The 72,089-nt window shown below is 43.1% G+C and overlaps 1 protein-coding gene across 1 annotated transcript; it reads left to right on the top strand.

The window, feature by feature from the left end:
- Positions 1-34,567: 34,567 nt before the first annotated feature.
- Positions 34,568-63,249, top strand: LOC112253487 (dnaJ homolog subfamily C member 24-like). The gene is made up of 7 exons (XM_024425447.1): positions 34,568-34,600; positions 39,213-39,327; positions 39,555-39,584; positions 57,910-57,978; positions 58,152-58,265; positions 59,576-59,662; positions 63,104-63,249. The coding sequence occupies exons 1-7, from the start codon at positions 34,568-34,570 to the stop codon at positions 63,247-63,249; spliced, it is 594 nt and encodes a 197-aa protein (XP_024281215.1).
- The last annotated feature ends 8,840 nt before the right edge of the window (positions 63,250-72,089 follow it).

Genomic DNA, 72,089 nt, shown 5'->3' with positions numbered 1-72,089 from the left:
TTCTTTCTTTCTGTCTTTCTGTCTTTCTGTCTTTCTTTCCAATCCTCCCAGTGTCTGTAGAGGCCCTCCACACAGCCTGAGTTAGGGGGCACGTATGTTGGTGAGAAACAATGGGAAAACTGTGGTACAAAGGTGCCCACTCTACTTGAATTACAAGTGGTTGGTACTCATCGTGAATAATAGGTGCTTCAATGGCCTATTCAAGAGGCACCATCAATCCTCACCTTAGGTACAGGCTCTGCTGTGCTGGGCAGAGACACACAGGCTGATAAACGTTCACAAACAACCCGGAGTGGCAATCTCATCGTAATTACTGTACAAACAGCCTGGGTCTCTCTGGACATGTTGACCTGGTTATGTTGTGCTTACACACAAAAAGCCTGGGCATTATAATGCATTTGGAGAGATTTGCCAACTTTGCTGATTAAAGGCTAGCAAACATCATAGGACTGCTCTTGGTCAACCCAGTTCAGAGTACCAAAAAGTATATTAAAACTACAGCATTAGGACAAACTCTATAATTTGAGATGCAGCGCACAGGGCTCTTAGGTCATTCTCAGGGGAATTGGGAGAGATTCCTCTATTCGAAATGGAGTTACCATGTAACAACAGCACCCATGTAACAGCACATCTATTGAATTCAATTTACATTACAAAAGACTGCACTCGCAACTCATCTTCTATGTGAGGGTGTGAAGACGCTCCTTTGTAGGAATGACATCAGAGCAGGTGACCCGGGGCAGATTGAAGGGAGAGGAGGATGTCAGAGGGCTGGTAGTTGTGCTGAAGCGCTGGCTGTACTCCTTCACCAGCTCTTCCTCTAATGTGTGCCCAGGAGAGGAGCATAACATGCTGTTTCTTCTACTCCAACCTGAGTCTTACCAATGGCTGCCAAGGGTGCTACCGCTACCACTGGCTGCCCTTCTCACCTCAGCCATCACTGGAAGGGAGATCATCATACCGTCATCATTATTGTCAAAGACATTCACAACATATTCTGTTAACAGATGTGTTTTGACTGAGACAGGTTTAGGCAGGCAACCTATAGGCCTACCTTCTGCAAAAGAGTAAGTAATTATACCACAATCAATGTTATACAAATGTAGCAGCATTTCTACAGTATAGGCCTTGGCTATATCAACCATACTGTAGATCATGTTTGTGTAACAGTGAACCATAATTCCACAAACTATGGAAACCCTTCCCAGAAGAGTGGAGGCTGTTATAGCAGCAAAGAGTGGACCAACTCCATATTTTTTTTATTTTACCTTTATTTTACTAGGCAAGTCAGTTAAGAACAAATTCTTATTTTCAATGACGGCCTAGGAACAGTGGGTTAACTGCCTGTTCAGGGGCAGAACGACAGATTAGTACTTTGTCAGCTCAGGGATTTGAACTTGGGATATTGTGTGTAATCCATGTATTTACTACATTTTAGAATAAGGCTGTAACATAACAAAATGTGGAAGAAGTCAAGGGTTCTGAATACTTTCCGAATGCACTGTATGTGTTTCTAATCATAAGGAACAGATTTGCCTCAAGGAAACATGAGGTCCGCGATATTGGAATTTCCAACATATTGCATTTTTTTAAATAAAATCTTCACAAATCTTTTTTTCCTTGAACCGTACACCCAATGATTTTTTTAAATCAAGTCAATTATAACTAAGTTTGAAAAAAAAAACGAAGTGATACACAAAGACAGCACAGTATGAAGGTAGGCAGAAACTGCTTCTCCAATAGAAATCCCAACAACGCTTATTGGCGATGCCATGGCGACATTGGCTAGCTGAGGTCATGTGCAGAAACACGTCTTCGGGTCTAATGCTGGCCTCTTCTTCTCATAAACCATAGACACATCTCAATGACTCCAACCTCAGCAGGTGTGTTAATCATGTCTGTCTTCGGTCAGATTGAGGAAAAACCAAGCAACACATCAAAAGTTTAGAGAGAAAATAAACCCCTCAAATAAATCCTAATAACTCCACTTCTCTTCAATCTATCAACGTAACATTTGCACATAGTGTTTTGAATTGCTACATGTATATGAGGAATGATGTATAAAACTTCCATTACTTACTTTCAGCCTGCTCATAATTCAACACGCCTTTTATTGCTGCTCCTCATTTTCCGAAGCCTTACCGTTAATTCTACACCACCATTTTTTTTGTTATCTAGCTAGCTGTGTTGTCGAGTTAGCGTGTTGGGCCAAATTGAGGGCCACATTTGGTATGCTCCAATTAGAGGTGAGTCCGTGGGGGAGGTCCTATATATACAGTACCTTTGTGGAATTACCGCCAAGCATTTGCCAGTGTTGGATTTGTGATAGGAAGGCTGGTTAGAGCAGGGTAGACTCTTTTGGCAGGAATACCTGCTTAGGCCTCTTCTTTTACTTTATGTTCAGTCTTTCGTTTGTTTTTGCCAGTCTTTTCTAAATATTTTGCTGACATTAATTGTGTCAACTTATTATTTAATAAACCTATTTTTCAAATCTTTTACTTTGTCTCCTGCTGTGTCATGCCCTTAAGAAACAACGACTACCCTTTTCACTACGCCTATTCCAGCATGTGATGCGATGGCCATGGCACACGCACATCAGTGTCAAAATCACACAGCTATTTCTAATTTGATCAGTAGCCTGCATTCAAATGATTTCACACGATTGAAGGGAAACTCCACTCATGGTACTTTTCCAGACAAAGACTGGCTTGCTCCTTATTTAATTAGTGTCTTGGCATTCACAGGATCCATCAACCTACGCATCTGCTCCTGAAAATGAATATGTTTGTAGGGAGCGGCTTTGCCTCCCTCACTCTGGGAAGAGGGTCAAATTGAGCACCACCTGACAGTTCTCTGGTTCGCCCTGCACACCTTTTACAGACACCTAGCCCACGGCTGTGCCACGCTCACAGCTTCAACAATTTCTGCAAATTGAGACGGGTAAGATGTGTGATGTACTGTAAAACTGACACCTTTCTACACTACTTCAATTTTCAGAGACAAAAACATCTGCAAGCTAAATCTTTCAGGTCTCACTGTATTTGGTTTTTAATAGCTCATTAAGCCATCAACAGTAATGCTAGTTAAACTAATGCAAACTTTAATGCTATAAAACTAAGTTTGTGTTTTGGAGATTCTCATAAATCTATGCTAGATTTATATTATCATACGTCTGAAATGTTTCCTTGAAAGAAACAAATACATTCCTGTAAGGACCTTATGAAAAGGTTAAACTGAAGGGGATTTCAGACACGAACCAAACTACAGGTGGGAGAGAAATCCAGTCCAAGTCCAACAGCATTAAAAATGGATGCATTCTTGAGTCATGGACACCACGGGTGATGGATATCATCCAATTTCCAGAGGCCAACTTTCAGAGAGATTTGTCAGTGTGCTAATATGTTTTATGATTCAGACATCTATTCACTCACCTGTGATTTTAATTTCAAATGTTAGTTAAAAGTTAACTTGATCTTATCAAATGACAAAGAAAACAATGAAAGGTATTTTGATGCACAGTACTTTATAAGTACTTTGTTTGTTTCAGATGCAAGTAAATATCCTGCCAGCAGCATAATCAACATATGACCAATTCAGTACAGTAACTAATACAGGCACGGAAAGTGAAACATCCTTTCAATTAAAACAGAAGAAATATATGTATATATATATATATATATATGTATTTATTTATTTTCATTGCCAACTGAATGACTCAATGACTCATGGGTCAGTAATTCCATAAGTGAATAGATGTCTGAATCATAAAACATATTTGCACACTAATAAATCTCTCTGAAAATTGGCCTCTGGAAATTGGATGATATCCATCACCCGTGGTGTCCATGACTCAAGAATGCATCCATTTTTAATGCTGTTGGACTTGGACTGGATTTCTCTCCCACCTGTAGTTTGGTTCATGTCTGAAATCCCCTTCAGTTTAACCTTTTCATAAGGTCCTTACAGGAATGTATTTGTTTCTTTCAAGGAAACATTTCAGACGTATGATAATATCAATCTAGCATAGATTTCTAAGAATCTCCAAAACACAAACTTAGTTTTATTGCATTAAGTTTGCATTAGTTTAACTAGCATTACTGTTGATGGCTTAAAAAACGAATACAGTGAGACCTGAAAGATTTAGCTTGCAGATGTTTTCTCTCTGAAAATTGACAAGAACACAAAGGACAGTAATGAGGTTTATTAGTTTACCTTTACGCTTCCCTATTAGCATGCACAATTCCTGATCAGAATCACTTCGATCATTAGTCAGATGTAAACATGTCACAAATGAACGGTGTGTGTAACATTTATTGACAATTTCGATACCTTCGGGAAACAAAGCTTGTTTTAAAAGGAGGATGGGATCCACCCAAATCATTTGGGTTCCTGGATCCTTTCACAGCATTATAAGGCTGCGTTGAGACAATGACTCATCAATGACCCAAGCCCAGCTCAATTAATCCCTACTGTTGTGTCGCTGAGTTGTCATAATGCTTCAGCAAATATACATCATCCCAGGGGCGTTGGAAGACACAATGTAAATAACCTAGATAATGTCCATCTAACTGCCCTGAAGGCCTCTGCTGATCCTACAGCTATTGTATGCAGTAATCATGTGCATATGAACCAGAGTTATACTGTTAGCACTGAGGTGGTGCGCCCTAGTAGGAAGTCCACTGTGTGCAGCTCACCCTGCACTAACATAAATAACATGAGCATGTCTACTTCTGCTAAGCTTCCCAGTAAAGCAATGAAAATAATCAAGCATCCTAGAAAAGTGCTAAAAATAGCCCACGTTAACATATGTAGCTTAAGAAACAAGGTTCATGAAATCAATAATTTGCTAGTAACAGATGACATTCATATTCTTTGTGTGCTATTGGAGAGATTGGAAACCCAAATTGGTCTACACGGACAAGTTCTGGCCTGGTTTAGATCTTATCTGTCGGAAAAATATCAGTTTGTCTCTGTGAATGGTTTGTCCTCTGACAAATCAACTGTAAATTTCGGTGCTCCTCAAGGTTCTGTTTTAGGACCACTATTGTTTTCACTATATATTTTACCTCTTGGGGATGTTATTCGAAAACATAATGTTAACTTTCACTGCTATGCGGATGACACACAGCTGTACATTTCAATGAAACATGGTGAAGCCCCAAAATTGCCCTTGCTAGAAGCATGTGTTTCAGACATAAGGAAGTGGATGGCTGCAAACTTTCTACTTTTAAACTCAGACAAAACAGAGATGCTTGTTCTAGGTCCCAAGAAACAAAGAGATCTTCTGTTGAATCTGACAATTAATCTTAATGGTTGTACAGTCGTCTCAAATAAAACTGTAAAGGACCTCGGCGTTACTCTGGACCCTGATCTCTCTTTTGAAGAACATATCAAGACCATTTCATAGACATCTTTTTTCCATCTACGTAACATTGCAAAAATCAGAAACTTTCTGTCCAAAAATGATGCAGAAAAATGAATCCATGCTTTTGTCACTTCTAGGTTAGACTACTGCAATGCTCTACTTTCCGGCTACCCGGATAAAGCACTAAATAAACTTCAGTTGGTGCTAAATACGGCTGCTAGAATCCTGACTAGAACCCAAAAATTTGATCATATTACTCCAGTGCAAGCCTCTCTACACTGGCTTCCTGTCAAAGCAAGGGCTGATTTCAAGGTTTTACTGCTAACCTACAAAGCATTACATGGGCTTGCTCCTACCTATCTCTCTGATTTGGTCCTGCCGTACATCCCTACACGTACGCTACGGTCACAAGACGCAGGCCTCCTAATTGTTCCTAGAATTTCTAAGCAAACAGCTGAGGCAGGGCTTTTTCCTATAGAGCTCCATTTTTATGGAACGGTCTGCCTACCCATGTCAGAGACGCAAACTCGGTCTCAACCTTTAAGTCTTTACTGAAGACTCATCTCTTCAGTGGGTCATATGATTGAGTGTAGTCTGTCCCAGGAGTGGGAAGGTGAACGGAAAGGCTCTGGAGCAACGAACCGCCCTTGCTGTCTCTGCCTGGCCGGTCCCCCTCTTTCCACTGGGATTCTCTGCCTCTAACCCTATTACAGGGGCTGAGTCACTGGCTTATATCTGGTTATATCCTTCCTGTTTGGCCCTGTCCGGGGGTGTCCTAGGATGGGGCCACAGTGTCTCCTGACCCCTCCTGTCTCAGCCTCCAGTATTTATGCTGCAGTAGTTTATGTGTCGGGGGGCTAGGGCCAGTTTGTTATATCTGTAGTACCTCTCCTGTCCTATTCGGTGTCCTGTGTGAATCTAAGTGTGCATTCTCCAATTCTCTCCTTCTCTCTTTCTTTCTCTCTCTCGGAGGACCTGAGCCCTAGGACCATGCCCCAGGACTACCTGACATGATGACTCCTTGCTGTCCCCAGTCCACCTGGCCGTGCTGCTGCTCCAGTTTCAACTGTTCTGCCTTATTATTATTCGACCATGCTGGTCATTTATGAACATTTGAACATCGTCAGCGTCAGATAACAATATTGACGAATACGCTGATTCGGTGTGCGAGTTCATTAGAACGTGCGTTGAAGATGTCGTTCCCATAGCAACGATTAAAACATTCCCTAACCAGAAACCGTGGATTGATGGCAGCATTCACGTGAAACTGAAAGCGCGAACCACTGCTTTTAATCAGGGCAAGGTGTCTGGTAACATGACCGAATACAAACAGTGCAGCTATTCCCTCCGCAAGGCTATCAAACAAGCTAAGCGTCAGTACAGAGACAAAGTAGAATCTCAATTCAACGGCTCAGACACAAGAGGCATGTGGCAGGGTCTACAGTCAATCACGGACTACAGGAAGAAATCCAGCCCAGTCACGGACCAGGATGTCTTGCTCCCAGGCAGACTAAATAACTTTTTTGCCCGCTTTGAGGACAATACAGTGCCACTGACACGGCCTGCAACGAAAACATGCGGTCTCTCCTTCACTGCAGCCGAGGTGAGTAAGACATTTAAACGTGTTAACCCTCGCAAGGCTGCAGGCCCAGACGGCATCCCCAGCCGCGCCCTCAGAGCATGCGCAGACCAGCTGGCCGGTGTGTTTTTATGGACATATTCAATCAATCCCTATACCAGTCTGCTGTTCCCACATGCTTCAAGAGGGCCACCATTGTTCCTGTTCCCAAGAAAGCTAAGGTAACTGAGCTAAATGACTACCGCCCCGTAGCACTCACTTCCGTCATCTTGAAGTGCTTTGAGAGACTAGTCAAGGACCATATCACCTCCACCCTACCTGACACCCTAGACCCACTCCAATTTGCTTACCGCCCAAATAGGTCCACAGACGATGCAATCTCAACCACACTGCACACTGCCCTAACCCACCTGGACAAGAGGAATACCTATGTGAGAATGCTGTTCATTGACTACAGCTCGGCATTCAACACCATAGTACCCTCCAAGCTCGTCATCAAGCTCGAGACCCTGGGTCTCGACCACGCCCTGTGCAACTGGGTACTGGACTTCCTGACGGGCCGCCCCCAGGTGGTGAGGGTAGGCAACAACATCTCCTCCCCGCTGATCCTCAACACTGGGGCCCCACAAGGGTGCGTTCTGAGCCCTCTCCTCTACTCCCTGTTCACCCACGACTGCGTGGCCACGCACGTCTCCAACTCAATCATCAAGTTTGCGGACGACACAACAGTGGTAGGCTTGATTACCAACAACGACGAGACGGCCTACAGGGAGGAGGTGAGGGCCCTCGGAGTGTGGTGTCAGGAAAATAACCTCACACTCAACGTCAACAAAACTAAGGAGATGATTGTGGACTTCAGGAAACAGCAGAGGGAACACCCCCTATCCACATCGATGGAACAGTAGTGGAGAGGGTAGCAAGTTTTAAGTTCCTCGGCATACCCATCACAGACAAACTGAATTGGTCCACTCACACAGACAGCATCGTGAAGAAGGCGCAGCAGCGCCTCTTCAACCTCAGGAGGCTGAAGAAATTCGGCTTGTCACCAAAAGCACTCACAAACGTCTACAGATGCACAATCGAGAGCATCCTGGCGGGCTGTATCACCGCCTGGTACGGCAACTGCTCCGCCCTCAACCGTAAGGCTCTCCAGAGGGTAGGAAGGTCTGCACAACGCATCACCGGGGCAAACTACCTGCCCTCCAGGACACCTACACCACCCGATGTTACAGGAAGGCCATAAAGATCATCAAGGACATCAACCACCCGAGCCACTGTCTGTTCACTCCGCTATCATCCAGAAGGCGAGGTCAGTACAGGTGCATCAAAGCTGGGACCGAGAGACTGAAAAACAGCTTCTATCTCAAGGCCATCAGACTGTTAAACAGCCACCACTAACATTGAGTGGCTGCTGCCAACACACTGACACTGACTCAACTCCAGCCACTTTAATAATGGGAATTGATGGGAAATGATGTAAATATATCACTAGCCACTTTAAACAATGCTACCTTATATGTTACTTACCCTACATTATTCATCTCATATGCATACGTGTATACTGTACTCTATATCATCGACTGTATCCTTATGTAATACATGTATCACTAGCCACTTTAACTATGCCACTTTGTTTACATACTCATCTCATATGTATATACTGTAGTCGATACCATCTACTGTATCTTGCCTATGCTGCTCTGTACCATCACTCATTCATATATCCTTATGTACATATTCTTTATCCCCTTACACTGTGTATAAGACAGTAGTTTTGGAATTGTTAGTTTGATTACTTGTTGGTTATTACTGCATTGTCGGAACTAGAAGCACAAGCATTTCGCTACACTCGCATTAACATCTGCTAACCATGTGTATGTGACAAATCAAATTTGATTTGATTTGACATCTTGGCCATGTTCTGTTAAAATCTCCACCCGGCACAGCCAGAAGAGGACTGGCCACCCCACATATGCTCTCTCTCTAATTCTCTCTTTCTTTCTCTCCCTCGGAGGACCTGAGCCCTAGGACCATGCCCCAGGACTACCTGACATGATGACTCCTTGCTGTCCCCAGTCCATCTGACCGTGCTTCTGCTCCAGTTTCAACTGTTCTGCCTTAGTATTATACGACCATGCTGGTCATTTATGAACATTTGAACATCTTGGCCATGTTCTGTTATAATCTCCACCCGGCACAGCCAGAAGAGGACTGGCCACCCCACATAGCCTGGTTCCTCTCTAGGTTTCTTCCTAGGTTTTGGCCTTTCTAGGGAGTTCTTCACTGCAGATCCTCTCAAGCTCTGTCAGGTTGGATGGGAGCGCCGCTGCACCGCTATTTTCAGGTCTCTCCAGAGATATTCAATCGGGTTCAAGTCCGGGTTCTGGCTGGGCCACTCAAGGACATTCAGAGACTTGTCCCGAAGCAACTCCTGCATTGTCTTGGCTGTGTGCTTAGGGTCGTTGTTCTGATGGAAGGTGAACCTTGGCCCCAGTCTGAGCTCTCTGGAGCAGGTTTTCATCAAGGATCTCTCTGTACTTTGCTCCGTTCATCTTTCCCTCGGTCCTGACTAGTCTCCCAGTCCCTGCCGCTAAAGAACATCCCCACAACACGATGCTGACACCACCATGCTTCACGATAGGGATGCCAGATTTCCTCCAGACGTGACACTTGGCATTCAGGCCAAAGAGTTCAATCTTGGTTTCATCAGACCATAGAAACTTGTTTCTCATGGTCTGAGAGTTCTTTAGGTGCCTTTTGGAAAACTCCAAGCGGGCTGTCATGTGCCTTTAACAGAGGAGTGGCTTCCATCTGGCCACTCTAACATAGAGGCCTGATAAGAGGAGTGCTGCAGAAATTGTTGTCCTTCTGCAAAGTTTTCTCCACAGAGGCATTCTGGAGCTCTGTCAGAGTGACCATCGGGTTCTTGGTCACCTCCCTGACCAAGGCCCTTCTCCCCCAATTGCTCAGTGTGGCCGGGCATCCAGCTCTAGGAAGAGTTTTGGTGGCTCCAAACCTCTTCCATTTAAGAATGATGGAGGCCACTGTGTTCTTGGGAACCTCCGATGCTTCAGAATTGTTTTGGTACCCTTCCCAAGATCTGTGCCTCGACACAATCCTGTCTCTGAGCGCTACAGAGAATTCCTTCGACCACATGGCTTGGTTTTTGCTCTTACATGCACTGTCAACTGTGTGACCTTATATAGACAGGTGTGAGTCTTTCCAAATCATGTCCAACCAATTGAATTTACCACATGTGGACCCCAATCAAGTTCTAGAAAGCTGTTTTTATGAATTTTAGAATAAGGCTGTAGCGTAACAAAATGTGGAAAAAGGTAAGAGGTCTAAATAGTAAAATAGCTGCCTGGGCAGCAGTTAATCTGGATAACTAAATACAAATACAAAAGTACAAAAAAGGTTATGCCATTGAAAGGTTATGCCATATTTGAGTTTCTCTACATTTTGAAACGTAGGCTACTCCAACTCTAATCATTTCAGTTTACATTTGGACGTGCCAGGTTTCTTCAATAGTCAGGGGCAAGTAGTATGCAATCATACATGTGATGTGTCTGTTTGCATGCTATCATGACAACTCTCTCTGTGCTATTAAAACAAACAGATCTTGAGAGTTCGGCCTAGTAGCTTCACCACTAAAAAAAAAGTATTTATAAAGATGGATGAATAGTCCAATACATTGTGATTCTAAACTAGCAATAATACAAGTGTTACAGTGTCTCAAATGTCTATGCTAAAAACACATAGAAAATAGCTATAGAAAGGTGCCTACAATGCTTATATGGAGGATGTTAACAGTGCCCATTCTCAGGATGACCCATTTTTGCCCCACATCCCTATGGATGGCATGCAATGTGAGGAGAATATTTCTTCACATTTCTAATTGCTCTGTAATTCACCCAAAATGAGGAAATAATTAAAGGCAAACAATATGCCACTTGTCTGCTACATGAGTTATCTATCTATGACAGTGCTAATTAAAGCATTTTGTTAATGAGCTACAAGAGATGAGCTGAAGGTGTGTGTAGAATTTTTTTGCCCTCTATATCACCTTAAAATATTTCCTGTTACTGTATTCCCAACTCAATTAACAAATTACAGCTTTTCTGTAAAATGCAATAGGATTGTCATGGTTTGCATTAGCCTACATTTCAGAATCAGTGATTGGTGTCTTATAACAAATAATTGATATTTAATCAAATATACAGTACAATGTGTATTTTCTTCATCTGATATAGAAAATACATCTGGGCTGAGATGATGCAGGCCAACCCTCTTGCATGTCAAGTCTTATTTGATAAAACCTAGTTGGTTATTTAGATTAAATAAATGTACATTCCAGTCAATTCAGCTATTGTCTATTACATTTTGTATTAGCTGTAAAGGCTCAATTCAACCCTTGATTTGAGGATTTACACACTCCATATTTGTGTTGACAAAAACAGCTCATGCACATTTTGAGAGCTTGAAGGGGGTGGGCAGGAAGGAATTTCCTATTCTATTGAAAGCCTGGAAATCAAAAAAATATGTGGCCTAAAAAAAAAGGTAATTCCTACAATGTGATACCAGTTGGACCTCAAAACTTTTCTGGTGGAAAAAATAGATTTTTATTTGAAAAGGGACATGAAAAGGGACATGAAAAGGGACATGTTTGACTTTCAGAAAAACCTATTGATCAAGCTTAAACATTTTTTGGGTGAATTTTCCAGTTCATTAGGAGCATAATCCTAACATGGTGGAACCTAACAGGGTGGACATTTTGAGTCTAAATTAGCCATAGCGCTATGAGTGAGCAAGATTGAGCTAGCATAATGGTGAACATTTGAACATGATTTTAACTTCTCCATTAAAAATATTATATATTAAATGCAAAAAAATGTATCTATAATTTAGACGAACAAGGTGGACATTTATGAGTGGGACTAACAACATGAAACATGGACAAACAGATAAAACTGAGTGTTGATATTTATTTCGCCATAGTTTTCCCACCAAATAAATGATTACACTTCCTGAATGTGGGGTTGTTTTCTTAAATGGAGAATTACAACAAACTAGCAGGGTGGAAAGAAAATCTTAAATAAAATAATAAATAAATACAATAATCGTGAAAAAAAAACGTTATTGATGAAAAAGACTTTAACTAGGCCTATAAAATAATGAAGAAACATTTTATGGCTTATGTTTCTTGTGGAAGTTGATAAATAACACCTGGGGCCATGGCAAAACGCCTAAACCCACTGATAAAATTCCAGTTCAGGATCCACATTGTGGTGTTTTTAAGGTAAAGGCTAATATTTAAAACCTTTTGGAATCCACATGTTACAATAAATTAGAACTGATATTTCCTTGGGACAGAAAAGGCACCGCATACTAGGAAAGATATTTTGAAAAGGAGTGAGAGAGAGAGAGAGCGAGAGACAAGGGAATATTTCCCTGTTGAATGAAACATGAGCATGCACACTTCTTTGCATATGCCTCGTACTCAAAACAAATGCCATTTGCAGAGACATGCACTTAAATTGCATGCAAAGTAATTCCTGATTTTCGAAACGTTTACAACACAATGGAAAGATGATAACCCGAAGATGGAAGTTGTTGTTTTTTATCCCAGATTTGCTTGGCTTGTGCCCTGCTTTGTTACTAGTTTCCATGGAGATCCTCTCATTCACGTTCTTACGTCTGTGTTACAGTATTTACTATTTGGGTAGAAAAAGGAAATATCCCGTTCTCTTACAGTGAATGGCTAAAACGGATGATAAATTAGTAGTTGTACAAATATTATATTCCGTTTCTATATTTATAATATATCATATTTTACGCCTAAAAAGCTATAAGACATGTTTCCGCGGTGCTGTGAAAACGGATGCACATGCTGACATCGGGGCATCATGTGACACAGCTGGAACTGAAACGTGCCAAATATTTGTGTGATGTGCTAGTTTCAGCTTGCTACATTTCAGTGCTTTTGCGTAAACCATTTTTCTTTCAAGTACGATATCCCACGCAGTTTAACAAATTCATATTCTGGTGTCATGTTTAAGAAAACTAATGTATGACTTGGTTAGCCTGCGACGAACACGTGGACGTTGTTAGCCTAATTGTGGCTAGCTAGCTACTGCGAGATGGTAGCTGTCATTCATACGTGACAAATTATACCCTCGCCATCGGATGGGCTACAATATCTTTAACATAAGTACCAAAGACTGGCTTTATTTGTATGTCTAAGCTCTTTAGCTTTACTGTGTCAGTTGTACAGATGAATAAACTGCAGTTAGGTTTATTTGCATCTTGATGAACCATGTCCAAAGAGGTTCCAGGAATTGAGTGAGAAATTGAGAGAGACAGTAGCTTATTATAACATCACTGTTGCAACATTAGCCCCTTGCTAGTATTTCTATAAATACCATGTATGTATGTATATAAGCACACCCTTTCTACTAAACATCATATGTGTAACGACTGGGTTTTTATTCTGGGTCATCTGTGCAAATCAAGACGACATTGACCCACTGGTGCAGCATAGGGTGTGTTCATTAGTCGTAGACTGTTTACCGTTTCCCAGTGTTGCCAGAAAAAAAAATCACTTGGCTCCTTGATTTGTTGCTAGATTAAGTTGTCGTGACATCATAGCACCAATTTGCCTTGCTGTGGCACAACCTAGGTCCCGACATGAACGTTTTTGGGCTCTCTCCCACCTCACACCCCCTCCCGTTGTGCCTCTCTACATGTGTGTGCACTGTTGCTGTGACTTCTGTTGCACAGACAACTTCTCCCACTCTTGTTTGCATCAGAATTTAGTGGGAAAAGTAATTAAACCTCTTAACCTCTTGAGCTTACTTGAGACGCAGACGTCTCACCTAGAGCTCTAGAAATGCACATGCGCGACGCTATATGCTAATGGTATTAGTTAAAACGCAAACGTTCATTAAAATACACATGTTTGGTATTAAAATAAAGCTACAGTCATTGTGAATCTAGCCACCGTGTCAGATTTTTAAAAATGCTTTTCGGCGAAAGCATGAGAAGCTATTATCTGATAGCATGCAACACCCCAAAAGACCCGTAGGGGATGTAAACAAAAGAATTAGCATAGTCGGCGCTACACAAACCGCACAATAAAATATAAAACATTAATTACCTTTGACCATCTTCTTTCTTTGCACACCTTGATGTCCCATAATCAATACTGGGTCTTTTTTGGATTAAATCGGTCCATATATAGCCTAGATATCGATCTATGAAGACTGTGTGGAAAACGGAAAAAAGAGCGTTTCATAACGTAACGTCATTTTTTAAAAGTTAAAAATTCGACGATAAACTTTTACAAAACACTTCAAACACCTTTCTAATGCAACTTTAGGTATAACTACACGTTAATAAGCTATAAAAATCATCAGGAGGCGGTAAATTCGATAGCCTGCCGTGTGGAAAAATGTCCGGAGAAAAAGACAGACAATGCCTCGGGTTGGTGGTCGGAGAGAATCGGTTCCCTTTGGGCGGATCTACCAAGAATCAATTCAGATTCAAATGAGGAGACTCTATAGATCCTGTGGTAGCTGTAGGTACTGCAAGCTTGGCCAAATATATTACGGTTCACCTTTAACAATTCATGGGAGTGGCGCATGGATACTTTTTTCCATCTCCAGTGATCAGATTTTCCTGCGCTTTTGATGAAACAGACGTTCTGTTATAGTCACAGCCGTGATTTAAACAGTTTTGGAAACGTCTGAGTGTTTTCTATCCACACATACTAATCATATGCATATACTATATTCCTGGCCTGAGTAGCAGGACGCCAAAATGTTGCGCGATTTTTAACAGAATTTCCGAAAAAGTAGGGGGAACAGGTTAAGGAGGCTGCGAATTTTCGCAGCTTTTTGTTAAAAATCGCGCAACATTTCAGCGTCCTGCTACTCATGCCAGGAATATAGTATATGCATATGATAAGTGTGTGTGTATAGAAAACACTCTGAAGTCTCTAAAACTGGTTAAATCGTGTCTGTGGCTATAACAGAACGTGTTTAGGAGTCAAAATCCTTCGAAAAACTGGTCACCAAAAACACAAAAATAATATCCATCTGCCAGTCAATGTATTGTCTAAGGCTGAAGAAAATACATGGCAATCCCCTGTAAACGCATACAGCTTCCACACGATGTCACCAATGCTGTCATTTAGGGGCAGCTTTATCCTTGGTTTGGAAACGTGACGCATTTCCTTTCTTTGGGCTCACCACAGGATGTTTTGAATGTGAAAACATGGACGATGATTTCAAGACTTGCTGCTATCGAATACAGATCGCCCCGTGATCAATTTAATAGATTATTAATGTTTATTAATACCTAAAGTTGGTTTAGAAAAGTAATTTGAAGTGATTTGTAAAAGTATATAGGCAACTTTTGTAATTTTAAAAAGTGACGTTGCGTCTTGTAAAGGGGCATTTTTCTGGATCAGACCGGTCTTCAGCAAATCACATTTTGGGTATACAATGACGGATTTAATCGGGAAAAAGACCCAATTGTGATGTTTATGTGACATATAGGAGTGCCAAGAAAGAAGCTCGTCAAAGGTAATGAATGTTTTATATTTTATTTCTGCGTTTTGGGTAGCGCGGCTACCGCAAAATCTGTTGTTTTGTTGACGGTCTAGTATTCTGGGGGGTGTATGCTATCAGATATTAGCTTCTCATGCTTTCGCCGAAAAGCATTTTACAAATCTGACTTGGTGACTAGATTCACAACGAGTGTAGCTTTAATTCAGTACCTTGTATGTGTGTTTTAATGAAAGTTTGAGTTTTATCGAAAACTTTCGGTGGCGCTCTAAAATATCCGCTGATTTGATCCCGCCACAGGAACATCCTCCCTAACAAGTTTTAAATGATATCAAAACCATAGAAATACTTTTGTCAAAGGGCATTTTCACATATGAGATTCGGTAGGCTGATTCAGTTCCCTGGAGCGTTTGTGAGAATTTTACAGAGTATGTTTTGCTTTCACAAGACCTGAAAATAAAAAGTGCAATTAGTAAGACCCACAAACATTCTACATGTTAGCGAACTAGCTTGTTTACAACGGGCAAAAAAGTTCCATGTGACTCACGCTGTGGCGTCACAATACCTGCCACTCTGGTCCTGGACCTTGTACCCACGACTCAAACAGTTCCAGGATTTGTTTCAGCCAGGGTTTGTTTGCGATTTTCACAAGTTTTATAGAGCGGATCAGGGTACCAAACATTGCATAATCCGGATCATAAGGGGATATGTGAAAGCGCCCTCAGACAAATGAATAGGTCATGATGTCTGGGAGTGTCAAGATAGGTCTTCAGTTGTCAGGCTAGCTGCTATTTGCAACAGTAGTGTATTTACTAGTGTATTTACACCACAGCGTTGCTTTCTATTCTTGCACAAAAACTAAATTCAATTTCAACTTTCTGTGCCAGTGGGCAGGACGGTTGGTCATTAAAATGGGGTAATCTGCTTACCTTCAAAATCAAAATAAAAGTCTTGCACGTTCGCCATATGTGGACAAAAAAGGAATAACTTGTGGGGTACTTTTATTTTGACATGAGGTAAGCAGAGAGGAAATGGGTCGACAACAGACCCAAGTTTGGAAACTGTGTTTAATGATACGTTCCTTTGGATATTTTGTCTCAATCCCCCCCCCCCATTTTAATGACCAACCATCCAGCCCACCGGCACAGTACGTTGAAATGGAATGTTATTTAACTTCTGGCTTCCCACACTGTTTTTGTGCAAACCAACACAATAGGGTGCTAGTGTAGTGTAAATACACCAGCGTTGCTAGTAGTGAACTAGCTTGAAGTAGAATGGCACCGGAGAGGACGTTTTACGTGCTCCTAACCAACTGTGTTATTTTGCTAGTTTTTCTTTTCATTGCTTGTAACTTACTTTTTCCTTATTTCGTGCATAATGTTGCTGCTACCGTCTCTTATGACCGAAAATAACTTCTGTCCATCAGAACAGTGACTAGTCAAGAGTTTTTATCTGTATTTTTCATAGATGTCTACATACCACCACAGACCGATGCTGGCACTAAGTCCGCACTCAATGAGCTGTATACCGCAGTAAGCAAACAGGAAAATGCTCATCCAGAGGCGGTGCTCCTAGTGGCCGGGGACTTTAACGCAGGAAAACTTAAATCCGTTTGACCAAATTTTCACCAGCATGTGAAATGTGCAACCAGAGGGAAAAAAATTCCAGACCACCTTTACTCCACACACAGAGACGCATACAAACTCTCCCTCGACCACCATTTGGCAAATCTGACCAAAATTGTATCCTCCTGATTCCTGCTTACACACAAAAATTAAGACAGGAAGCACCAGGGACTCGGTCAATAAAAAAGTGGTCAGATGAAGCAGATGCTAAGCTACAGGACTGTTTTGATATCACAGACTGGAATTTGTTCCTGGATTCTTCCGATGGGTACACCACATCCATTGAGTACACCACATCTGTCACTGGCTTCATCAATAAGTGCATCGATGATGTCGTCCCCACTATGACGGTACGTACATACTCCAACCAGAAGCCATTGATTACAGGCAACATCCGTACTGAGCTAAAGGGTAGAGCTGCCGCTTTCAAGGAGTGGGACTTTAACCCAGAGGCTTATAAGAAATCCCGCTATGCCCTCTGACGAACCATAAAACATGCAAAGCATCAATACAGGACTAAGCTCTTACTACACCGGCTCCGATGCTTGTTGGATGTGGCAGGGCTTGCAAACTATTTCCGAGAGCTGCCCAGTGACATGAACCTACCAGACGGCTAAATTCTATGCTCGCTTTGAGGCAAGTAACACTGAAATATACATGAGAGTGTCAGTTGTTCTGGACGACTGTGTGATCACGCTCTCATCAGCCGATGTCAGTAAGACCTTTAAACAGGTCAACATTCACAAGGTCGCAGGGCAGATTACCAAGACGTATATTCTGAGCTTGCGCTGACCAACTGGCAAGTGTCTTCACTGACATTTTCAACCTCTCCCTGTCTGAGTCTGTAATACCAACATGTTGCATGCAGACCACCATAGTGCCTGTGCCCAAGAACACTAAGGTAATGTGCCTAAATGGCTACCGACTTGTAGCACTCACGCCTGTAGCCATTTAGTGAATGAAGTGCGTTGAAAGTATGGTCATGGCTCACCTCAACACCATTATCCCAGAAAGCCTAGACCCACTCCAATTTGCATACCGGCCGAACAGATCCATAGATGATGCAATCTCTATTGCATTCCACACTGCCCTTTCCCACCTGGACAAAAGGAACACCTATGTGAGAATGCTATTCATTGACTACAGCTCAGCATTCAACACCATAGTGCCCTCAAAGCTCATCACTAAGCTTAGGACCCTGGGACTAAACACCTCACTCTGCAATTGGATCCTGGACTTCCTGACGGGCCGCTCCCAGGTGGTGAGGGTAGGTAACAACACATCGCCACGCTGATCCTCAATATGGGGGTCCCTCAGGGGTGTGTGCTCAGTCCCCTCCTGTACTCCCTGTTCACTCATGACTGCATGGCATCATGACTCCAACACCATCATTAAGTTTGCTGATTACACAACAGTGGTAGGCCTGATCAATGACGAGACAGCCTATAGGGAGGAGGTCAGAGACCTGGCCGTGTGCTGTCAGAACACCAACCTCTCCCTCAAAGTGATGAAGACAATGGAGAATTATTGTGGACTATTATTGTGCATCAATGCCTGGTATGGCAACTGCTCGGCCTCTGACCGCAAGGCACTAGCAAAGGGTAGTGCGTATGACCCAGTACATCACTGGGGCCAAGCTTCCTGCCATCCAGGACTTCTATACCAGGCGGTATCAGAGGAAGTTCCTACAAATTGTCAAAGACTCCAGCCACCCTAGTTATAGACTGTTCTCTCTGCTACCGCATGGCAAGCAGTACCGTAGTGCCAAGTCTAGGTCCAAGAGGCTTCTGAACAGCTTCTACCCCCAAGCCATATGACCCCTGAATATCTAATCAAATGACTACCCATACTATTTGCATTGCCCCCTCTCCCTTTTACACTGCTGCAACTCTGTTTTTATCTATGCATGGTCACTTTAATAACTCTATCTACATGTACATATACCTTCTCCATGCTTCATGGTGGGAACCACATATACAGAGATCATCCGTTCATTAACTCTGTGTCTCACAAAGACATGGCGGTTGGAACCAAAAGACTGAAATTTGGACTCCAGACCAAAGGACAGATTTCCACCAGGTTTAATGTCCATTACTCGTGTTTCTTGGTCCAAGCAAGTCTCTTCTTATTGGTCTCCTTTTGTAGTGGTTTCTTTGCAGCAAATCGACCACTAAGGCCACTTGGTCTCCTTTTGTAGTGCCTTTTCGCAGCAGAAGGGAGGAGAGCGAGACGACGTGTGCCAATCACTCACTGTTATTTTTCTTAACACAGTGGTACCATCATGGGACCATCGGGCTCTTTCTTCATTTGTGTGTCTTATTTAATCAAACCGTGTGCTTAATGATTCAGACAAGCTCAGTGCATACATAGGGTGTGTCTATATATGGGAAAATAAGGTTAATCAATTTGTCGAAAGAACAGGAAAAATAAAGAACAGGAAAAATAAACCAATCAATTGGTCGATTGTCACGGCTTTCTTCCTGGGAAGGAGAGGCGCACCAAAATGCAGCGTGGTTATAGTTTATGGTTTTTTAATAAGAAAACTCAAACATGAACAAACTACAAAACAATAAACGTGAAAACCGTAACAGTCCTAACTGGTGCATAAAACACAAAGACAGGAAACAATCACCCACAAAATACCCAAAGAATATGGCTGCCTAAATATGGTTCCCAATCAGAGACAACAATAAACACCTGCCTCTGATTGAGAACCAATCTAGGCAACCATAGACTTACCTAGACACCTAAACTGAACACAACCCCATAAATCTACAAAAACCCCTAGACAAGTCAAAACACATAAATCACCCATATCACACCCTGGCCTAACCAAAATAATAAAGAAAACAAAGATAACTAAGGCCAGGGCGTGACATCGATAGAACAGGACAACTCTCGGTTCGACCAAGATTTCTTTTAGTGGGGACAGCCCTACATCTTCGACATAGGAATCATTGCAAAACCTCTTGCATTGTTTTTTCTAGATATGGGAATTATATTATGATCACTACATCCGATGGGTGTGGATACCGCTTTAGAGCAGATATCTGCAATATTAGTAAAAATGTGATCAATACACATGGATGATTTAGTTCCTGTTCTATTTGTAATTACCCTGGTATGTTGACTTCATCCAGATTGCAGGCGCTGGTTACAGCTTGGAGCTTCTTTATGAGTGGGCACGTTGGTGACTACCAGTCAATATTTAGGTCACCTAGAAAATATACTTCTCTGTTGATGTCACATACATTTTACAACATTTCACACATATGGTCCAAATACTGTCTTTTAGCACTTGATCTATAGCAACTTCCTATGAGAATAGGCTTTAGGTGAGGCAGATGAACCTGTAACCATATTACTTCCACATCATCTGACATAAGATCCTCTCTCAGCCTAACAGGAATATGACTCTGGACATACTGTACATGGCAACACCTCCTCCATTTGCATTTTTATCTGTCCTATATATTCTATAACCATGTATAGCTACTACTGCATCATCAAAGGAATGATCTAAGTGTGTTTCAGAGATGGTCAGAATATTTAATGTTTTCTGACGGTAATAAGTTGTCAATTTCATGAACCTTGTTTCTCAGGCTACATATGATGATAATATGGGCTATTTTTAGTCATTTTCTGGGTTCTTCCTTGTTGTTAGTACTATTCTCAGTGACATTTACATTTGAGTCAATGGTACTGAATGGGCTGCCCACAATGGGCTTCTTCATAAAGCAGACTGCGCCAGTGCAAACTGTGGAATTCAATTCTATCTGCGTGTGATTATTGCAGACATTATCCTCAGAGCTAACAGTTAAAGTAACATTCATTAGGTTACTTACATTTACTGCACTTCTATTTCTCAGGGATATCATACGATTTCCATGTCCTCTGTTGCTTATTATGACAGGGAGGACTGGAACGCTACCAAACAGTCTCTTAAGTAGTTCACTATGTTGATGGAGATAATCCTGGAACCCCTGCAGTTAGGGTGAATCCCATCTCTTTTTTGAAGAGTGTTGATTGCTCCCACTCCAAGTCAAAATTTTCACAAAAGGAGACATTCCTGTCTTTGCATTGTTTCTTTAGGAACTCGTTTAGCGCAGCAAGGCGGCTGTAACGTTACGAAACCCTTCTTTGGCACGGCAGGGGGCCAGAGATGACTGTTCTCTTCCCTGTGCAAACAAGGGTGTTCAAGAGAATGTTGTAGTCCTTCTTCAGTTCCTCAGAAAGTGAATGTTGTTAAATCCAATGTGAGTGACAATGGTGCCAATATTAGAGAAGTTGGTTAGAACTGTGGGCAGGAGGAAGTTGATGTCTTGGACACGGGCGCCTGGTTGAGAGTGGACCTGTCCACAGACCAAAGGCAGGCCAAAATCTCTCATCATCTACCTGCCCATGACAATAATGGTTGTGATGGAATCTGATGGGGAAGGAAGAGGAGGAACCGAACAGGCCTGCCTCGGGCAGGGGGGAGAAGGTGTGCTTCGACTCATGCCAGCCTGACTCACCAGCAGCAGCGGATGGCGTCTGGAATCCTCGGGTAGATGGAGGGCCCAAAACCTTGTTTCCTTTGGTCAGTGACCGGCTCAGCTGTGGAGGAAGCCCCTGGACGGCTGCTGGCTGTTGGTGTACACCCAGGATCAGAGCTGACTCCCGGATTCGGTATCTCCACCTCCAGTGTGGCATAGCTGTTTAATAGCTGGGTCTTATCTTCTAGGATATATGGAGGCAAACCAAACTGCCTCCCACCCAACCTCCTTCGCCTTGCTATTGTCCAATCTCCCACTAGCCGCAAAGTTGAGCTCACCATCTGTCCAGTGGATTGGAGCAGGTCAGTACTGCAGGTCAGTACTGCAGGTCAGTACGGTCACAGCCCAGCCCTGTGCAATTGGGTCCTGGACTTTATGATGGGCCGCACCCAGGTGGTGAAGATAGAAAACAACATCTCGACTTCGCTGATCCGCATTACTGAGGCCCCACAAGGGTGCATGCTCAGCCCTCTCCTGTACTCCTTGTTCACCCATGACTGCTTGGCCATGCACGCCTCCAACTCAATCATCAAGTTTGCAGATGACACAACAATAGTGGGCTTGATTACCAACAACGGTGAGACAGCCTACAGGGAGGAGGTGAGGGCACTCGGAGTGTGGTGTCAGGAAAACAGCATCTCACTCAACATCAACAAAACAAAGGAGATGATCGTGGACTTCAGAAAACAGCTGGGGGAGCACCCCCCATCCACATCAACGGGACAGTAGTAGAAAAGGTGGAAAGGTTTAAGTTCCTCGGCATACACATCATGAACAAACTGAAATGGTCCACCCACACAGTCAACATGGTGAAGAAGGCGCAACAACAGAAGGCACAACAAATGTGGCTTGTCAGCTAAAACCCTCACAAACTTTTACAGATGCACAATCAAGAGCATCCTGTCGGGCTGTATCACCGCCTGGTACGACAACTGCACTGCCCTCACCCACAAGGCTCTCCAGAGGGTACAACGCATCACCGGGGACAAACTACCTGCCTTCCAGGACACCTACTGCACCCGATGTCACAGGAAGGCCAAAAAGATCATCAAAGACAACAACCACCCGAGCCACTGCCTGTTCACCCCGCTATTATCCAGAAGGCGAGGTCAGTACAGGTGCATCAAAGCTGGGACCGAGAGACTGAAAAACAGCTTCTATTCCAAAGCCATCAGACTGTTAAACAGCCATCACTAACACAGAGGCTGCTGCCAACATACAGACCCAAATCACTGGCCACTTTAATAAATGGATCACTAGTCACTTTAAATAATGCCACTATAATAATGTTTACATATCCTACGTTACTCATCTCATATGTATATACTGTATTTCATACCCTCTATTGCATCTTGCCTATGCCGCACGGCCATTGCTCATCTATATATTTAAATGTACATATTATTTTTCCATCCCTCTACATTTGTGTGTATAAGGTAGGGGTTGTGAATTTGTTAGATTACTTGTAAGATATTACTACACTGTCGGAACTAAAAGCACAAGCATTTTGCTACACTCGTGTCAACATCTGCTAACAACCATGTGTATGTGACCAATAAAATTTGATTTGATTTAATATCATCTAGCGCATTTGATCCCAGACGTACAGGAGACACAAATACCACTGGTGTTTTGACTCTAGTACTGCTAGCGTTATCTTGCTCTGTTGACATGATAGCTAACCACTAACTATTGTGTTTTTTTTGCAGGAATCTGGGCCTCAAACTTGGCATGATTAAAAATTATTGAATGAAAACCATTTCATAAAAACAACAGACCGAGTGTAGATCTGTTTTTCTAATTTCAATTAAATTATCCATCTGACATTGTTACATACAAGGATATACCAGGACATTTCAAATGATTCATTTAATAAAACAAACAAAATATAGTTTTTATGATGTGCGCCACATAAAAAGACTGGTAGCGGTAGCCTTCAGGTGTTTAGCTTGTTATTTATGTTGGCCAATCAAAGTGGCACAGAGGCTTAATGTGTAGCAAGTGGAGTGGAAGTTCACTATTGCAATGCAAGACGTAATGAAATTACAGAATTGAAAGTTAACAAGATGAGAAGGAGTAGTCTTCAACGAGCAACAAACAGGTAGTTGAGGGAAAAGCGCAGCATGTGGCCCTAATTAGCCTAGCTAGACATAGCTAGATAGCTTCTCCAGGCTACTCCAGTCACGACAGGCACTGTTATATGGGATGATTAGCTAGTCTTGGCTGTAGCTGGGTTGCCTTGGCTGCTTCTCTCTCTCCCTCTGTCTGCTCTCTCCCATCTGATCACACACCTCTCAGCAGCTGCAGCAATAAAGCTCCAGCCTCTCGCGCAGCAGTGCTCAGGTTAAAAACGTATGTAAAAAAAATAACCGCTTGTATTTTGAATATTGGGATATCCAACATAAATGTATGATACTGTTCAAATAGTGAAATTATTTCAAACCCCACCATCCTTGGTGTTCAGGTTACAGTACACATCCCTCCAATTAGGCTCCTCCTCTCACGTCCTGACCTTAGTTCCTTGATTATGTCTCTATTTTAGTTTGGGTGGGCATTCTATGTTTTGTGTTCTATATTTTCTATTTCGATGTGTTTGGCCTGGTATGGTTCCCAATCAGAGGCAGCTGAGTGAGAACCATACTTAGGCAGCCTGTTTTCCCACTATGGGGGTGGATAGTTATTTTCTGTTTAGTGTTTTTGTTGCATCTTGCAGAATTGTTTGTTTGTCGGTTTGTTGTTTTTGTTTCCAGTATTCATCTTTATTAAAATCATTATGAATACGTACCACGCTGCTCTTTGGTCCACTTCTCCTTCTCCCGACGACAATCGTTACACCTCCAATTAGTCCAAGCAAAATTCCTGCTTGAGAAATTGCATTTAGATAAGAAGCTATTTTTTGTATCTTTTTGAACGTTTTAATGGAAAACAATCATAGAAATGATTTGATATTGAGATAAAAACAGCTGCATTGGACCTTTAGTACTTGACAGAAGAGTACAACATAAACTAGATTTGTATAATCCAAAACTCTTTTGAATTACTGCAATCACCTATTAACTGCCAAATCAATAATTGTATTCTAATCACTAGGTTATAACTTGGAAGACTCTTATGGTGTAGATATAGAATAATGTTTGTCTGAAAGTAGCCTCACAGGGCTTTGAGCAAGAGGAGGTTAGGTCTAGTAATAAGAAATGTTTATTAGGTCAGTAGGATAGGCCTAGGGCACAGATGCCACCATTAACTAATTACTGGGTATTATTTTGTCAGACTTTCTGGATTCAAGGTGCTATAGGTTTTCACATAAACCATAGGCTCTGTTCTTATCAATTGTAAAAACACACAACAAACCTCAAGAAACTACCATTGATGTCAACAATAAATAAAATAAAGAGATTATTTCAATCCAGCGTAACTTTTAATCAAACAACCTAGACTTGGCTGGAGGCAGTTTGAACACAAAGCTTTCCACCTTCCACCCTTAGTAATGCCCGCTGGACTGCCCAGCCTCCCTCAGACATTAGGGGGCAGTAGTGTGATGATGGTGGCCTTTTGCTCTGCCCCCTATTCCTCTGCTTTCCTCTCCCATCCCCTGAATGCCTGCACAGTAGACGCATCAGCCTCGTGGTAGAAACAGGCAAGCTTGATACAGTAGAGCACAGAGGCAGTGAGAGAGAGGGAGATGTATGGTCAGAAGCACCTAGTGCTCCGAATTGCCAGCCGTTTATATTATGTTTCTGCCTCCAAGCTCCATTAGCCCCAGTAAATTAATATTTTACAGTGCGTGCAAAGAGACAGCAATTAAAGCACGTAACTCCAAGGGGAAAGAGGGTGGGCCATTTTATTAGAGCTGGGTTTTTTCATTGGGTTATGTATTTATGACAAATACCTGAGCTGCATAAGGACTCAGAAGGGATGGAGAAAAACAGGAAATAGGTTCATTGCTGTAAAATATAGTTTTTTTATGCAGTAGATTAAAATATTTGTTGAAATCTGACCATCAGAAAATAGCATTGGCAAATAGTTGAAATCACCAGGCTAAAGGGCGATTCCACACCAGGATAGCCCAAAAATATTTTTGGTATCTCAGATTTCTCTGGAAAGGATGTTTGACATACTTTTTACATGTGTGTCACAATTTTTTTAAATTCATGATGAAATGGCGATAGGTGGTCTGAGGTCCGATACATAACTAAACATACATTACAGACAAAATACACAATTTACATACATTTAAAAACATGAACATGTAGTGTGTATATTTGTGTGTGCATCTATCAGTTACACTTACATGTCAGTACATACACACAACAAGTAGGTCACATGGGGGGCGGCGATGTGCCGTTGGGTGGTGCTTTATTTGTTTTTTTAAACCAGGTTTGCTCTTCACTTGCGCAATATAAGATTGAAGGGAGATCCATACACTCATGACTCTGTATAATGTACGTTTCTTTGAATTTGTTCTGGACCAGGGGACTGTGAAAAGACCCCTGGTGGCATGTCTGGTGGGGTAAGTGTGTGTGTCAGAGCTGTTATTAAGTTGATTATGCAAACAATTTGGAATTTCCAACACATAAATGTTTCTTTCTAGTCTTTCCTCAACTCTTAGCCAAGAGAGACTGGCATGCATAGAATTAATATTAGCCCCTGATTACAATTAAGAGCAAGATTTGCGACTCTGTTCTGGGCCAGCTGCAGCTTAACTAGGTCTTTCTTTGCAGCAGTTGACCACATGACTGGACAATAATCAAGATAAGACAAAACTAGAGCCTGCAGGAATTGCTTTGTGGAGTGTGATGTCAAAAAAGCAGAGCTTCTCTTTATTACGGACAGACCGCTCCCCATCTTTACAACCATTTGAATATAACTGTCGGACTCGGTGTAATTTACCGTTAATGACCATAAACACATTTAGCATCTCCTGGCTTCCACACATAGCCACTGATGCAGACCTTCGGAACATCTACATTTTAAAAAGTCTAATAAATCCATTTAATATAGCCTACATCTTCACAATAAATCCATTATTTATTTTAGACAGGTCTAAGAAGCATGATATGAAGAAAATGTAGTCTATTTCAGAAGGACAGAAGAACATACTCTGAGTTGTCCTCATGTTAGGTCCTGATCTGGCCATGCCAAATGGCTGTGGGCTACTCTACTGTAGTTCATTTAGCAGACAAGATTTGCTTAGAATTCTGCTGCATTATTTTATAGTATGAAGAATACAATTGAACAAAGATGAATAAAATAGAAAGGATATTTTCTGCAAACGATTTGAGGGAGTGCACACATGCGGCTATTCTGTGTTGAGCAGTTAACAAAGAAATAGGTAGTCCTATATGATTAATTTAGAGTTATTAATGTAACTTTAGTTGTTCTACAAATGTTGGTCTATATGTTTTGATTTTTAATACATTGTAAGGTATATGATGCAACTCAAATGATGATTTGAAAGTTGCTTGAAAGACATGAGTTCTGCTGTTTTTTGTGCAGGCTGTACACACTACATCAGTCACTTATTCACAATTTGACAAGCACTTGATAATGCCTAGAATTTCACGGCAGCATCTCCTTTGTGTGGCCGTAATGCACCCTAAGAAAATCAATGCTTTTTGCAGCCAGTGGCCATGGTGCGCTTCTCCCTGAGTACTGTGCGCTCCATCATGTTTCTCACAGGCTACAAGTGAAGACAGACACATCGGGGAAATAACTGCACGCCTTCTCCAATTCCGAGGTGCATGTTGAAGATATTGGTAGAACTGTCCCCATTTACTTTTCGTCAGCCAACAATATGAGTAGGCCTAACGAACAGCAAAAGCACTAGCCTATGTCATTCTACTATTCCCCATAGTACAAAGGTCTACCTATTATATTCTGTGCGAGAAATAAATGTTCCAAACATAGTCTGGGACAGTTGTGGGATGTGATAGATCCCAAATTAATACAACCACTAGCATAAAAAAAACTTATTTAGCTTAAAATGTTGATAAACTATTAGGCTATTTCTTCACATTATAAGCGCAGCAATGCGCACATGGTAGTAGGCTATGAGCACAAATGTTCTATTTGCGGAAAACACCAAAAGTGACCGCAAATGCAATTATGCATGTAATATTTTATAATAAAGGTGCATTTTTATGGTGAACATTATTTACCCCAAACTTGAAACTCACACACTGCTCATGTATGCCAGTTAGGCTCTACACCCTTGGTAAAGCGAATTAATGTCCTTAATTTTAAGAACTTATTTGGCCACCTATGGGCTAGGCTACATGATGTGTGCGACTATGACTCGAAAAAGTCACAAAAACAAGGAATTGTTTCTTATACTGAGCATAATTTGCACGTGCTAATATATAATTCACAAGCGATATGCTAATATTGTCACCCATCAGACTATTCTTGATTTAATCTTGTCTTTACATATACTAAATAATATGTGTGAAATTTGTTTTGATTTATAATGGGCTATTATCATGCACCTGTATCGAAACATGGTCAGTGGGGTAAAATACATGTCATCTATGCACTTAAATAGAGAATGAAGGACTCTTTTCCCTATGGTTTATTTTCATGCCAGCCAGGTAGGCTATACTCTGGTTGTAAATATTATCAATGTGCTTAATATTAGGAAAGTTGAAAAATAAATATAGTATGCCTAGCCAATAGAAAGCTGATCCTCCTATTTTTAGTAGAGGCCATCACTCTGTTTTCTCGCACAATTACATAGCCGATTGAAATTTTGCGCAACTTGAGCTCATGAGCTCTCATGAAGTGTTTGATTAGATTTTCGAACACATTTGCATTGATGTCAGGGTGATTAGAGGGACAATAGAGTGCTGAGTACCAGGCAGTTAGCAAGTTTGGTAGGCTACTAATGACCATCAGCAGCATCAGAGCTTAGAGAAGCCTAATTACCGTGACTAAATGGTCACATGGTATTTGAGTGCCTTCATGACTCGGGACCGCCGGTGTAGAGGTAATACGGTCTCCTTATTAACTGCCCTAGCCATAATACATACAGTACCAGTCAAAAGTTTGGACACACCTACTCATTCAAGGGTTTTTATTTATTTTTAATATTTTCTACATTGTAGAATAACAGTGAAGACATCAAAACTATAGTAACCCAAATCGTGTTAAACAAATCAAAATATATTTTAGATTAGATTATTTTTAAGTAGCCACCCTGATGACAGCTTTGCACACTCTTGGCATTCTCTCAACCAGCTTCATGAGGTCGTCACCTGGAATGCATTTCAATTAACAGATGTGCCTTGTTAACAGTTCATTTGTGGAATTTCTTTCCTTAATGCTTTTGAGCCAATCAGTTGTGTTGTGACAAGGTAGGGGTGGTATACAGAAGACAGCCCTATTTGGTAAAATACCAAGTCCATATTATGGCAAGAACAGCTCAAGTATGCAAAGAGAAAAGACAGTCCATCATTACTTTAAGACATGAAGGTCAATCAATCTGGAAAATTTCAAGAACTTTGAAAAAACTGTGAAGCGCTATGATGAAACTGGCTCTCAAGAGGACGGCCACAGGAAAGGAAGACCCAGAGTTACTTCTGCTGTAGAGGATAAGAGTTCAAGTAACAGACACACCTCAACATCAATTGTTCAGAGGAGACTGCGTGAATCAGGCCTTCGTGGTCAAATTGCTGCAAAGAAACCACTACTACATGACATAAGAAGACTTGCTTGGGCTAAGAAACACGAGCAATGGACATTAGACCAGTGGAAATCTGTCCTTTGGTCTGTTGAGTCAAAATTTGACATTTTTGGTTCCAACCGCCGTGTCTTTGTGAGACGCAGAGTAGGTGAACGGATGATCTTCGCATGTGCGGTTCTCACCGTGAAGCATGGAGGAGTGGGTGTGATGGTGTGGGGCTGCTTTGCTGGTGACACTGTCTGTGATTTATTTAGAAATAAAGGCACACTTAACCCACATGGCTACCACAGAATTCTGCAGCGATATGTCATCCCATCTGGTTTGCTCTTATTGGGACTATCATTTGTTTTTCAACAGGACAATGACCCACACCTCCAGGCTGTGTAAAGGCTATTTGACAAAGAAGGAGCATCAGATTACCTGGCCTCCACAGTCACCAGACCTCAACCCAATTGAGATGGTTTGGGATGAGTTGGACTGCAGAGTGAAGGAAAAGCAGCCAACAAGTGCTCAGCATATGTGGGAACTCCTTCAAGGCTGTTGGAAAAGCATTCCTCATGAAGCTGGTTGAGAGAATGCCAAGAGCAAAGCTGTCATCAAGGTAAAGTGTGGCTACTTTGAAGAATCTCAAATGTAAAAGATATTTTGATTTGTTTAGCACTTTTTTGGTTACCACATCATTCCATATGTGTTATGTTATAGTTTTGATGTCTTCACTATTATTCTACAATGTAGAAAATAGTAAAAATAAAGAAAAACCCTTGAATGAGTAGGTGTGTCCACAATTTTGACTGGTACTGTACATTTTCTCAACAATAGGTTATGGTCAATTATATATAAAAGGCTGCGCTGAAATCTAACAGTACAGCTCCCACAATCTTCTTAATATAATTGTATTTTAACCAGTCATCAGTCATTTGTGTCAGTGCAGTACATTTTGAGTCCCCTTCTCTATAAGCATGCTGAAATTCTTTTTTAAATTTATGACTCGCCACCTGGATTCAGTCTTATGTAGCAAAATGTGAATTTCTGTTTTTTACATTGGATAAAAGTAGAGACTCAGAGCTACAAAATGGTATATCATACACTGCATTCGAGGAACAATGGTTAAGTAATTCTGCTTTGAAAGTTAAACTTGAACACTCACTTTTTGAGAAAATGGCATTTTAGTGTTTCAGTGAGAGAGCACTTCTTTGTCTACACCCATTCAGCATCGTTCACACCCTCTTAAGCTTTAGCCCCACCCATCTCGTTTCTTTCTCGGAGCGTTCAGAGCACACACTTGACGCTCTGGCTGATGATTTGTTTACCTCTGGATAACATGAAAACAGCCTAACTGGCTCTGCAGGCAACAATTTCATAATGCTTTTTTTACTGACACCTGCCATATTCAACGGTGTAAGATTCAAACATGTGAGATCACACACATCACGCCATGTTAGCTAACGAGCAAGCCACCTAACGTTAGCTAGTTAAACAACAATGAACAGCGCCAAATCATGTCATTACTACCCTGCATGAATCTGCTGGGAGCTAACATTAAGCTCTAACTAGCAAAGCTAACGGATCTGGGATACGAATAATAACGTCATAAACGCAACGTTAGCTAGGGAAGCAGCCAGCTAACATTAGCTAGCTAACAGTACACTTTAGCTTAAGACATGTAGCTAGCTAGGTAATCAATGTGTAATATCACACACATCATAATGTAATCTAACGAGCCAGCCACCTACAAAAATGAATAATAACGATATACACATAGCGTTAGCAAGGAAGCCAGCCAGCTAACATTAGCTAGCTAGCTAACAGTACACTTCAGCTTGAAATGAAACCACTTTCTGTCAAAATAAGAAGTGTAATATCTGAAAATGTTGCTAGCTTGACTATACATCATCATGCAAGATGTACGTGTCCCTCTGTCACGGGATCCATGCCACAAGTGCCCTTAGTTTGAAGATGTCATCTTTTCGCTATCTCTAACTATCATACTCTATTTTCAAATCTCAAGCCTCCAGAAAGTGGAGAGAAACAGTTATGCAGCTACATTTAAAAAAGCTACGTTCGACAGGATTACCAACACAGATTGAGCTCAAATAGACAGAAGCCCTCTATTTGGCAGACCAATCCAAACTCCTCTCTCGGCATGTCCAGCCCACTCATTATCTCAGCCAATCACGGCTAGTGGGAAGGTTGCTGACTTTTTCTGTGGTTTACCAACAAGGCTAACAATTTAACAATTTTGTTTGTATTTACAGATTACATACAAGTTTGTTCACATGTTCCAGAAGGCATTTCTGCCAAAAAAACACATTTTGATAAAAAGTTGTTTATTTTATTCAAATGGCTCTCCTGTGAAGTTGTGACTTGCGACATACGCCTAGTTTCCTGAAATGGGTCACATTTATACAATTTTTTTCCCAACTGTTTGCTAAGAGCTGGCAGCAAGCTGATAGGACTGCTGTTAGAACCAGTAAAGGCCGCTTTATCACTCTTGGGTAACCGAATTACTTTGGCTTCTCTCCAGGCCTGAGGACAAAGAATTTCCTCTAGGCTCAGATTAAAGATATGACAAATAGGAGTGGCTATAGAATCAGCTACCATACTCAGTAGCTTTCCATCTAAGTTGTCAATGCCAGGAGGTTTGTCATTATTGATCGATAACAATAAATTTCCCACATATCCCACACTAACTTTACAAAATTCAAACTTGATGGCTCACTGTTCGTTGTTGGCATTTCTTGCCTAAATTTGCCCACTTTGCCAATGAAGTAATCATTCAAATAATTGGCAATATCAAATGGTTTTGTGATGAATAGTCTGATTCGATGAAAGATGGAGTTGAATTTTGTCTTTCTGCCCATAATTTCATTTAAACTACTCCAAAGTTTTTTTTCCATCATTCTTTGTATCTTATTTTTGTTGTATAGTCACAAATGTTCAGAAGTCAGATGTGCAGCCAGGCTTATTAGCCACTCATTTTGCCCCATCGTTTTCAACCATACGGTTTTTCAATTTCTCATCAATCCAAAAAAGCCTTAACAGTTCTAACAGTCAGTTTCTTAACAGGTGCATGTTTATCTATAATTGGAAGAAGCAATTTCAGAAATGATTCAAGTGCAGCGTCTGGATGCTCCTTATTAATCACATCATATCAACAAATATTTTTTAACATCATCCACATAACAGTCACAGTGAAATGTTTTGTATGATTTCTCATGCACTATTTTAGGCCCAGCTGTTGGAACTTTGGCTTTCTTCTATATAGCCACTATATTGTGATCACTGCATCCAATGGTTACGGATAAAGCTTTAGAACAAATTTCTACAGTGTTAGTGAAACATTTGATCTATACATGTGGATGTTCTTGTTCCTATAGTGTTTGTAAACAGCCTGGTTTGGTTGATTAATAACCTGAACCAAATTACAGGCACTGGTTTCACTGAGAAGCTCCCTCTTGAGCGGACAGCTTGATGAAAACGAGTCAATATTCAGGTCCGTAAGAAAGTAAACCTCTCTGTTTACATCACATACACTATCAAGCATTTCACACATATTATTTAGATACTGACTTTTAAATCCTTTGTATTGCTACTGCTGTATCATCAAATGAATTATCCAAGTCTCAGAAATGGCTAGTATATGAATGTTAGCAATATATTGATTTCATGAACCTTATTTCTAAGGCTACATATATTAATATGGACTATTTTCAGCCCTTTCCTGTGTCGCTTATAAGAGATAGAGATAATATGTGAAAGAGCAAACAGAGCAAGAGAAAAAAATATACATTCAGCAGTCCATTAATCAGTTTGCTGTTTGTAAGTACTGTATGTGTGTGTGCTGCTGGGCTGAAGCTAAGTAGGCTTGGCTCTCATCCCTTCCAGGCTTTTGGGAGGAAGGGTGGGCAATGAGCCTGTCATAGCGGATGTAAGGAATGTCCCCACGAGCTCTGGCAGCTTTCATGGGTGGGATAAGTTATTTTCTCTTCTGGCACACAGCTTCAGGATAGTCCTCATTGCAGAAGATATATATTCCTCTCAAGTTCTTGGCTCTTTCCCGAACAGCTATCTTGTCCTTGAACCTCAGGAACTTGACCAATATTGGCCTGGGCCTGTCATCTGGGCCGGTGGTGGGTTTTCCAGTCCTGTGGGCACGCTCCGCCTTAATCTTCCAGTGGTCCATCTTCAGATTCTCCAAGATAATTTCCCCCACTTTGTCCTCAGACTCCATCCAGGTCTCATGGATATTCTGCAATTAAGTCCACAACCATGTTGTTCAGCCTTGATTGTCCCTCGAGATAATCCGATTTCTATGTCATTGTTACCATGGATTCACATACAGAACTAATATCCTCTCTCAATTTATTTTATTTACCTTTATTTGATCTACCTCAATGACTTACAGATTGCTGTTATCTTGCCGTTCCCCTGTTTAAACTCATTGAGCTGACCTTGGGAGAACTGCAAACTGTTCTTCAGGTCCTGGACCTCTCTGGTCAGGTCATCCATTACTTTATTTAGTTGACTCCACCAGTATTTGGACACAACACTTGAAGTTATTTTGTTTTGTTGTTGTAATGACTGCTTGTAGAAATATTTGTGTTTGTTTAAAAGATCCTTCACCTGTGATAAAGAGGCACCACTGTCCTCAGCGGTAGCAAAGTAGGTTACGCCGTTACTCCTCGCAGTTCCAGACAAGGCAGATCACATGGACGGTTGGAAACAACAACAACAACAAACAGCAGGGAACTAGACAGCCACAAGCCCGGGAAAATCAGCGGTCCCAGCCACAATGGCTAACTACGTTGTGGGTTGCGTTCAAGCCCTCAACCCTGCTAGCTAGCTCCCTAACAAGCTAGCAGGATTGAAGGCTTGAACGAAACCCACGACTAGGCTAGCTGCTACGCCAAGCAGCTCCTCAGACACGGCCTTGGTCGACAGGATCACTGGACAGATAGTACGGTCCCAGCAACTGATGCCACCCGCGTTGCGGGATCCATACTCAAAAAGTAGGTAGCTAGCTAGTAGCCAAACTTTTTCAATAGACTTTCAAAAACAACAAACTTTCCAAAATAACAACGCAAGCTCTACATCGGGGAGGGGTGTCCCTGAGGTGTCCTTCAAAATGTGCACCAAAGTGCCAATATCAGGTAGCGTTGGTTTGGATATTTAAGAACAACCTAAAGCTGGTCTTAGCGGTAACGCGGTTGTTTACGACATGGATTTTGACAGCAGAAGCGCAGCCTTTCAAGTAAAGTGCTCATCTGCACATGGATCAAGATAGATGTGTTTTTGTGCCTGTAAACCTTGTATTTAGAAACAAAAAACAAATGTTTTTTCCCCATTATATTTCATTTGATTTAAAAACCAAGCATAGCCTCTCGTCCTCCGAAGGCAGCTTTTTTTGTCCTGCCTAATGCAAGAACAATTAGTCAAGACTATCGAAAAAGGGTTTGGCTCGTGAGACCGCTTTGAAATAAATCTTAATCACCAAAGTTTTATTTAAGATCAAATTTGGGGGCAGCTAACAGTAAGTGTACATCCCCTGTTTATCTATGTAGGTTATTGTACATTATTTTTGCCAGCTCCTGTTATTATGTAGGGTGTGCTCAAAAGACCCTCCAAGTAGGCTATATGCGACCCGTTTCAAGAAGCTAGTGCCTTCGGAAAGTATTCAGTGCCTTCGGAAAGTATTCAGACCCCTTGACCTTTTTCAAATTTTGTTACGTTACAGCTTTATTCTAAAATGGATTAAATAAATAGAAAATCCACAGAAATCTACACACAATACCCCATAATTATAAACCGAAAACATGTTTTAAGAAATGTTACAAAATGTATAAAACATGAAAACAGAAATACCTTATTTACGTAAGTATTCAAAACCGTTGCTATAAGACTCTAAATTGAGCTCAGGTGCATCATGTTTCCGTTGATCATCCTGGAGATGTTTCTACAACTTGATTGGAGTCCACCTGTGATAAATTCAATTGATTGGACATGATTTGGAAATGGACCCAACTGTCTATAAAAGGTCCCACAATTGACAGTGCATGTCAGAGCAAAAACCAAGCCATGAGGTCGAAGGAATTGTCCGTAGAGCTCAGAGACAGGATTGTGTTGAGGCACAAATATGGGGAAGGGTACCAAAAAATGTCTGCAAAATTGAAGGTCCCCAAGAACACAGTGGTCTCCATCAAAGTTTGGAACCACCAAGACTCTTCCTAGAGTTGGCAGCCTGGCCAAACTGAGCAATCAGGGGAGAGAGGCCTTGGTCAGGGAAGTGACCAAGAACCCGATGGTCACTCTGACAGAGTGGCTCTGTGAACCATCTCTGCAGCACTCCACCAAATCAGACCGTTATGGTTGAGTGGCCAGACAAAAGCCACTTTTCAGTAAAAGGCACATGACAGGAGTTTGCCAAAAGGCATCTAAGACTCTCAGACCATGAGAAACACGTTTCTCTGTTCTGATGAAACCAAGACTGAACTCTTTGGCGTGAATGCTAAGCTTCACGTCTGGAAGAAATCTGGCACCATCCCTATGGTTAAGCATGGTGGTGGCAGCATCATGCTGTGGGGATGTTTTTCAGTGGCAGGGACTGGGAGACTAGTCAGGGTTGAGGGAAAGATGAATGGAGCAAAGTACAGAGAGATCCTTGATGAAAACCTGCTCCAGAGCCCTCAGGACCTCAGACTGGGGTGAAGGTTTACCTTCCAACAGGACAACGACCCTAAGCACACAGCCAAGACAGTGCATGAGTGGCTTCGGGACAAGTCTCTGAATGTCCTTGAGTGGCCCAGCCAGAGACTGGAATTGAACCCGATTGAACATCTTTGGAGAGACCTGAAAATAGCTCTGCAGCAACGCTCCCCATCCAACCTGAGAGAGCTTGAGAAGTTCTGCAGAGAAGCATGGGGACAAACTCCCCAAATACAGGTGCACCAAGCTTGCAGCATCATACACTAGAAGACTTGAGGCTGCAATTGCTGCCGAAGGTGCTTCAACAAAGTACTGAGGAAAGGGTCTGAATACTTTAGTTAATGTGATATTTCAGATTTTAATAAATTTGCAAAAATGTCTAAAAAACTATTTTTGCTTTGTCATTATGGGTATTGTGTGTACATTGATGTGGGAATTTTAAAATATATATATTTTAGAACAAGCCTGTAACGTAACAAAATGTGGAAAAAGTTAAGGGGTCTGAATACTTTCCGAAGGCCTGTATTTCTGATACATCCCCGGACCTTATAGTGTAACCTCCAGCTCTAAGATTTAGCATTGGGCCCTATAAGTACATGATATTTCCAGAGTGGGTGTAATTTCTAAGTAATGATACATTTTGAGCACCACCAACACGTGAATGGGAAAATAGATTAAAAGGGAACTCCCTCTGCTGGTGATTTGCTGAATGTGCAATACCAAAGGAGGAATGTGATTGGTTAATGACCTATAACGTCAATTTCTATGCATAAAATGGTTTATATCTTCAAAATTAGCAGAACACTCTTGAAATGTGATGTACTTGTTGAGTATATTATTCCAAACAATGTCTTGAAATGAACAAAATCAAAAAGGGTACTTTAGAGATATTAGTATTCATATTATGTACTTTGAATAAATTAAAGTGAACATTTTTCATTCAGAATCTAGACGTACTGCATATTTTAGAGCACACTACAAGGAGTATATTGATACCAAGATGTTGTCTGTATAATGTACGGTTCACAGATCAAAGGGTCTTATAGGTGGCATGTATACTGTAGGTCTAAACATACCTAAAATGGACACTTTCTAAAAAAAATAATAGTTTGTGAAACAAATGTAAAAAAACATGTCACCCACCCTTTCCCCCAATGAGGTTTCTATGTGAGAATTGCCAGAACAATCTGAGATACCAAAAATGATTTCAGGCTATCCGGGTGTGGAATAGCCCCATAGCGGGTTAAAACCGTCTCTGTTCAGTGTAGCAGTAGGTCTATTAGTTTCATTTTAAACTGGGTGTTACACAGGAGGCTACCTGGTCCTGTGTTTGACAAAAGCACTCAGGAAGATGTGTGATAACTATCAGCATGGGCTAGTAGGGCTGAAGATGGAGAGGTAGGCTATTTTCAAGGCCACGATCCACAGCCAGACACTTCACACCTGTAAGCATCCAGCGCAGAGCGCTGTCACAATCAGACCACAAAGTGGAGTTGCACATGCAAACCCTGTGGGACTCTGTCACCACTGTGGAAACAAGCAGCTCCTCCAGGATTGCTTTGATTTCCTCCAGACTAGAGAGGGCCAAAAAGCTGTTTCAATGGTGTGGAGATTTTGTAATGTTCTTCAGAAAGAGGGCAATGTCTTTTTCAATCAAAAATGTTGACTGAGTCAGTTCCTCACCCCATCCATCAAAAAAACCAAGAACCATGTCTGGAGCGTAGGAGCCTGACCACTGAATGTTTTAGCAAATGACCTTCCCCTCAGCCTTCTGTTGAGTCTTTGCCCTTTTAAACTGTAACACTGTCATTGGTCAATAATTATTTGAAATAGACTAGCTAGACAATAAAGCAGTTGGCCCTGGTGAATGATGTCCCCTCAGTCACAAAACAAATTGCTGCTTCAGATTTCAGTGCAAAGAGCTGTTAATGATTCTTAATGATTTTCTCAATCAGGAAGTTATTTTTTATCTTGTTGTAAAGTTGCTGTTTTCTCAACCCTCTGGTCCTATTCAGATTGTCCAATTACAAAGCGAAAACAAAAACACAAGAAAGAAAAATATTTGGAGCACAACCGCCCTTACATTTTAATTAATTCAGCCATTCTTTTTTTGTGTTACTTAAAATTACAAATATAATTGCGGTGGACAGTAATTGGCCTGCCCGGGACCGTTGGTTATTGTAGTTCAGTATCACCCCATGCATCATTACCCAACTTTGGAAGAGGTTCAGCTTCTGAACTACAGCGACCATACAAAAACACAAACACACACACACGCAATGGTCTGCTTGCCAGTGCCAGATTATAATCACCATCCAGGCGAATGTTTGTCAGGAAAGATCTAAGTAGTTTTCCAAAAGCCCCATCACCACCACCTCCCTCCTCTCCCATGGCCAGATCAGGACCATCACTAATCGGTGGCCAAAGCCTAGACTTCATAGACCTGCAGGAGGAAATGAGAGCGGTTTCGTGTGCAAGGAAATGCATGCAAACAGGGACGTCAGTATCCAGTAGAGAGCAGGGACATACCTTAGGGCCAGTCTGAGAATTACATGAGGATGGGATCCTTCCATATTGATGTTAATCAACGGATGACATAATGCGGATATCGCTATACCCCTTCCTCCCCCCTAACGAAACAACAATAAAACGCAAAAGAGAGCAAGGGTGATATCGCTACTGCTTTTGGCTGGAGGTGTTGTGGGATGGCTTATGCCCTGTTCTCCGCCCCAAAGCTGTCTGGGATAACAGATCTGTCCTCTGTCCCTTTCTGTGTTGCCTCAATCTATTTTTGTTTGCTGTACTCAGCCTCGTCTGGTAAATTGTCCAGAAGAAGAGCATTGGTCCATCAGCAAATTACCCAGAAAATGCTGTCAGTGCAGGTTGTGACATGGGCTTTTTTTTTCACTGGCAAATTGTCACAGACTACTGTGGTCTAATTAACCTAGCTTCTGTCTAGTGTGTATAAGCCTCCATCACCCATCTTACCCCCACACCTCTCCCATCCCACCCACCCCTCTACCATCTCAAACAAAGTACAGGTTCATGGGACTGATGACTGCTGTTATTTTGGTCATTGTTTCTGTTGTGATGGCTGTTGTCAGTCTTGTCGTTGTGACTGTCTAACCTGTATTTTTCCTGTCCTCTGTCCTGGCTGACAGTATCACCCAGACAAGCAGGGCCCAGACGTGTCAGTGACTAAGGCAGAGGAGCACTTACACAGGTTCATTGAGGTCAACCAGGCTTGGAAGGTCCTGAGCAACAAGGAGACAAATTGTAATTTTCTTTCATCCTTTATTTAACTAGGCAAGTCAGATAAGAACAAATTCTTATTTACAATGACGGCCTACATTCGGCCAAACCCGGACGACACAGGGCCAATTGTGCGTCGCCCTATGGGACTCCCAATCACAGCCGGTTGTGAAACAGCCTGGATTCGAACCAGGGTGTCTGTAGTGACACCTCTAGCACTGAGAAGCAGTGCCTTAGACTCTGGAGCCCAGCAAAGAGAGGGTTTGATCTGCAGTTACGTGGTACATTCTCCTCCTGCCATAGTTCACAGAGTATTTCAGAGAGCACCCTGCAATCCAGGAGGACTCCGTCACTCTCACATAATGTACTTTATATTAACACTAGCATACTGCACTCTCACCACTCTCTAATGCTCTTCTTACAGCCACTATCTCATTCTTCTCACTTACTTTTGATAGCTCTCCTATAATTCATTTGAACATGAAGCATGATTTAATTTCATTACACGTTGGAATTGTATGGCTTTATTTATTCTTCCCGGTTTGTTCATGCTCAATTAATCCCATAGCAATTCCACTTTGGACCATCTCTTGCTTAATATTCAGTGATTCACAGTGAAGTATGACATTAGTCACTAAGGCCACATATAACTAGTGGGACTATGTGGTGTCTGAAAAGGTCACACTAAATGAGGCATGAAGCATTCCAGTTTGCATAACTTCAAGGCCTATTTCCATTTCCAAGATTTCCTTAAAACCTGGCTTACAAATTATTGTAAACATCGAGCTGAGCTTGTCAGAGTGTAGTTTTGACCATAAACACAACTGGCCTGTTTTGCAAAGTACGTTCCCGTGATCGTTCTCACTTATCCGAATGCATGAGAAAGGGCCGAGGGGGGGTTTCGCAAAGACCCACCATCCACCCACCCAATAGGCTACATGAATAAAACAGGCAAAAGATTGTGTCCGTCTCCAGACAATGGTTGTGTTTGCTGCCGTCTCTGTGCCTCACAAAACACATCCTTCCGGAAGGAGGAGGAGGAAGAGTGGCGGGCGAAGAAATGTAGGTCAGGCATGTCACACATGGCCTAGCGTTACATGAAGTGATAGGCTGCTTACTCCCCCCCCAGGAAAAAGGTCTCCCTAGCTAGCTCTCCATTAGGACCTTCAATAAATGTACATCCAGGCCCTCTGTGTGTGTGCACCATTAGCAGGGAGAGCTCCCATCGCCTTTAGGGAGGGGGGGGACAACACTCACAGTGTCGCTCTGGAAGCCAACACACTCCAGCCACAGTATTGACATGTAGAGAGCATCTGTAGAAGAAGGAAAACCCTGTCTGGCCTTCATAGATGGTATTGACTTTGTCTTCCATTGTATGCTGTCATACAGCTTTTTAAATAATTATTTTTCCACTCATCCCCTGAATAGATGCAGTAAAGAGGTCAATGGAACTTAACAAAAACAATGGAATGCCATGGAAACGTGTGGGGGAAAAATCTGGATTTTCCTCATTGCCCCGCATCAAAATGATCCTACATTTAAGCTATTCTTTATATGTGTATTTCAGACTGTGTTGAGGTAACAAATTGGAGTAGAAAATGCTTGTATGGATGTCAACCCCAATACAATGTCATGTTATTGTCACCAATCAACTGCATTACAGTTAAAAACAACTTTGACTACCACCACCGAGTTCTGTATGCTAGTTATGCTACCAGCTCATACTAAAGGAAGTTAGCATTTAGCAGTCACTTCTTCTAAACTTGAAGATGGACCCTTTCTAAATGTTATGCAGCGAAAACAGCCAAATATATCCAAATCGGACTTTAGTAATCACATTGCGGACCTGTTACAATACATAAATCATTTTGGATTTGACGAATATCCACTTAGTGGCAATTGATTTAAAAGTTTAACACACCATACAACCCTATGCACAAGGACTACTTTGAACAACTTACACTAAACATTTTACACAAACACATTAACTGGAAGAACTGTGTAAATGCAAAGTTTGGTAACAGCATTGACGTAAAATGTCCCTGTTTTTTTGGCGTGTCCTTGTTTTGCAAAATACTGCGGTGTCAGCTATGACATGACACATTGACTTATCTTTTGGTTATTGAACTACAGTAAGTGAATGTATATACACAAATGTATAAATATGCTATATCCTCCTTTGCATATTTGGGTGTTATTCCACTCCCTGGCTATTATTTTAATTAGCTCTGACCCCAAACAAGACCACATTTTGTTGGTCTGGGCCAGACCATATCTGAACTGATCATAGACCTCTATGTTTCACATCAAAGTACAGCACAGAACTGTAGAGTTCAGTACTGAAGAGTTCAGTACTGAAGAGTTCAGTACTGCAGAGTTCAGCAGAGTTTAGTACAGGAGAAGTTCAGTAGAGTACATTAGAACATAGTAGAGTACAGTAGAGTATAGTTCAGTGCTCTACGGTGTACATACTGTACATGCACACACTCACTAAGGTAAGTCCATCTGGTTAAGAGCGTCTGCTAAATTACTCACATGTCAATGTAAAATGTACTGATCTCTACTGTGTTGTACTGAACTGTACTTTTCTTTACTGTGCTGTACTGTGGAGTGCTGTACTGTGGTGTGCTGTACTGTGCTCTCTAAACTTGGAACCAAACTCTGTTTTGGGACTACTATGGTTTCCCATTGTAGCCAATTCAACAGCAGAAATTCAGTGATCAATATTTTGGATATTTTGCATTTTAATCACTTAATTCATAGACAAAAATTGATATCAATAAAAATACTATTGATAAGTCTACCTTTACCCGTGCTATCTGGATGTGCCGGGACAAAAGAGGTGGGTGACCTGGGGAGCTCTGAGGTACTGAAACGCATCAAAAGAATGTGTCTTTCTAATAAAGTATTTCATGCGTTGACATCACTTTTGCATAGTGGCATAGAGTAGAGTAGAGGCGTTGCACACATGGGGAACATAGACAAGGGTCTGGGAAAAATTGGGCTTTTATGAACGCATTTCATGCAATTCTACATGACTGAATCTTTTTTTAATACCACACAAATGACCGAAATGACAGGCTACTTTGACATTGACACACTGAGAATCTGAGATCAATAAAAACGACCCATTTCGTGAATCCAACAATAGCCTAGGTGTGTGGGGACATATTGTATCATATGAGCGGGAAACTAGAGTCCTAAAAAAAGCTTTCCAGGATTGACTCACAAGCCTATCTCTCTCTTGTTTTACTTTGTAGAACAATGCTGTTCGCTCAATAGGTCTATTTGGAAGATACAATATTTTGGTAGCCTACAGACAGATTAGTGTCCTCTTTTCAGAAGGAGACATTTGTTTTCCGACCTGTCTGTCCCAGGTGTTTTGGCCTGTTTTGGCTAAATTACAGGCCTACTCCTGGTGTAGTACTCTGAATTATTTCATTTCAATAAATCTCACTGTAGTTATGTGAGAGATTCAGGCACACTTTTCTCTCTCACCACAGCAACTGCCACGTGTTGGTCTGTCTCTAGGCTACAATGTTGCGCAAACCATACACCCTGGCTGGCCGAACATGAATCAATTCTAAGAATATTAGGCACATTTTCGCATTTAGTTTTTTAGGGGGCAGGAGAATTACAGAAGAGGCAACTCAGACTATTGGATTTCTTTCATTGCAAACAATGAAAATCATGCCAGGAGAGGTACCAGATCCGGACAAATAGGTTCCGGAATGATACAGTCTGAAACTGAGAGATGCAGGAGGATCATATTCTATCAGAATTAAGCACTGACCTTTACTTGTTACTTCTGTGAACTTTCATTATCCTCCCTCCTGTTGTCAGACAGAAATGAGAAAATATCTTACTGATACAGTATGTGGGTTTTTGGTAATGGCACAAGGCAATGTATCTTAAACTTACAGAAGGCAGAAAATGTTCTCAAAAACGAAATATGTGTTGATATTATTTGTCAGGGGTCTTTACTTCAACTTTATTGGGTTTTTATGCATTTCTGATATCTTTTAAGACTTTTTCTGGTCAATGTTTTCTAAGCTCCCTTTTCCATGTGTTTGACCAGAAATCAAAGCCTTTTCTAATTCCAAATATGTTGGGTGGAAAATGGTGGAAACATGTATATATTCCTTAATAAAAATAATTTAAAAAATGGATCTTATCTTTAATTTGACACCCAATTTGACATGCTCTTATGAACTTCACATGTTGGTGCTCATGGGTCCTTTTAGATGGAAATTACATTTGTTAGGTCAGATTTGTTGAATGTGCGCCAATGACAGGGTCACAGCGTCCCGTGTTCCATTGACCACTTTATTGCATCTGTATCAAACATTTTAGATCTCCAGTGACAGTTTGTTGTCCATTTATAACCTATCAATGTATCCACCTTACCTTTTTAATAAAACAGAGAGTCAGAGTTTTCCTCTTGAACATGAAATCTGAGCCTTCTTTGATCGCTGGTCTGTGAGAGATTGTTGTAAGCACCCAATAGGGAGGGTGGGCTAGCAGACTAGCAGCACACTGCTCCCATCTGTCTGGCTACTATAGACCTCAGCAGTGTTCCGTCAGATCTCCACTAGTAAACATCACCATGGTGTTTTAATGTTGCCCAGCCATTTAGACGGACTGACTCATCCTCCACTGTGATCAAGTGGGGATGTTAATTAAAACAAACACTTGAGCTGGCTTCAGTAGAACCCAGCTCAAAATGCCTGTTTCATCCACATTTCACAGAGGAACTTGGTCCTCATCGTGTTTATTAGAGAGACGGATGAAACTCTAAAGGAGTGTCTTCTTGAGGAACTGTTGCTATCCCCTTTTGAACTTCAGCATGATTGGATTGTTTTATCTTCATACTCATTAGAAATTAAGGGGGATGGATATTCATTCATTACTCATCCCCATGTGTATTAGATCTGGTGATACACAGTACCAGTCAAAAGTTTGGTCACTCCTACTCATTCCAGGGTTTTTCTTTATTTCTACATTGTAGAATAATAGGGAAGACATCAAAACTATGAAATAACACATATGGAATCATGTTGTAACCAAAAAAGTGTTAAACAAATCAAAATATATTTTATATTTGAGATTATTCAAAGTAGCCACCCTTCGCCTTGATGACAGCTTTGCACACTCTTGGCATTGTCTCAACCAGCTTCATGAAGTAGTCACCTGAAATGCATTTCAATGTACAGACATGCCCTTTTAAAAGTTAATTTGTGGAATTGATTTCCTTCTTAATGTGTTTGTGCCAATCTGTTGTGTTGTGACAAGGTAGGGGTGGTATACAGAAGATATTTGTTAAAAGACCAAGTCCATATTATGGCAAGAACAACTCAAATAAGCAATAAGATCCAACTCATCCCAAACCATCTCAATTGGGTTGAGGTCGGGTGATTGTAGAGGCCAGGTCATCTGATGGAGCAGTCCATCACTCTCCTTCTTGGTCAAATGGCCCTTACACAGCCTGGAGGTGTGATGGGTCAGTGTCCTGTTGAAAACAAATGATAGTCCCAATAAGCGCAAACCAGATGGGATGGCATATTGCTGCAGAATGCTGTGGTAGCCATGCTGGTTAAGTGTGCCTTGAATTCTAAATAAATCTCTGACAGTGTCACCAGCAAAGCAGCCCCACACCATCACACCACCTCCTTCCTGCTACACGGTGGGAACTACACATGCGAAGATCATCCGTTGACCTACTCTGCGTCTCACAAAGACACGGTGGTTGGAACCAAAAATCTCAAATTTGGACTCATCAGACTAAAGGACAAATTTCCACTGGTCTAATGTCCATTGCTCGTGTTTCTTGGCCCAAGCAAGTCTCTTCTTATTATTGGTGTCCTTTAGTAGTGGTTTCTTTGCAGCAATTCGACCATGAAGGCCTGATTCACGCAGTCTCCTCTGAACATATGCTGTTGATGTATCTGTGAAGCATTTATTTGGGCTGCAATTTCTGAGGCTGGTAACTCTAATGAACTCTGCAGCAGAGGTGACTCTGGGTCTGTCTTTCCTGTGGCGGTCCTCATGAGAGACAGTTTCATCATAGCGCTTGATGCTTTTTGGATTGCAATTTTCAAATGTTCTTGAAATGTTCCGTATTGACTGACCTTCATGTCTTAAAGTAATGTTGGACTGTCGTTTCTCTTTGCTTATTTGAGCTGTTCTCACCATATTATGGACTTGGTCTTTTACCAAATAGGGCTATCTTCTGTATACCACCCCTACCTTGTCACAACAGGTGATTGGCTCAAATTGAAATTCCACAAATTAACTTTTAAAAGGGCATGTTTGTTCATTGAAATGCATTTCAGGTGACTACTTCATGAAGCTCGTTGAGACAATGCCAAGAGTGTGCAAAACTGTCATTAAGCCAAAGGGTGGCTACTTTGAATAATACTCAAATGTAAAATATATTTTGATTTGTTTGACTCTTTGTTGGTTACTCAATGATTCCATATGTGTAATTTCATAGTTTTGATGTCTTCACTATTATTCTACAATGTAGAAAATAGTACAAATAAAGAAAAACCCTTGAATGATTAGGTCTTTTCAAACTTTTGACTGGTACTGTATATAGCCCATGAAAGTCACGGGATATTAGATACTAGTGTGACAAAGTAAATGTCATGGTTAAAACCCGTTGGTTAAAAGTCCCTTGTTCGCTGTTAAATAGTCTATATCATAAACAACTGGCGTGCGCAAATCAGCTCCGTGCTGAGACCAGGGTTGCATTTCCCCTGTGTTTAGGCAGACATGTATGGTAATTACTGGGGAAGGTAATTGTGTTGTGTGGCGGAGGGAGACGTCTGTGTGTGTGTGTGTGTGAGCAGGGTGGACGCGTTCTGCTCCGGGTCTCTGACACACCGTTGGGTGGTCGGGGAGCGCTGTGCAGCCGGCCCTGACTAACACTAAATCATCTCATCCTTAATGTGCACCACCTCCGCCGCCCCATCGCCAAAGACACAGTGGCCGTCTTCCCGGGCTGTTTCAGGGCACGTTGCAGCAGCAGCCCATTGGAGAGGCCTGAGAGAAGCTTTTTTCACTCTCCAACTCCACCTCCCCAACACAGACCATAAACCTCCATGGCCAAGTATCTTGAGCCAAACAACTAATAGCGCTTTAATGATATTGTTCATGTGACCTGGCAGAGCCTCTTTGAGCTCTCTCAATAGTGACTGGCTGTCGTCTGGGCCTTCTGGGCAGGGTGCATCAACTGGCTTAGTCACCCTATCATTGAAACATGGTCCCACTGACTCCCTCAACCCTAGCAAGACTACAGTGTTCTGACAAAACTACAGTATTCAGAGTAGTTGATCTGCTTTTGATTCATTTGCAAAACATTTAGAAGGCTCAGATCGGACTTGAAAATCAATTAGCCCACTATTGTTAGCTTAACTGTGAAGCACTGTGACCTAGGTTCCCAAGCGAATGTAAAGACTATCATTTGCACCTGACCACTAGCACCTTAAGAAACTATGGTCTCACAAGATTGCAATGCCTACGACAGACGTGAGCCAAATCCACATTTTGATGGGTGTATCTGTAATTTGAGCCTCATCCGTGAAATGGTACAGTATATCGGAGTATGAATTAACAGACACCTTTAACTGAGAATTTACTGACACCTTTCCTCAGTCTTACTGTACAACTTCTTAAAAACCCCATGGGAAGAGCAGGTGAAAATTCTTACACCAAACCTATCAAATGATATCCCTACATAGCTGTGAGCTTGGCCACCTAGGATTGTCTCCTGACTAATTAAAGACGAACTTTAAACAGTGGCATCAAAACGTGCTAATTACCGTTTCCTCACAAAGACTGGTGCAGGGGTACTGTACTGCTAGAGATGGAAGGAAGTGTTAATATCTATTACTTTTGTTGTCTTTCTCCTTTGTTCTTATACTGACAGTAGGCCTATGTTCCTGCCAAATGTCTGACTCAGTTCGATGTACAATACATAGACAATATCCACCATATCCTCTAGTCAGTGGATACCTTTTAAGTTCATGTCTTAAAACATTTTTACTCATTTTACTGTATGTTCCCCTCATTTCAATCCATACTGAGACAGGCATATTTTCATCATTATATTTCAGCAATAAGGCCTAAAGAGTATGTCAGGGAAGTTCTGAGTGTCACCTGAGAATGCCTCACGAGTTACTACTCTGCAGACAGGGCTGGAGGTAGCCTAGCGGTGAGAGCGATGTGCCAGAATCCCCGAAGCCGACAAGGTGAAAAATCTGGTGATGTGACCTTGAGCAAGGCACTTAACCTTAATTGTTCCAGGGTCGCCGTTGATAATGCCAGACCCTGGCCGTGACCCCACTCTCCATGAGTGTGTCAGGGAGAGTCGGGATGTGCAAAAAGCTCATTTCCAATTGTCATGTGTAATAATACACACTTATAGTTGAAGTCGGAATTTATATACACCTTAGCCAAATACGTTTAAACTCAGTTTTTCACAATTCTTGACATTTAATCCAGTAGAAATTCCCTGTCTTAGGTCAGTTAGTATCACCACTTTATTTTAAGAATGTGAAATGTCAGAATAATAGTAGAGAGAATTATTTATTTCAGCTTTCATTTATTTCATCACATTCCCAGTGGGTCAGAAGTTTACATACACTCAATTAGTATTTAGTACCATTGCCTTTAAATTGTTTAACTTGGGTCAAATGTTTTGTGTAGCCTTCCACAAGTTTCCCACAGTAAGTTGGGTGAATTTTGGCCCATTCCTCCTGACAGAGTTGGTGTAACTGAGCCAGGTTTGTAGGCTTCCTTGATCGCACAAGCTTTTTCAGTTTTGCCAACAAATTTTCTATAGGATTGAGGTCAGGGCTTTGTGATGGCCACTCCAATACCTTGACTTTGTTGTCCTTAAGAGTGGAGAGTGAATAGTGGAGGCACTGGCTGGAAGGAGCAGACAGCCATTCCTGGTCTGGACCAACCATAAAAACCTGGAATATCTCCGTACACCCAAGCGCCTTAACTCCAGGTAGGCCCGGTGTGCCCTCCTGTTCACCAGATTTAACTTCACCATCTCCTACCGCACAGAGTCAAAGAATGTGAAGCCTGACGCCCTCTCCCGCCTATAAAGTTCCTCTGCCACAGCCTCAACCTCTGAAACCATTCTCCATACTTCATGCCTTGCTGACACTGTGGATTTGGGCCATGAGAACCTGGTCCGCGAGGCACAACGCTACCAGCCTGGACCTGAAGGGGGCCTGGCTGTTGGGGGCCCGGCTAACCAGCTGTTTGTCCCTAGTCTGGTCCCGGGTCCTGGAATGTGCTCATTCCTCAAGGCTGACGTGTCATCCAGGGTCCCGTCTTTCACTAGCTTTCCTTCAACAATGTTTCTGGTGGCCCACAATGGTACCTGACGTCTCTGCCTTCGTCACTGCATGCATTGTGTGTGCTCAAAACAATACTCCACGGCAAGCTCCTTCTGGCCTCCTGCAGCCACTATCAGTTCCTCATCGTCCCTGGTCTCATATATCTCTGGACTTTGTCACTGGGCTCCCTCCGAAACACTCATTCTGACGGTAGTCGATCGGTTCTCCAAGGCCGCCCATTTCATCCCTATCCCCAAACTACCTTCTGACAAGGAGGCGGCCCAGCTTATGGTGCAGCATGTCTTCTGGGTCCATGGACTCCCGGTAGACATGGTCTCCGAGCGGAGTTCTCGTCTCAGTTCTGGAAGACATTCTGCACCCTTATTGGGTCGTCGGCCAGCATGTCATCCAGATTCCATCCCCAAACTAACGGTCAGTCGGAGCGAGCAAACCAAGACCTGGAGACCACCTTAAGGTGCATGGTCTCAACTAAATCCACTACCTGGAGCCGTCAACTGGTCTGGGTGGAGAATGCCCGGAACATTCTTCCCAGTTCTGCCACGTGACTCTCCCCTTTCGAGTGCTCCATGGGTTATCAGCCTCCACTCTTCCATGAACAAGAGCAGGAGGTCAGCGTACCCTCGGCCCAGATGTTTGTCCGCCGCTGTCGACGTACCTGGAGAAGAGCCAGGGCGGCTATTCTCAAGACCAACTCCAGGTATCGTCGACAAGTGGACCATCGCTGGACCCCAGCTCCCCGCTACCACATTGGATACGGCTGTCCACACTGGACCTTCCCTTTCGGGTAGAGTCTCGCAAACTTTCCCCATCTCCAGAGTCCTGAGTTCCATTGCTGTCCGTCTCTTGTTACCCGCTACCCTCTGCATTCACCCTACGTACCATGTGTCTAGAATTAAACCTGTGTCTCAGTTCTTTGTCTTCTGTCCCCAGGCCTCCTCCTCCCCCGTGTCATTGATGGCCATCCAGCATACACAGTGAGACGTCTCCTGGGTGTTCGACCACGGGGCAGGGGTTTCCAGTACCTGGTTGACTGGGAGGGTTACGGCCCAGAGGAGAGGTGCTGGATTCCCGCTAGAGACATCCTGGATCCAGCCTTCATCGCCGACATCCACCGCCGTGACCATGTATGTGCCCAGGTAGGACGCCAGATGGCACCCCGGGGGGGTGGGTGGGGGGTACTGTCACACCCTGATCTGTTTCACCTGCCCTCGTTATTGTCTCCACCACCTCCAGGTGTCACTTGTTTTCCCAAGTGTATTTATCCCTGTGTTTCCTGTCTCTCTGTGCCAGTTCGTCTTGTATGTCCAAGCCTACCAGTGTTTTTTCCAGTTGTCCTGCTTTGCCTTTTCTCCTTTTTCTAGTTCTCCCAGTTTTGACCCTTGCCTGTTCTGGACTCCTTACCCGCTTGCCTGTCCATTCTGCCTGCCCTGACTTCGAGCCCGCCTGCCACTCTGTACCCCCTGGACTCTGATCTGACCTTTAGATCTCACCACTAGGTGAGACCTCAGACCTTTTGCTTGTCCACGACCATTCTCTTGGCTATTCCCTTTGGATTTATTAAACATCTTAAACTCCAACCATCTGCCTCCTGTGTCTGCATTTGGGTCTCACCTAGTGTCATGATAACTATGGGGAGTCGCACTCTCGCAACTGCGGTTGAAGGATATACAATCTCGCCTGACAAGGCGAAGTCCCGCTGGAAGTCCTGCCGTCCAGCCTCGCTGGAAGTCCCGCCGTCCACAGGTGATAAGTGTGAGGCTCCGATTCATTCCTTCAATTTAATACCGCTCTTTCCAGAGCCAAGGAACAGGCAGTGCGAGGCCAAACAGATGTTGTACCTCGTTTCCCTCCTTCAGGGAACAGTAGTTATAATCAAAATGTTGCATTCCCTTTCAAGTTTGTCAACTTTGGTACAACATACTATGGGGAAATATAATCACGCCCCAGTGGGACCCCAACGGATACTAAATGAAACGGTCCATGGCAGTCCACCCAGACCTGACCCCGCCAGAAGCTGCAGTTTGGGTATTGGGCGCACGGCGAGCTGCCTAGTGACTTTCCCCTGACCCAGCCGTAAGCATGCTGTGGGCTACACTCGGAGAAGTGACATCCCAGTGATAAAACCTGAAAATGTGTGGTGATGCCCAACTTGCTGCAGCGCAAATATCTCCTTATAGTCAACAGTCTAAACAACCCCCAAAATTCTGCTAGACCCCTAGTGGAGTGGGTGCATACACCGCTAGGTACCCTAGCTGTTATATCAAATGTTATTTATCCCAGGTGTAGACCTTACCATGAAATGCTTACTTACAAGCCCTTAACTAACAATGCAGTTCAAGAAATAGAGTTAATAAAATATTTGCTAAATAAACAAAAAAAAATGTTTTAATGTCAAAGTGATAAGGAAATGTGTTTTAATAAATGAGTAGAATGTTACAGTCCTGAAACCATAGGTCTGATACCATGTGATTGTATGAAATTAATTTGAATCATTAGATTATTATAATACATGTGTGTAAGTGTTAGACTCATTCGATGATTCTATTATAATACTGTGTGTGGTTTTAGTCAGAATCAACGTTTGGGAACAATGTGTCTAGTGTTTTGAGAACAGACTATCTGTCTGAGCCAGATCCAGGGAGACCTTGGCTGGGACACTGAGAACTTCCCAGTCCCAGGTCTCTCCCTATCTTAGGGGAGGGTAGGAAGACACTATTCTCACATACTCCCCTAGGCTCTTTTGGCGGGTGGATTTGATGGTTGGTGTGGAAGTATGTGTGTCGCTATAAATTGAAGGTCCTGTACTGTACACGTCAGAACGTTCCCGTGAATAAACATTTAACTTTGGTAGACTGGGCCTCTGTCTGTTTCCTCTTCTATCAGTATCTTCCAAATCCTGATATAACAGACTAAGGGTAACTTAATTGAATTGGTAAATGAACAGGAGTATAGAATTCTCCTGACACAAAGTAACACAATAAATGTACATAACAATAACTAGTCAATGAGGGGGGTACAGGTTAGTCAAGGTAATTTGTTTGACCACCCCCATTATTTTTAATGTAAGTCGTTTGGGTGGCCATTTGATTAGTTGTTTAGCAGTCTGATGGCTTGGGGGTAGAAGCTATTAAGGAACCTTTTGGACCTAGACTTGGCGCTCCGGTACCGCTTGCCGTGCGGTAGCAGAGAGAACAGTCTATGACTTGGGTGACTGGAATCTTTGACAATTTTTGGGGCCTTCCTCTGACACCGCCTAGTATATATGTCCTGGATGTCAGGAAGCTTGGCCACAGTGATGTACTGGGCCATACGCACTACCCTCTGTGGTGCCTTATGGTCAGATTCCGAGCAGATGCCATACCAGGCGGTGATGCAATCGGTCAGAATGCTCTCGATGGTGCAGCTGTAGAACTTTTTGAGGATCTGGGGACCCATGCCCAAATCTTTTCAGTCTCCTGAGGGGAGAAAGGTGTTGTCGTGACCTCTTCACAACAGTCTTGGTGTGTTTGGACCATGATAGTTTGTTGGTGATGTGGACACCAAGGAACTAGAAACTTTCGACCCGCTCCACTTCAGTCCCATTGATGTTAATGGGGGCCTGTTCGGCCCTCCTTTTCCTATAGTCCACGATCAGCTCCTTTGTCTTGCTCACCTTGAGAGAGAGGTTGTTGGTCTCTGACCTCCTCCTTATAGGCTGTCTCATCGTTGTCAGTAATCAGGCCTACCACTGTGTCGTCAGCAAATTTAATGATGGTGTTGGCCATGCAGTCGGGAGTACAGGAGGGGACTAAGCACGCACCCCTGAGAGGCCCCAGTGTTGAGGATCAGATGTGTTGTTGATGAGCTTTGTGGGCACTGTGGTGTTGAACTTTGAGCTGTAGTCAATAAATAGCATTTTCACATAGGTGTTCCTTTTGTCCAGGTGTGAAAAGGCAGTATGGAGTGCGATTGAGATTGCATCATCTGTGGATCTGTTGGGGCGAATTGTAGTGGGTCTAGGGTTTCTGGCATGATGGTGTTGATGTGAGCCATGACCAGCCTTTCAAAGCACTTCATGGCTACCAACGTTAGTCCTATGGTGCAGGAATCATTTAGGCAGGTTACCTTCGTTTTCTTGGGCACAGGGACTATGGTGGTCTGTTTGAAACGTAGGTATTACAGACTCAGGCAGGGGAAGGTTGAACATGTCAGTGAAGACACTTGCCAGTTGCATGTTTTGAGTACACGTCCTGATAATCCATCTGGCCCCGCAGCTTTGTGAATGTTGACCTGTTTAAAGGTCTTGCTCACATCGGCTACGGAGAGTGTGATCACACAGTCATCCAGAACAGCTGGTGCTCTCGTGCATGTTTCAGTGTTGCTTGCCTCGAAGCAAGCACAAAATGAATTTAGCTTGTCTGGGAGGCTTGCGTCCCTGGGCAGCTCGCAGCTGGGTTTCCCTTTGTAGTTCGTAATAGTTTTTGAGCCCTGCCACATCCGACGAGCGTCAGAGCCGGTGTAGTAAGATTCAATCTTAGTCTTGTATTGATGTTTTGCCTGTGTGATGGTTCGTCTGACGGCATAGCAGAATGTCTTATAAGTGTACGAATTAGTGTCCCGCTCCTTGAAAGCGGCAGCTCTAGCCTTTAGCTTGATGCTGATGTTGCCTGTAATCCATGGCTTCTGGTTGGGAAATGTACATATGGTCATTTGCCAAATGGAGGGCGAGGGAGGGCTTTGTATGCTTCTCTGTGTGTGGAGTAAAAGTGTTCTAGAGTTTTTTTCTCCTCTGGATGCACATGTGACATACTGGTAGAAATTAGGTAAAACGGATTTAAGTTTGCCTGCATTGAAGTCCCTGGCCACGCCGCTTCTGGATGACCATTTTCTTGTTTGCTTAAGGCCTTATACAGCTAGTTGAGTGCTGTCTTCGTGCCAGCATCGGTTTGTGGTGGTAAATAGACAGCTATGAAAATATTTGATGAGAACTCTCTTGGTAGATAGTGTGGTCTACATCTTATCATGAGGCATTCTACCTCATGTGAGCAATACCTTGAGACTTCTTTAATATTAGACATCGCGCACCAGCAGTTATTGACAAATAGATCCCACCCCCGCCCCTCGTCTTACCAGACGTAGATGCTCTGCCAGCTCTATAAGAAGAAGAGAAGCCAGCCAGCTCTATATTATACGTGTCATTGTTCAGACAAATCTCGGTGAAACGTAAGATATTAGTTTTTAATGTCCCATTGGTAGGATAGTCTTGATCATAGATCGTCCTGTTTGTTTTCCAATGATTGCATATTGGCCAATAATACAGAGGGAAGTGGTGATTTACCTACTTGTCGGCATATTCTTACAATGCACCCCTCCCTCTTGCCCCTTTTCCTACTTCTTTTCTTCGCGCTGATGACAGGGATTTGGGCCTTGTCTTGACAAAGCAGTATGTCCTTCGCGTCGGACTCATTAAAGAAAAAGTTTGAGGTGAGTAATTGCTGTTCTAATGTCCAGAAGCTCTTTTCTGTCATAAGAGATGGTAGCAGCAACATTATGTACAAAATGAGTGAGAATTATGTACAAACATGGAGAATGCTTAAAATGGTCCTGTATGAACATAATGATGTCCCACACAGAGCATTGAAAGGGAACCAGCCCTTTATCTTGGCACCAGAGCTCCAACGCTTGCCACTTATACGCATACACCTAGTTTCCTGAAACAGATCACAGCTGTGAACGGTCCTGGCGCACCAAAAAAAAGTGTTAAAGGAAGCCAGCTTGGATCTCATTGAGAGCATACGTCCTTGACATAAAAACTTTAATTGTTGCATCTCGTTGTGTTGTTATCATTTGGTGGCTAGCTAGCCAGCTAGCTAAAATAGTGCCTTTGCTAAATTAGCCATGGATGGAGATAGGATTGGGACTTGTGGTTTTACTTCATTCTCCGTACTGGCCAATGATCATAACGGCGATTCTGATCCAACCATTAATTCAAACATTGTTGTGCCCCTGGACTGAGAGGATAGAAGTTCAATATGTAGCTAGATTTAGAGAGCTAATGTTAACTAGCTAATGTTGCCCATGAATGAAAGTTAGGCTAGTGAGCAAATATTTTAGCCAGGTAGCCTAGGACAACAAAAAATTAAAGCGTGTATTCTTTGACAGAGTGATATACTGTTTCGTCTACGTGAAAGAGAGGATGGCATTGACATTTCTCTATAATTAGGGTGAGTCAACATGTTTCTCTACTTGCACGAACGCGCACGCACACACACAGAAATCAGAACCATTGACAGACACATCATATTTAGCTATATTGGACTAAATTGTTTTTGGTATCTTCTATTTATCACTGTATTAGACTAAGCAGAGGTGATTTAATGATGTTGAAGTGTTGAAGTTGAAATGGTGCTGGAATATTGGAGGCAGCTGCTGTTTTCTTTGAGACTTGTGGTAACTCTCTGTGCTTCTAAATAAATAGTTGTTTCGTGGTCCAAAAATGTCTGAAACATTAACTTGCTTGATCATGCTGTAGGTCATGTAACTGTCTGTTACTGTACATGCAATATGCTTTGTGGACTTCAGTGGAAAGAGGTTGCGATCCGGTTTTGTGATAAAACAAACATGCGGTTGAGTTTATTCTCTGACTGTGTCTTATTGTTTTGGCCTTTAGGCCTATATTTCACAGTCACCATACATATGAATTAACAGGTTATAGAGGAAACAACACAACTATCCCCACACAGGTTGTAATATGCAGTTTTATCCACATACCGCTACTGGCGCGCTTGTGGACAGAGACCAAACGTATCACTCTCACTCTGGGGAGATTAATATATACCTCTTGAACACTGTGGACAGTATAGCCCAGTACATGACTGGGGCTAAGCTTCCTGCCAACAAGCCCCCCGCCTTTTGTGTTTTAACACTGTTGCTACTCACTGTTTATTATCTATGCATAGTCACTTTACCCCTACCTACATGTACAAATTACATTGACTAACCTGTACCCCTGTACATTGACCCTGTATATAGCCTCTTTATTGTTACTTTTTATTTTATTTTTTACTTTAGTTCATTTAGTAAATATTTAATTTTAACTCTATTTCTTGAACTGCATTGTTGGTTAAGAGCTTGTAAGTATGCATTTCACGGTAAGGTCTACCCCTGTGGTATTCGGTGCATGTGATACATACATTTGATTTGAACACGGGTAAACAGAGGAGGCAGCATCTGCAGCTCTGGAAATGGCTTACGTAGTACTGTCACGCCCTGACCTTAGAGAGACGTTTTATTTCTCTATTTGGTTAGGTCAGGGTGTGATTTGGGGTGGGCATTCTATGTTGTCTATTTCTTTGTTTTTGGCTGAGTATGGTTCCCAATCAGAGGCAGCTGTCTATCGTTGTTTCTGATTTGGGATCATACTTAAGCAGCCCTTTTTCCCACTTTCTGTTGTGGGATCTTGTCTATATTTTGTTGCCTGTCAGCGCTAGTTGTATAGCTTCACGTTTCGTTTGTTCGTTTTGTTGGTTTTGTTCGGTGTTCATTTATTAAAGAAAAATGTACGCCTACTACGCTGCACCTTGGTTCATTCCTTACGACGATCGTGACAAGTACCCCGTTTAGCTAAATGTGGGGGCACTGTTGTCACAGTAATGTTTTGGCGGAGGGGCGCACTGGTCACTCAGACCCGTGCCAAGGCCCCTCGCACCAGGGGCTACCCCAGCCAAGTACTCGGGGCTGCTTCTTCATTGTAGATTCACGCAAACCCGGTTTCCTTATAGGAATTGGGATGCCATAACACAGAGGGAAATCTGTTAAGTTTCACTCGCCGGAAGGTAAGCATGCTAGCTGACTTTAGCCAGGAGGCATTTTAGCATAAGCTAGGCTAGCTAGCTTCTTTGACCGCAGCACAGACCATTTAGAATAACCAAGCGACTTAACGCTACGTATACTAAACAAGAGAGCTACTGCAGCAATTCCACCGTGAGGAGGCAGAGATACAGTTGAAGTCGGAAGTTTACATACACTTAGGTTGGAGTCATTAAAACTCGGTTTTCACCCTCTCCACAAATTTCTTGTTAACAAACTATAGTTTTGGCAAGTCGGTTAGGACATCTACTTTGTGCAAGACAGATTATTTCACTTATAATTCACTGTATCACAATTCCAGTGGGTCAGAAGTTTATATACACTAAGTTGACTGTGCCTTTAAACAGCTTGGAGAATTCTAGAAAATTATGTCATGGCTTTAGAAGTCCTGATAGACTAACTGACATCATTTGAGTCAATTGGACGTGTACCTGTGGATAAATTTCAAAGCCTACCTTCAAACTCAGTGCTTCTATCACAAAGTCCTGAGCTCATTCCCATAAAAAAAAACAATTGTGGGCAGGACTAAAAAGGGGTAGGCGTGTGTGAGCAAGTAGGCCTGCTGGAGGACAAACCTGACTCAGTTACACCAGCTCTGTCAGGAGAAATGGGCCAAAAAGGTGCACCCAACTTATTGTGGGCAGGACTAAAAAGAAGCTTGTGGCTCTGTCAAGGCTACCCAAAATGTTTGACCCAAGTTAAACAATTTAAAGGCAATGCTACCAAATACTAATTGAGTGTATGTAAACATCTGACCCACTGGGAATGTGATGAAAGAAATAAAAGCTGAAATAAATCATTCTCTCTACTATTATTCTGACATTTCACATTCTTAAAGTAAAGTGGTGATCCTAACTAGCCTAAGACAGGGAATTTTTACTAGGATTAAATGTCAGGAATTGTGAAAACTGAGTTTAAATGTATTTGGCTAAGGTGTATGTAAACGTCCGACTTCAACTGTAGCTAGCAATAGCTAGCATGCCTTGGCAAGTTAGCCAACGTGGCTAGCACGCTATGCAGCGCTAGTGTAGCTAGCCCGGTCTCGAAAGTCCATGTAGGACCGGATCACTTCATCAAAAAGTCTGGGAAGAGAGGCAAGCGGTGCTTGACCGAGGCAGAAAAAGGCGGCAAGGGCCCCATCACACCTGACCGCCCTCTTGTGGTTGCCTGACATCTCTCCATCCAGCTCTGTGCTGTTAAAGAGGAGAACTTAATCTTCCCATAATCGAGTAACTTGTCAGTTTGGCTAAAACAAGCTGCTCATCAAACTACTAGGCTAGCCAATGATCTTACAGTATTTCCATTTGACATTTAAGACTTCATGGCTTTTCCATACGTATTGTCCTCCGTGACATTTACATTTTTCTTCTGCGTCTCAATGCAGCCGGTGAACTGAATCAAAGTTGGCCAGTCGATGCCCGTGTCAGTCTGGACGACATGACTTACGGTGACGGTGAGTGAGTCGAGCTATGGTCATCTTCCTTTGTGTTGATCATTTCATCGTGCTCTCTTCTCTCCTGCCATTGGAGTCATAGTGGATGCATCCGTCAAGTCATACTCCACTTGTCTCGTCCCGTGTAGCCCTCTGCTCTTACCTGTTTGACAGTGTCTGTGTTCTCTTTTAAGATAACGAGGTGTATGCCTATGGCTGTTGCTGTGGAGGGGAGTTCTCCATTGGAAGAGAGGCAGGGGATGAAAATGCCATTGTGCGCTGTGACACCTGTTCCCTCAGCATAAGAAGTCAAGAGGACAAATTGACTGATTGGTCTCGTTGTTGCTCTTTGAATCCTGAAGAACTGTTTGACGTCAAGGAGGTTTCAAACTTCTCTCTTCGTCTACATCCACTGAACACGTGTCCACATTTTAACCGTGCATTTATATGGACAACCTCGCGGGGCTTTTCTGGTGGACAATGAGTGGAAAGTTGATTTTGCTCTGTAACAGACAAGCTCCCCTGTTCTTTTAATACCACGTACTAAAATCATGGTGTCAAATTCAACTAGCAACCAATTTAATGAACTGTCTTATGATAATGGCTATGTGAGTCGCACATGCACCATTTTCATTTGTCTCTAGTAGACCCTGAAGTTCTATTGAGTAGAGGAATCTGCTGTTTGTTTGCGCCCCACCCCCTTCCATTGTGAACAGCAAATGGCTCGGTAACCTCTTAGCTCTTGTTAACTTTGCATGTAAATAAATGAGTTTTTTTCCCTCAACTCACAATGCAGTTACAAAGGGCCTCCACACTTCACCGCAGAAGACCCCTCTAGTGAATGACAACCTTTTTTGTCTTATTGTCCCTCATCCCCCAAGTTGGCAGATAGGAGAGGTTACAGCAACGGGATGGGGTCATGGGTTCATTATACTTCAAACAGAGTCATTAGGCTGTTCCCTAAAATCTGTCCTCTTTTAGCAGAAACAGCTTGAGCTGGGCGAACCACGCTTTTCATCAACGTCCTGTGGTCTGAACCAGGGCTAGACCTGCCAGTGGGCCAGCATCGGACCGAACCCTAATCGACTGTGGCATCAATTAGGAATAATCTCATCACTTTTAGAGAGTGGGCTTGTCAAAGCTCTAATGAAGTTCTATCTGTCCCCCCCTACATAGCGCAGACAAGATCAACAATACATTATGGTACCGTGATGGACGTTAGAATCCCCGGGGCGATTTGTGTGGACGGCACTTTTAACCTGGTGTAACCACAGGTCTCAGTTTGGAGATTCACTTGATTATTTGGAAAATGTGTTCAGTATGTTCAGTATTGATTCAGTTACTTTCAATAGTAGTTGGAGTGAACAATCAATATGATGGCATTTTGAGCTTTGTTTTGTTGTGATTTTGAAATGTAATAGATTCCAACGAGTCTAATAAATGTTGGCTTGAAAGGATCAAAAGCTAAAGGTACTTCTATTAAATGTGTACTTCAGTAAACAAACCCTCTAACAATAAAGTGGGCCACTATAATATTGTAAGATGTTTTTCCTTCTAAGCTTCTAAGAGAAAGTCTGGACAAAAGAAAGGACGAGTCTTCTCCAACTCTCTCCGACAGTTGTTGTGACGATACTGGAGGTGAAGGAGTCCTGTAGCTCTGTGGCTTTCGGTGTGAATGGCAGTCGTAACCTGAACCCCCTGTCAAGTGTGAACTGAGCGGAGGAGAGAGTTTCACAGATCTCCTTCCAAGTTCACAGGTATCTTTGAAAAGAGAGCCTGAAAGAGAGGCTCAAACTCAAAGGGCGGAGGGAGATAAAGCCACTCTTTCTCCTCATCAACCTCCATGGATTTTCTTCCCTCATTTTTCCTCTGGAACTCCGACTTAATCTCAGACAAACAAAGGAAGGACCCCCCCCCCCATCTAATTCATAACCCAACACACAGATCTGTAGAAGTAGTGCTTCCCTGTTTGGGCTAGGCCCACAAATGGAATTGCCTCTCCCAGAGACTGGACAAAAGGTGGGCTCCATAGTACACCGCAGGTGTTACTTTGTTTGAAAATCACATGCAGTATGTAAGATTGCAAGATTGATATCAGAAACCGCTTATCCTCTAGCACAAATACTTCATGATGAACTTTGATCATTTCTTACGTACCATGGTTGTTAGACCAGTGTTGGAGAAGTAGTCATATCTAGCAGATCATCTGAATGACAAGAAAATTGTTTGTCAATGTGTTTACTCCCTCCTTTCAGTTGGAAGCGAACATCTTGTGTTGTGCTATCTAATACCTCCTCATCATGGCATAATGCAGACAAGGGGCACCAAGACCTTTGCAAACAACACTGCCTCAGAGAAAACAACCCTTGTAAACGCTCTGCTTGTTTATTTGGAGTTTGTCTGGAGCCTCGTGTCAACACCGAGGCTTGTTTGATGGCGAGAGAGACTGTGAGAGTGACGGGCTGTCAGTACCTCAACCCACCATGCTCGCCCCCCCCGTGTTTGCCATAGAGATCAGTGGGCATCCCTCTTTACACAGAGCCCCTCTTAAACCAAACGGTAAACAGAGGCGTTCCACAATGTGACATTGGCCCCATGCTTTATCCTAGCTGCCAGGAGGGGACAGACAGAGAAGGCTGGAAAGAACATTGAAAAGTCGACTCTGTTTGACTACTACTGCTGAATGCAGGACAAAGCCAATACACAGATGTATAAAACCCACCTTTGGAATCATTGAGTTTTCTTCAGGTTAAAGGAACAATAATAATGCACTATTTTTTTCAGAATTACATTTGAATGACCAATCAGAATCGCTAAGGCTACGTTGGTGTTTGGGGTGTTAAGATACTCCTTTTTAATTACCGGGGTAGTATTGTGGTTTGTCAGTAAGGCCAGTCAGTATTGTGACAGCTACAGTATAGTAGTTTGAGACGGACTCTTTGCTTATTGCAGAGACTGTTTCAGAGCCAGAGGTTTTACTGCCCATCCCATCAGCCTGTCTACTCAGCTGGAACTAATACTGCAATTGCAGACGTGTTTGTGTGTCTGTGTGTGTTTTGAAAGAGAAAGTGAAAGGGATAGACTAATGAGAATAGGGTTACTGGTGAATAAGACATTTCCAAAATAACATTTCTAAAGGACTTATTGCACTGTTGGTTGCTTTCTGGTGTAGGTAGTCTGATACATTTTTTCATATTGTATTATTCTTCCCACAGCCGTTGTGAGCTGAGACTAATATTGTATTATTATGAAATTATAACATGGACTGAACAACAAGATCAGAGGTTTTAATAAAAGCAATTTACTCAACCATTGTGGGAGTACTGGTGAGGGTAGGATTACTTGGTTGAACTCCCCTATGTACTCTGAGGCAGAGTGAGCGACAGCCATTTTGGTTAGAGAAGCCAAATAGCCCTTGGGTTTTGCCTGCAACATGTCAGGACTTGCACATGAACATAACTGCAGCTTGTTAGTGACACAGGAGCCCCCACCCTGGCATCCCCAGCTGATCACTAGTCTGTTCAGAAATGCTCATTATACGCAAACTAACCTTACACCTCCCTGTTACTAGTACCACCCTAAAATCAGGTAGCCCCGTAGGCACGCACAAAATGACTTACCTCTCCTTTTCAGGGAAATCCTGAAAATCCTGAGAATCCTCACACTGGGAGATCTACTAACATAGAAAGTAGCCTCTGACATAGAACATTCCATCCCAATATGTAGGCTATATTATAACCCATTCCCATAACACACTGTAACCTCTCCCCCCAGTATATGTAGGAGGATGACTCCGCATCAGCTTGTTTTTTTTGGCAGGGTATTGAGTTCTGGACTTTTCTCCACATTGCTCCTGTTGATGGCATTAACTAAAGCAAGCAGAGCGGAAACCACTGGGAGCTTTATGAATGGCATCCTACAGATGGGAACGGATTAGGCCTCGCTCTCATCCAGTTACAGCGCCAGGTGGCTTTTTTTTCCTCCAGCAAAGGTGTTACACTTAATCCCATTACGTCGCTGCTAAATCTCACAGACATCAAAATGATCACCCACCCTCTCTCTCTCTCTCTCTCACTCTCCCTGTCCTCTTGCCCCTCCCGCGCAACCTACCCCCTCCTGCTCACTTTCCATCCATTCTCTTTCCGAGTGACTGGAGGTGGCTTCACCTGAAAAGAGTCCAAATCTACAGGCAGCTGCTGTTTTAGCCGCCGCGCAGACTCGCTGCGAATGCCAATCTTGATCCAATTTCAGCGCGCTGGTGGCCCCTTATTCCCCCGTCCAATAACTTGTCTGCTGGAAAAATCCCACTGCTACAAATCAAGTCTATAATCCTAGCAAGGGACCTCATGTCAATCTCGTCTTCCAAACCCATGCTGCAGGTTCCCCCTTCTTTCTCTCTCTCTCTCTTTCAGTGTATTGCTGCTTGGCCTCTGGGGACAGTCCTTAAGTCCCACGTCTCCTTAGAAGAATAGATCAGCGATCACGAAACATGACCTCCCAAAACCTTGATATGGCAATATTGTGACCCTTGGGGCATTAGACACAGGTGAGGATTAGAATTTTGCATAATAAGATTAGACGCTGACTGGATGATATCAAGGGAGGATCCATATGTGGCCGGCTGGCTCACTGTCGCCTGCTGTGGACTGAGGGATACGTGTCACAGAGGGGGGCAGCTGAGGAGCTGCTGGAAATCAAATGGGATTGGGTTCTGAATTAGCTGGCCATTCCCAGCCACTGGTATCCCATACTCACAGGGTCAGACTCCATCCCCCACAGCTGCATGTGTGGGGGTTAGGTTGGCTTACATTTACAGTCCAGTTACTCAAATATAGGTTTCTCCCCACAACCACAGGTCGATGTCAAGTCAGCTTCACTTATAACCCACTTGAATTTGGTTTACCAATAAACACTTTAAGAAGGCCTGAATAAAGCCTGGATAAAGGAGATTAAACAATTGATTACTTTTTTTTTTCTCAATGTCTTTAGAATGTGACATCCGGTGTATTTGCCACTGTTGTATTCTATATACATATGTACAAAATGAATGCTTTATTGAATAAATCAGTAAATGCCACTACCACAAGTAAATCCACTATGAGCCGAACCTTTCTCCTCTGTGTACCGGTTCCTTTCCCCCTCACAGAAAGTTGTGTGACCGTGCTTCTTGCTCCACCACAGGGTTACCCCAGGGTGTGGGAAACGGGCCCGTCCATCCCCTCGCTGAGCGGATCAATAAGCATTGGACACAATATTGACCCGCCGTCCCCCCAAATGACTATCAGGGAGTGAGCGTTGACCTGCAGCCCAGGATATTCTACAACTGGTGGACACACAGGACAAGGGAAACACTTTCAGGCAAGGGGTACGATATGGAACAATTTGAGTCAAAACGTAACACATAATATAGTGGGTAAAATAGTTGACTTTGCTCCTCCTTTACTGAACAGTTAGACTTGGTTAGCATTCTAACGGCGGTGTTAACAGGATCCTATTTGGAATATTTTTACGTGTTTGTGTGTCAAGAATAATCAGCCCATGTGTTTGATGTTCCCCAGGCTGAGATTGAAAGAACTGGACTAGCACGCTAAATCATTAAGTTGACCATAAGCGCTGATCTTTATGGCTGTTTAAATAGCACCATTACAAATGAGGGTCACTGCCTACCATCACGAAAACACATGTCACCTGACTATCTCCTAGCAGAATCACGGGAACGTATGGAAACCAGAGTAGAGATGGCCTGTCTTCGACCTCTCTGTAGGATCGCCCGTGTTCCCCTGATGCCCTGAGGCGGTGATAGATAGTGATCAGTGGTAATCAGGCTGTTATACCCACACAAGCCAGATGGAAGGAGCTGACTGACATGCTAGAGAGGGCCAGGGCCAGCGAGAGTGATGCAGGCAGGCTGCCTGCTAAAAGCTAGGGAGACATGCTCCCATTACAGTTCTAAATTAGTCAAACATGAGAGGAGAGGGTCCGGGCTAAGCAGCTGAGGAGGAGGCAAAGCGGATTACAGGAAGCCCCGGACCCGTTTCGCATTGTTAAACGTGATAATGAAGCAGAGCAGAGGGATCGCAGATGGGAGTCTGGAGACAGGAAGAGACAGGAAGAACTTGGTTAGCTACAGGAGGAACGTCTGGCATAAATTACGTTGAGTATTGACGTGGTGTTGAGACCATTTGTTGTTTATCCGTTTTGTTTAGACAATCTTGTACAAACCCTATGTGGCTGCTGTGAGGACATTATGTTGGACATATTCAGAACTGTTAACTAACACCACAACTCATTTGTGTGAGACATATTATCTTAGGCCAAATAGTTTTGAAAACTATTGACTTTGAACGACGACTTAATGGACTCACTGATTAACTAAGCAGATTGTAGCTCATTTGCATATCTCATGTGATTTGTGAATTCCTGTGTTATCTCCTCCTGGAGGTAGTACAAGGCGTTACTCCCCTTTGGCCACAGCTCTGTGTGTGTCGAGGCTGAGATGAGATGTACCCAGACTGTAGGCAGGTTGGTCTAATCATGATGTGGGTTTAAGGTGAGGCTTCCAGTGGTGTTCACACTACTTAGTGTATGGAAGGATGTCAGGGGAGGGAAGCAGACACCTGCCTCAAGTCCCCTCAGTGAAGTGCACACTGCACAGTTCACCTGAAGTGTTCACACTTCGCGCTAACCCTTTTCCCCCTCTGGACCTGAGAGGTTTAAGAAAGGACATGTTGGTCTTCGCTATTGTTTGATTGATACTTAACATTGTAAACGTGGACAGGAACTTTGTCAAATAAATCGTTGTTTTAACGTTGCAGTAACTTACAAAGTTGTTTTGTCATTCGAAAGCGTAATGTATGATGATGAGATATCTGTCATTGGTTGCCAGGGTACAGAACTGGCAGGTGGTTTGAAGAGAATGTGGGCCAATCATTTCCCATTGATGCTGTGGAATCCGAACCTGTGGGTGTCGAGACTGAAGACGCTGACCTCAACAGGTCTCACAATTATCACTAAAGTCTCTGGCCTCTGGGACTCTTTTGTAAAGCCCAACCAAGAGTTTATTCACCAATGCAAAGCATCTGAGAGCAAAACGAGGAAAGCCTTTTTCTTGATAAAGGAGCCAGGCCACAACGGTTGAGATGACTGATCTGTGGTGGAAAATGTCATTTTTACCCCCCCCCCCATGAGAGAAGTGGCCACCCCTAAAACAATCCTGGGCCGACTAATGGCTCCTGCAGATTTCATTTGTTAGACGCCATAGAAAGCTCACCACAATAGGCTCCATCTTGAGAAGGCCCATCTGGAGGCCTTTTAGATCCTTTGAACAGCACAAAGGGTCTCTGACCTAGAAACCCATCAATAAAAGACAATCCCTCCGAAGACAAATTGAAGAGCACGGGAATCTCTTGTCTTTCTGCCTATAGCTCTCCTCGGTTGTGTGGGTGACACAGACATTCTGAGAGGGCTTGACTGTCCCACCCATCACTCAAACCTCTCAATCCAGCATGGAATATCATTGTATGTACTGTCACTGATTGATAGTCAGTGGCATGCCCATTTGATATGTGTGTGACCCCACTTCCACTGAAAAGGATGTGATGAGATGCTATGTCACCGTGTTTAGTTCCCCAGGAAATGAAGGCCAGATGACCTAACTGACACCCCTGTTCTGTCACAAGATTGTCGTGACAGCCCTGTTTGAGACATCATTCTCTCACCTCTGATGCACCTCTGGGACTCATGCAGTATGGTGCTGAAACATGTTTACGTTCGTCCTCACCTTTATCTCTCTGGGCTCCCGGTTACAAGCAGCAAGTCCCTCACACATAAACATTCATGCCATCAACACAAACTGTAGGACAGGGGTCTCAAACTCAAAGCCCGCGGGCACGAGATGCTTTTTTTGTGGCCCCAAATTGATTGTTTCGGAACGCCTTTTCAAATGTGCCCTTGTTGTACATTCTTTCTACATGGGCTCTACATGGAACTGAAAAGGGTTCTATGGGGACAGCAGAAAAACCCTTTTAGGTTCTAGAGAGCACTTTTTTTCTAAGAGTGTAGACATCAAAACTTGTTGTACAGGTCAAACTTAACCATTGTTATGAAACCATGTGCCAAACAAACCGATTTGACCGTTTTGTCTACTTTTAGACCAATTAAAGAAACATGGGCACAGTGGTAAGTGCTTTATCATTTACCATCCATACTGTATATCAAACTAAATCTGCATATTAGTCATTAGAAAACAGTGTCATCTCAGTGTGTAATTAGGCAATAATGCCCGAAGGGGTGAGTTATATGGCCAATATATACCACGGCTAAGGGCTGTTCTTACGCACGACGCAACACGGAGTGCCTGGATACAGCCCTTAGCCGTGTGTCACGGGCGTCGCAAGAAGTGGACCAAGGTGCAGCGTGGTTAGCATACATATTCCTTTTTATTAGAATGTCGCCAATAAAAACAATAAACAATACAAAACGACCGTGAAGCTTAACAGGGCTATGATGCCTCTAACAAAGTTAACTACCCACACTGAAGGAGGGAAAACGGGCTACCTAAGTATGCTTCCCAATCAGAGACAATGATAGACTGCTGTCCCTGATTTAGAACCATACCCGTCCAAAACATAGAAATAAAGAAACATAGAAAACAAAACAGAATGCCCACCCCACCCCACCCCACCCCACATCACACCCTGACCTAACCAAAGAGAGGAATAAAACAACTCTCTAAGGTCAGGGCGTGACAGTACCCCGACCGCAAAACATGAACCTATAGGGGATCCGCAGTGGCGGCTCTGGTGCGGGACGTAGACCCCGCCCCACCTCTGGCTCACCCCACTTTGGTGACGCCTCTGGTGTGGGGACCCTCGCCGCCGACCCCGGACTGGGGACCCTTGCTGCAGGCCTCGGACTGGGGACCCACACTGCGGGCCCCGGACTGGACACCCTCGCTGCGGGCCTCGGAATGGGCACCCTCACTGCGGGCCCCGGACTGGGCACCCTCGCTGCGGGCCCCGGACTGGACACCCTCGCTGCGGGCCTCGGACTGGACACCCTCGCTGCGGGCCCTGGACTGGGCACCCTCGTTGCGGGCCCCGGACTGGGCACCCTTGCCATGGATCATCACTGGAGGCTTCGTGCCATAGATCATCACTGGAGGCTTCGTGCCATGGATCATCACTGGAGGCTTTGTGCCATAGATCATCACTGGGCTGGAGAGATACACAGGAAGCCTGGCTCTGGGAGCAGGCACAGGACTCACCAGGCTGGGAAGACATACAGGAGGCCTGGTTCTGGGAGCGTGCACAGGATACACTGGGCCGTGGAGGTCTCGAGCGTAGAGCCTGCACAACCCGTCCTGGCTGGATGGTTACTTTGGCCCAGCAAGTGTAGGGCGCAGGCACAGGACGCACCGGGCTGTGCAGATGCACCGGAGACATAGTGCGCAGAGCCGGCGCAGGATATCCTGGGCCGTAGAGACGTACTGGCGGCCAGATGCGCTGAGCCGGCACCCTTCAACCTGGCTGGATGCCCACTCTAGCCCGGCCGATTAGGGGAGCTAGAAGGTAGCGCACCGGGCTGTGAACGCTCACTGGAGACACCGTGCACTCCACCACATAACACGGTGCCTGACCAGTACGACGGTCGCCACGGTAAGCATGGGGAGTTGGCTCAGGTCTCCAACCTGACTCACCCAAACTCCCCGTGTGCCTCTCGTGCCTGCTCCGTTGCCGTGACTCCTGGTAGCGAAGTCATTCCTCCCTCGCTACTTCAGCCTGTTTCCATGGCAGGGTCTTGTCCCCTGCTATAACCTCCTCCCATCTCCAAGATGTCCTCCATTCTCTCTTCTCCTGGGCCCAGGATCCCTGCTCCTCCTGGTCACGATGCTTGGTCCCTTGGTGGTGGGTAGTTTTGCCACGTGCGTCGTAAGCAGTGGACCAAGGTTCAGTGTGGTGAACGTACATATTCCTTTTTATTAGAATGTCGCCAACAAAAACAATAAACAATACAAAACGACCGTGAAGCTTAACAGGGCTATGATGCCTCTAACAAAGTTAACTACCCACACTGAAGGAGGGAAAAGGGCTACCTAAGTATGATTCCCAATCAGAGACAACGTCACAGCTGTCCCTGATTGAGAACCATACCCGGCCAAAACATAGAAATAAAGAAACATAGAAAGCAAAACATAGAATGCCCACCCCACATCACACCCTGACCTAACCAAATCGAGAAATAAAACGTCTCTCTAAGGTCAGGGCGTGACACCGTGGTATATTGACCATATACCACAAACCCCTGAGGTGCCTTATTGCTATTATAAACTGGTTACCAATGTAATTAAAGCAGTAAAAGTTCATGTTTTGTCATACCCCTGGTATAGAGTCTGATATAACATAGCTGTCAACAAATCAGCCTTCAGTGCTCGAACCACCCAGTTCATAACTGTCTATAAGATGTTCCATCGTTGTATGATGTGGTGTTGACCCCTGGAGGGAGACAAGGCTGGGTCAGTGATTGACAATCAAATAATAGGCTCCCGAGGTATTTCCCTAATTCCCAAAATGCATGAAAATGAACAGCAGAGATGAACTGCAATATTTAAGGCAGTTGTATGTGTCTTTTGAACATGCATTGTAATTTATGGTTCAATCAGGGCTCTTAATAATGACCTTTTATCTTTTTTTTGGTCAGTAATCAGTAAAGGTCATCGGTGATCGCCCGTCATGTCTGTGACAATGCGAGCCGGTAACAGATGTTCATTTTTGGACCATTACTGTCCCTCTCCCCCTGTTTTCCCCTGTTGGAGGAGCCCTGTATGTGCCCTATGGCAAACAGCGTTCCTTCTCCCATGTGGTGAGAGAGAAAATCTAACGGACTGTAATTACCCCTCTGCTATGAGACTGATGGAGACGAGCCCCATCACCATCACCTACCTTAGATATCATATTTTACTACCTACCAATTTATCCATCATGGCTAAAAGCATTCGGGGTCTCTATTGTTGTCGGAGATGAGATGACGGAACGCAGACGGTGGGATTTCAATCTTCAGAAATTACACTGTTTTGGGAGAAAGACAAATATGTTCAAAGTGATGGAAGAGAGCATTCCTGTTGGTGGCTCCCCTCTGTACTTATTTGGACAGTGAAAATAACGTTTCATTTGGCTTGCTACTCCAGCATGTTGGATTTGAGATCAAATGTTTTATATGAGGGGACAGTACAGAATGTGGCCATTTGTATTGTCTTTTCATACAAACCTGTTTTACCATTTAGAAGTGAATGTACTTTATGTATCTATTCCTGCCATTTGTCATAAGTATTTGCACAAATTGACTTATAGTGTATTTCATTTAGTCCAAAGTTTAGTATTGGGTCCCATATTCCTAGCATACAATGGCTACATCAAGCTTGTGACTCCACAAACTTGTTGGATGCATTTACAGTTTGTTTTGGTTGTGTTTCAGATTATGTTGTGCCCAATAAACATGAATGCTAAATAATGGATTGTGTCATTTTGGAGTCACTTTTATTGTAAATAAGAATAAAATATGTTTCTGAACACTTCTACGTTAATGCGGATGCTACCATGATTACGGATAAGCATGAATTAATTGTGAATAATGATGAGTAAGAAAGTTACAGAGGCATAAATATCATACCCCCCAAAAAATGCTAACCTTGATGGTAATGGTGAGAGGTTAGCATGTTTTCGCGGCATGATCTTTATCCATTTGTAACTTTCTTTTCTCCCTCCAAGTACCTTCAAATGACATCTCCTGGTTTCAATGATGTTTCTAGAGACAATATCTCTCTCTTCATCACTCAATACCTAGGTTTATCTCCACTGTATTCACATCCTACCATACCTTTGTCTGTACATTATACCTTGATGCTATTTTATCGCCCCCAGAAACCTCCTTTTACTCTCTGTTCCAGACGTTCTAGACGACCAATTCTTATTGCTTTTAGCCGCACCCTTATTCTACTCCTATGTTCCTCTGGCGATGTAGAGGTGAATCCAGGCCCTGCAGTGCCTAGCTCCACTCCTATTCCCCAGGCGCTCTCTTTTGACGACTTCTGTAACCGTAATAGCCTTGGTTTCATGCATGTTAACATTAGAAGCCTCCTCCCTAAGTTTGTTCTATTCACTGCTTTAGCACACTCTGCCAACCCGGATGTTCTAGCTGTGTCTGAATCCTGGTTTAGGAAGACCACCAAAAATTCAGAAATTTTCATTCCAAACTACATTTTCAGACAAGATAGAACTGCCAAAGGGGGCGGTGTTGCAATCTACTGCAAAGATAGCCTGCAGAGTTCTGTCCTACTATCCAGGTCTGTACCCAAACAATTTGAACTTCTACTTTTAAAAATCCACCTCTCTAAAAACAAGTCTCTCACCGTTGCCGCCTGCTATAGACCACGCTCTGCCCCCAGCTGTGCTCTGGACACCATATGTGAACTGATTGCCCCCCATCTATCTTCAGAGCTCGTGCTGCTAGGCGACCTAAACTGGAACATGCTTAACACCCCAGCCATCCTACAATCTAAACTTGATGCCCTCAATCTCACACAAATTATCAATGAACCTAACAGGTACCTCCTCAAAGCCTTAAACACGGGCACCCTCATACCTCTGCTGTCTTCAACCAAGATCTCAGCGATCACTGCCTCATTGCCTGCATTCGTAATGGGTCAGCGGTCAAACGACCTCCACTCATCACTGTAAAACACTCCCTGAAACACTTCAGCGAGCAGGCCTTTCTAATCGACCTGGCCGGGGTATCCTGGAAGGATATTGATCTCATCCCGTCAGTAGAGGATGCCTGGATATTTTTTTAAATGCCTTCCTAACCATCTTAAATAAACATGCCCCATTCAAGAAATTTAGAACCAGGAACAGATATAGCCCTTGGTTCTCCCCAGACCTGACTGCCCTTAACCAACACAAAAACATCCTATGGCGTTCTGCATTAGCATCGAACAGCCCCCGTGATATGCAGCTGTTCAGAGAAGCTAGAAACCATTATACACAGGCAGTTAGAAAAGCCAAGGCTAGCTTTTTCAAGCAGAAATTTGCTTCCTGCAACACTAACTCAAAAAAGTTCTGGGACACTGTAAAGTCCATGGAGAATAAGAACACCTCCTCCCAGCTGCCCACTGCACTGAAGATAGGAAACACTGTCACCACTGATAAATCCACCATAATTGAGAATTTCAATAAGCATTTTTCTACGGCTGGCCATGCTTTCCACCTGGCTACTCCTACCCCGGTCAACAGCACTGCACCCCCAACAGCAACTCGCCCAAGCCTTCCCCATTTCTCCTTCTCCCAAATCCATTCAGCTGATGTTCTGAAAGAGCTGCAAAATCTGGACCCCTACAAATCAGCCGGGCTAGACAATCTGGACCCTTTCTTTCTAAAATTATCTGCCGAAATTGTTGCCACCCCTATTACTAGCCTGTTCAACCTCTCTTTCGTGTTGTCTGAGATTCCCAAAGATTGGAAAGCAGCTGCGGTCATCCCCCTCTTCAAAGGGAGGGACACTCTTGACCCAAACTGCTACAGACCTATATCTATCCTACCATGCCTTTCTAAGGTCTTCGAAAGCCAAGTCAACAAACAGATTACCGACCATTTCGAATCTCACCATACCTTCTCTGCTATGCAATCTGGTTTCAGAGCTGGTCATGGGTGCACCTCAGCCACGCTCAAGGTCCTAAACGATATCTTAACCGCCATCGATAAGAAACATTACTGTGCAGCCGTATTCATTGATCTGGCCAAGGCTTTCGACTCTGTCAATCACCACATCCTCATCGGCAGACTCGACAGCCTTGGTTTCTCAAATGATTGCCTCGCCTGGTTCACCAACTACTTCTCTGATAGAGTTCAGTGTGTCAAATCGGAGGGTCTGCTGTCCGGACCTCTGGCAGTCTCTATGGGGGTGCCACAGGGTTCAATTCTTGGACCGACTCTCTTCTCTGTATACATCAATGAGGTCGCTCTTGCTGCTAGTGAGTCTCTGATCCACCTCTACACAGACGACACCATTCTGTATACTTCCGGCCCTTCTTTGGACACTGTGTTAACAACCCTCCAGGCAAGCTTCACTGCAATACAACT

Source organism: Oncorhynchus tshawytscha, linkage group LG06 (assembly GCF_018296145.1).
Source record: "Oncorhynchus tshawytscha isolate Ot180627B linkage group LG06, Otsh_v2.0, whole genome shotgun sequence".
NCBI classification, from domain to species: domain Eukaryota; kingdom Metazoa; phylum Chordata; class Actinopteri; order Salmoniformes; family Salmonidae; genus Oncorhynchus; species Oncorhynchus tshawytscha.
This window is presented reverse-complemented; position numbering and strand designations above follow the sequence as displayed.

What these genes read in the sequence shown, in the direction of transcription:
- LOC112253487 (XM_024425447.1), top strand. Translation starts at nt 34,568, where the DNA reads ATGGATTTTGACAGCAGAAGCGCAGCCTTTCAA. An exon ending in GAGCAACAAGGAGACAAATT is followed by an intron (nt 39,328 to 39,554) that starts GTAATTTTCTTT and finishes TCTGGAGCCCAG; the next exon opens with CAAAGAGAGGGTTTGATCTG. An exon ending in CGACATGACTTACGGTGACG is followed by an intron (nt 57,979 to 58,151) that starts GTGAGTGAGTCG and finishes TTCTCTTTTAAG; the next exon opens with ATAACGAGGTGTATGCCTAT.